The sequence below is a fragment of the Glycine max genome, chromosome 11 (assembly GCF_000004515.6).
Source record: "Glycine max cultivar Williams 82 chromosome 11, Glycine_max_v4.0, whole genome shotgun sequence".
NCBI lineage: Eukaryota > Viridiplantae > Streptophyta > Magnoliopsida > Fabales > Fabaceae > Glycine > Glycine max.
The window spans coordinates 20940640-21012728 of NC_038247.2; the positions used below are offsets into that span (position 1 = coordinate 20940640).

Sequence of the window (72089 nt, forward strand, 5' to 3'; positions counted from 1 at the left end):
ATGTTAAGGACCCGATCCAAAAGAAAAATTTATTAAGAACCAAACACAAAAAACAAGTATTTATCAGGGATCAAAAATATATTTAAGCCTATAATTAATAATAATATAATTTTCTAAACCTAGACTATTAAAGATAAATATACACAATAATTACATTTCTATAACTTTACTCAAATACAAAGAGATGTTTTATTATGAAGAAAAAAAGATTATTAGACATCAATATCCTATTTGATACCTAGTAAGAGAAAAAGAGGAAGAGAGACAAGTGTAAGTATAATAAATGATAGGAAGAAGAGTAATCATATTTGAACACCTACTTTTCTTTTTTTAACACATATCAAACATCCATGGCTTCTCTCCATCTTACTTCTTATCACTTCATATAACTTATAATATCTATATGTTTTTCTCTTTTATTTCTTTCTCACTAGGTGGTCGGTATCATATTGGGTGTCTATGAATAATTTTCCTAAAAAGAAAGAGATAAAAAAAATGATAAGTATTAATAAGATGATAAATATTTCTTGAACACCCTCATATGTTAATATATACCTAGAGAGAGAAAAAAGAATGAATAAAAATAATAGATGTAATAGGTATTTGATGTAACTTAGAGAGATATAATCGCAAATAAAATATGTTAATGGGGTGTCTAAAATATTGAGGTATCCAAGTATCACTACTCTAATAAGATAATTCCTTCCTTTAGATTATATGACGTTTAAGGTTTTGACGTGTGTATTAAGAAATATAATTAATTTATTAATTTTTATAATAAATGTCATATAACTTTTTAATATATATACTCTTTATGTCTTTAATTAATGATTCATTTACTTTTTTTATATACTAGTCTCTCAAAGTATTGATTAAGGATAGTTTTGGAAAAAAATTTAATGCAACATTGATTTTATAAAATGACATTTATTTTAGAATAATTTTCTTCTTCTTCTGTAAAACGTCATATAATCTGGAAGGAAGAGATTATTTGAAAATGAAAGGTAATTATCTATCATTACTCTTTATCAAATGTTGAAATTCGAAAACTATAACAAAAATGTAAAAAAAAAAAAAAACCCAACCCATATAAGCACCGTACGTGACTCTAAGATCAAACATTAGCAGAGGCAAGGCAAAACAAGACAACAAAACAGAGGAACTCACATTCAACCCCAAATTCTCATTTGTCTTTTGCAAAAAAAAAAATCGCCTTGTGTTTTCATCAGTTATTTTTTCACGTAGAATTTGTTTCTTCCCTGATCGTGCCAATTGGCATGGTTCCTTTGCAACCCCCACGACACTTTATTATTCTGTTTCAGGTTATCAAATTTGTGAGTGTGAAGGCAGGTTGGTAACTTGGTTGGTCATGAATCTAAAGCCAAACTGGTTGCCAAATGGGATTTTCTGTGAATTTAACTAGATATATACTCATTTTCTATTGGGTAGACACATATAAAATTCATTTAATAATAAATAGTGTATTGAAAAACGTGTGGTAAGAAAATTCTTGCATTATTATTATGAAGTTCTAAGAAAATATATGATGACAGGTGGATATTTATTTAAAAATTTATAAACAGGTTTGATGTAAGTTTTTTGTTTTTTTTAGTAAAAAGGTTTGATGTAAGTTATTCATTATTAAAAAGAACATTTATCTGTCATCATTTAAAGAAGAAAAAAACTTTGACGGCAAGAACATACTTAAGTTTTATACTAATGTTATTGGGTCGGTTTATTTAAACTTTTTTTAAAAAAATTAAAATTATTTATTAAAAAAATTAAGAAGCAAATAAAGTATATTTCTTAAAAAATTAAAAAAACCAATTTAGACAAATACATTAAAAATAAAAAATGCTTATTTTATTAGAAAAACATTTTTTATAAAAATAAATTCAAATAAATAGACCTATTATTAATCCAGCAAGCACATTTGTGAAAACAAAAGTTTCTGTTATATATCCCCCTTTCAAGCCCTTTTTTGCGCTTTCATGTGTTGCATCTTGGCGATTTAGGTTCATTGCACTGTTACTTTTTCTCTTAGTCAGAGTCAATCTCCCTTTTTTCTTCATCTGAATCTTGAATTATATGTACGAATCTTTCTTCCTCGTGTTCTTGTCCTATAAAAGACCATATAGCATGATTTAGGCCTTTAGCTATGGATACTTAGCGCAAAGTTTGTTGAAATGGTATGCTTGAATGGCATGCAGTGCATTATTGACGACACTATAATATTGGTAGGTGTGCAAAGCAATTGATTTAAGACGAGGAGGGTTGACCTGACAATTGGGCATGCCATTTGTTGGGGAAATGCTAGGTGCACCCTGCAATATTGCAGGTGCATCCAGCAATTTTTATGAATGGGCAATTTTGCCCTTTAACAAAAAATTATAAAAATCCCCCCCTCTCCGGAAGAAACTTTTCCTGCTCATTCCTTCCGTGAAGCTTCTTCTCCCTCTCCGCGAACTGCTTCTCCTCCCTTCTCCGCGAACAGCTTCTTCTTCTTCGCAAGGCAAGCGCGAAGCTCGTCTTCTTCTTCTCCGCGAACGAGGTTAGTGTCCCTAACTCCCCTTTGCTTGTATGATACAACATTGTTGTAGCAGTGGAACCTTAGGATAATAACCCTAGGGTAGAAGACGAGAGGAGAAGATGTTGGAAAAAATGGGGAAAGGACTCACGGCGGAGGCTTCCAGAAGACCCGTTAGGGGTTCTTCCGGAACTTCCGGAAGAACATGTTCCGGAAACTTTCCAGAAGAAGTGTTCTTCCGGAAGTAACCAAACGTCTTCCGGAAGAACACTTCTTTCGGAAGTCTCCCGGAACACCTCTTTCGGATACTTTCCGGAAGAAGTAGTTCTTCCGGATGACCTTTGAAATTTTCGGAAGAACTTTTCGGAAGAAGTGGTTCTTCCGGACTGGAAGTGTGTTTTTTTTGTAAACAAAAATTGTTTTTTTTAAAAAAAATGAATTATTATATTTTTTTGGTTATTTTGTTTTTGAAATTTTATGAAAAATGAGGTTTGGGTTTTTGATGTCATGTTTTTTTTTATAATTTAAATTGTGTATTTTTACTAAATATTAATTTGTAAATTATTTATTTTTTTGTTTATAAAAGAAGTTGTGTTTGTTTTTGTTTATTGTTTATTTTTTAAATTAGTATTTTTTGTTTACAAATGAAGTTGTTTATTTTTATAAATAAAGTTGTGTGTGTTTTGGAAATTTTTTAAAAATACTATTTTTTTTTATAAATGATATATATTAAGTTGTTTATTTTATTATAAATGAAGTATTTTTTTTAAAATAAAGTTGTGGATGTTTACTAATTAATTATTTTTACATTAGTTGTGTTTTTTTTTTATAAATGAAGTTGTTTGTTTTTTTTAAAATTAAGTTGTGGATATTTTTTAATTAATTAATTTTACATTAGTTGTGTTTTTTTTTAAATGAAGTTGTTTATTTTTTAAAAAATTAAGTTGTGGATGCTTACTAATTAATTATTTTTACATTAGTTGTGTTTTTTTATAAATGAAGTTGTTTTTTTTTAAATTAAGTGTTGGATATTTTTTAATTAATTATTTTTACATTAGTTGTGTTTTTTTTAAATGAAGTTGTTTATTTTTTTTTAAACTAAGTTGTGGGTGTTTACTAATTAATTATTTTTACATTAGTTGTGTTTTTTTTATAAATGAAGTTTTTTTTTAAATTAAGTTGTGGATATTTTTTAATTAATTATTTTTACATTAGTTGTGTTTTTTTTAAATGAAGTTGTTTATTTTTTTTAAACTAAGTTGTGGATGTTTACTAATTAATTATTTTTACATTAGTTGTGTTTTTTTTATAAATGAAGTTTTTTAAAAAAAATTTAAAATTAAGTTGTGCATGTTTAGTAATTAATTTTTTTTACATTAGTTGTGTTTTTTTTTTATAAATGAAGTTGTTTAATTTTTTTTAAATTATGTTGTGTATGTTTTCAAATAATTTGATTTAAATTAGTCTTATTTGTTTGTAAATAAAGTTGTTTTTTTTTATAAAGAAAGTTGTGTATATTTTGACCGAAAAAAATACGTGTTTGACATGATTTGCTGATCATGGCTAGAACACGAGGTTTAGGTCGTGTCATTGGTAGACTTGTAGGCAGAGATAGACAAGATGATCATGATGCAGCTGATGTTCCCGAGAGGCGTAGGCCTACTGCCTCAGCCCGTAGGCAACGGGTTCATCAGACGACTGCGGATGCACGTGATATGACTGAGGACATTGCTAACATGACTAACGATGTCCCTGATGTGGCTGCGGAGGCACTTGAGATGCGTGCGGACATACAGGGTGCTGATGGTGCTGAGGGGTCTGATGCTGATGATGCTGCTGAGGGATTCCTTGGTGGGCCATGTGACCCGTTAGTGCTGGCATCATTTGCGGACCACGTTGCACATGCTGTTTGGAGTGGACAGGTATTTTAATTTGTTAATTATTTATCATTGTTGATTTATTTGTTTGTCATTAATTTTTTTTAATAATTGTATAATTTGTACTTCAAATCAGGAACATCCTTATTTGAAGTTAGTGTCACATGGGAGGAAGGTGACACTGATTGAGAGGTCAGTGCCTGAGATTGAAGGCCTGGTGGCTGCCACAAGATTAAGTCCACTGATTGATTGTTCAGTTATTATTGGCGATCCTGGACTGATATCCGCATTCGTGGAGAGGTGGCACGGTGAGACTAGCACCTTCCACCTTCCGGTTGGAGAGTTGACGATCACATTGGATGATGTGTCGTCACTCCTTCATTTGCCCATCACTGGCTCCTTGCACATTTCCATGCTCTTTCTATGGAGGAGGCCAGATTTTTGCTGACAGAGTTGCTCGAGGTGTCTGCCGAGGAGGCCAGAGCCGAGACAGCACTGACACGTGGGGCATATGTACAACTTGGATGGGTTCGAGACATTTATGAGACGAGATGTCAGGCCCGGCGGTGGATTGTTGCAGCTCGCGCTTATCTGCTGCACCTTGTCGGTTGCACTCTTTTTGCTAATAAGAGTGCAACATACGTGCATGTGGTTCACCTTGACGCTTTTCGGGACCTCGCTCAGAGCGGTGGTTACGCTTGGGGAGTTGCCGCGCTGGTTCATATGTATGACCAGTTAGATGAGGCTTGTAGGACCACCACCCGACAACTTGCGGGGTACTTGATGCTACTACAGGTAAATTTCGTGTTTTTTAATATGTTACGTTCGCTTATGATTTAAACATTTTTTTATGTTATGTTAACCTCATTTATTGTGTAGTGCTGGATCTATGAGCACTTCCCTAGTGTGCACCAGTGCATGACAGATGATACATACCAGGAGACGTCCCCACGTGCTTCCCGGTGGTTGACGTCGAAGGCGCACATGAAGGGAATCACAGGAGCACCTTACAGGGCACGTTGTGATGGTTTGACCATCACAGATGTGTCCTGGTTGCTGTACATGGAGCATCGGGGGGTTAGGGCCTTTCAGGAGATTGCATCATTCCAGGGTCAGCTGAGATGGGGTCCTATGATGGTCACAGCTCGACCGGAGAGGGTGGTTTGACAGTTTGGTTACATCCAGAGCATCCTTCCACCGCCTGTTAGTGCTCGATTGTCACGCGATGAGATAGATGACAGGTGGATGCAGTTTGCGGAGCACTTACTACCTGCGGGTCAGCTTTGTCTAGTGCCTGGGCAGGTATCTGCGGATTACATGGAGTGGTTTTTCCGCATATCTCACTCATTCATGATATCGACCCAGGCAGGTGACCAGTCGAGAGATGCACCAGCTGCAGACCCCGATGACTACATACAACCGTCCAGCCCCCAGGTTCCAGTGGCATTTGACCCCCCTCTACATGTGGTAAGATTCTTTGCGCGTTTAATGTTTGATGAATTGTTATTTATTTTAAATTTGATAATAAATGTTTTTAATGACTTTGACAGGATGATTACGACGGATGAGACGATTGCACAGAGGTTGGAGCGTGTGCTCAACCTTCGGATAGTCACTGCAGGCACAGAGTTATATGACATTATGCAGGACTGCCTGACGATCGCGAAAGGGGGACCCAGTGCTGATGGAACTGTCAGGGCTCGTCAGAGACGCCGCACGGACCATTGATTATTGTATTTATTTTTTGTCTTGTAGTTGACATGAATATTTGTAATTCTTACAGTTTTTTGTTTAATTTAGTTGAGTTGTTTTGCACAATTTATTATTTTATAATATAGTTTATTATTCCGATTGTGGTCCTTAAGCGAAGTTTGCGAGTGTTTTAAATTTATTTTTAAAAAAAATTAACCTAAAATCATGAGTTTTGTTCGTAAAAATTACATAAAAAATAAATATTTTTAAAATCATTCATAATTCATAATTCATAATTCATAATTATGTGTTATTAAGATTTTTAAAGTAATTATCATATATGATAAATTATGATTCGATCATAATTTACACTATTAATATATTATTTTTTATTATATAAAAAATAATAAGCTCGTACCAAAAACAAAATATTAAAAAGAAAAATTACATGACAATGAAATCGCCATATAAGATACTACAAAGATCACTTTAAAAAAAAATTGATGTTTAAGTATCCATGTTTGGAATTTTTTTCGGTGGGTGTGCCAATGCTGTGAGACAACGGAGGGCAGCCATTTCTCATGTTTGGACGTCAAAGAACCCAAAAAAATTATTCCCGTTCCCCGGTTCCGTCAAATAACACCTAAAAACAAAGTCACAAAATACAAAAAAAATACAAATGCGACCTTTCTAACAATTAATTTTTTGGACCATTGAAACAACACATTCAACTTTATTATGGGAATTAAACACGCCGTAAACAGATAAAGGTTACATCAACGAAAAAGCAAAAAAAAAAAAACATCGCACTCAATTGTTTAGCGAAGTCCCAGTGACATCGTCTTCGATTTTCACAACATATTTAGTAAAGACAACTAAAATTTCTATTGGTCCATATTTTTTCCAGTAGTTAGATTGTACTAACACCTTCAGCAGTTCTTCGTTGGTCCTCAGCTCATTTATTTCATATTTTATAAGCGTATCTGAATACTCAAAGCGAGCTGGTTGGCGGAAAAACAATCGTCTTACCGTTTGTGATTCGTGAATTCCAAGAGGGGGAATCCCTGTAGGTGCAACTTGTTTTATTAAATTCTTCAGTTCATCGATTGTACATGTTGAAGGAATTTGAAATTTTTTAGGATTTTTTCCTGTGAACTCGCATCCAACAAATTTGTTTTGCAGTGACATGTTCCATTTCCCGTTGTAATACAGGATCGCATCATGAGTACGGGGCATAGTGCGTTCAAGTAAGTTTATTATTCCATCTGGTGTTCTTCCAACAGTGCATAATAACTCAATCGGACCAATACAAGAAAATTGATCATTACACATTAACATTGTGTTGACATCGTCATCATTTATCAATTTCATACACTGAAAGCAAATTTGGTTACCTGTATCGGTGAATGGCTTCCGGTAGTGAATTTCATTCAAAAATTGTTTGTCGGATAGCTGAGGGTATTGTGTATTATGGTTTTTAGGCTTGCAAAATCACAACTATTTGGTACTCGAATGGGCACCGGAGTTGAAGTTTGGAAGTAAACGCCAGTATCATTGTGAATAATTGATCTATTTGGAAAAATGAAAGCCAACCTTGAGTTGACAATCGTCTGACTGCTAGTTTCTCCTAAAAATGTCATACTTTGTGTATCAATTGGGAGACTATTTGAAAGCAAGATAATGTGTAATTTATTAGCCGTGTCTGCTATATATATAGATGGTTGTGACCGAGCGATTGCTTAACTTTGTTTACAAAAAAATAGACACGCGTGAACATGTTTCGTGTTTATGTTTCATTCAGAATGTGTAGTCAAGTCAGTCAATGTGTTGTCGCGCTCAAACTTTAATACGCATGCATGTCATTATGTGTTGTCAATTATGACAATGATGTATGTTGCACGCGTAAATGATTTTTGTTGGACCAACAATTTTCTTGCTTAACCAAACGAGTACTTAATAATATTAATTGGTTAGTAATGGGTTACAACAAATTATATCGCATAATGAATAAAATTACATAAACAATGCATGTTTAGTCTTCATTTAGGTCGACATAGTGTCTTTTGAATGACATCAAGCTTGTGTATTGCTGCATTCTACTAATATATGGAATTGTCCACTGCTTTGGCTAAGAATAACAATTGTCTGACCATAACAACGCTGGAGGCGGTAAGGGACAATGGTCTTTCAAATAAACCTGTTGTACATGAACAAAGATTATATCATGCGGTGACCGTGTCAAATGAACCAGCGAAGTCATTGCATAATTGTTATACTAACTATATTCAATGTACCTGAACAAAATGATTTCCAAACAAGTGACCGACACATATCATGCGGTGCCCAGAAGAATCAGGTGGTGGTTGACTTCTAAGAGGAAAAAATGTCATGCTTTGTTGTCGGGATAGTAATACAAGGATTACGTTATACCGTGATGCAATCACATATCCCATCTCCGTTATATCCATCCACTTGTCCACACTAACCTGAATCAACCAAACATACACATGTAAGTAATTTAAAGTTTGTTATTAAAAAAATTAAGCTAAAAACATACCTTCGAAAACCCATCAACTAGTAGGGACAACTTTAATTGTTTAAATCTCTCTATGCCACCGAAGAGGTTCATGTACTCATGCGACCACCTGCCAAGTTCTTTAATCAATTCATTACGCACTAACGGCCATGAATCTTCCCCCATACCTAATAAAGAGGCAATGCACTAATATCCACAGTTACCATTCGCTTTCACATCCACAACGTCATGAAGGAAACCTTGAATGAATGGCGCAAGTTGATCCAACATCGGGATGATCCTTGTTGGCTGAGGCGGTTCAGAACATGATGCACTGCGTTTGACTGGAGAGTTGCTGCTTTGAACAGAATGAAAAGCATCAACATACTCCCAGTAAGACGGATCATGCTTTGTGGATCTTTGACTTTTTTTCATCGGTTTCTTCGGTGCACCTTTAGTGTTGACCTTTGACGGAGGAGGGTGCATAGAGTTATGATCAGGGTATGCAATTTCTCGGAGTTTACTCTTCAGAGTTACTTTGCCACACACATCAAGTTCATCAAACCTTTTAGATATGGTCTCTATCTCTTCCTTGATGTTGACTTCCGTCTCACATAACCCTTGGTCTGAAAAATAAAGTCTCCTCCAGAACATATGGATTGACTCCAATGGGATGCTGCCAACAATATACCTAGAAAGCTCACATGCACAAGGAAGACCGTGTGTGCTTCTCATCACACAACCACAAGAAGAGGGATTTTTGCCGAGATAATGTAGACGGTCAACCTCAGAAGCAATCTGATTTAAAGCGTCCTTTGAAACCATCCTAAGAAGCCTCTTGTATAAGGTTTTTTTTATATACATGGCCAACCACATGCGTACTGGTTTCAAAGGATGCTCTAATTTCGACGTGTTGCAGCGTGATCATGTTGTTCATGACATCCCAAACACTACATAGGTCTCCAACGCTATTTTGTAGTACTCTTTTGAGAGCCTAATGAGCTGATTCAACCCTACATTTAAAATACACAACAAACATCAAAATATACAACAATTAAATACCATTTATTACTAATCCTTACTAACAAATAAAATCAATAAAATAATACCTGTTTGTTGTTGTGTTGCCTAGGTGCATGACCTTATTCGTCCATGCTGTAATAAATTTTTCCTTGTGCGCGATAATCCATGTGTCGTTAACATAGTCAGTGAACATCGGCCAAGGCGAACAAGTAACTTGAAACTTCTGAAGTGACTTATGGAACTGGTGTTCGGACGGACAATCAACCAAAGTTCTCCAGTTATCCATTACATAGTCCCACACATTTTTTTCACCGATTAAAGATTTGCACTTCGCCTTCACATTCTTATCGATATGAAACCTGCACAACAAATTAGTAGACTCGGGGAACACAATTTTCACTGCATTCATCAGTGCTAGGTCTCTGTTAGTGACAAAAACAACAGGGAGGCAATCGTTTCTTAAAAATAGGCCTCAAAATCGTTCCAAAGCCCATACAATATTATTAACACGCTCAGCCTCCAGATATGAAAACCCAGCAGAGAATGTCATCGTCGTTGGTGTCACTCCAACAAAGTCAAGTAGTGGGAGTCTGTACCTGTTTGTTTTGTAGGTACTGTCTATAAAAAACACCAAATGACATGCATTGCATAACTTTACTGCATCTGGGTGACACCAAAACAGATCACGCACCACAACTTCATCCTTCAATCTATGCCAATGAATGTATTGATCACGTTCGAGAAGCTTCATCAGATGCTACATTTCGGTATCAGCTCCTCTTATTGAAGAACGATATGCACTTCTTGCATTGTAAATTTGCTTTATCGTGGTGCAACTGTTGGCATTGTGTTCCTTCAACATTAGCAAGATGTTTTTTGGTTTCACCATTGACTTTGTCATATCAGCAATAATTTTCTTTTCTTCCTTAGTCAATCTCCCGGCGTATGGATGTCCAACTAAGGACTTGGCCAATTCATGATTGTGAATTCCATAGATCAACTTCACCATCCAACCTTTCCCTCCATGCACTGGTTTCCCACGAAGCCTGAAGGGACAACCACATTTCCTACTCCCAGTGTCTTTTCTAACGAATTATTTACTCTTGCACTTGTACGCACCACTCCTTTCACACCCAATTAAGACAAATGAACTTCTTCCTCTGCTACTAGTCTCTGTGTCAAACCTCATAATCACTGCAACAAATCCATTTTCATGGGCAACTGTTCGAGCCCATTGCAAAACATCATCTTGAGTACCAAATACCTACAACGCAACCCAAACATATTAATTTTTATACAAAACATCAATTCAACCAAATGACTCAAATTATCTATGATTACCTAAGACGTATTAAAAGCATTTGAACAATCCACATGTGGTTCATTCACCACACATTCTTCTTCATTATCATAATCATAATCCATATGAACTTCTTGTGACATCGCATAGTCATACCTCCATTGATCTTCGTCCATCTTAAAGACATATGCATCATACACAAGTACATTCAAATTATCATATAACCACATCCACAAATTTACTACACATTAAATAACAAATATATTAACAGGACATATGCATCATACAGAAGTATATTCAAATTATCATATAACCACATCCACAAATTGACTACATATTAACTAACAAACATACTAACAACTAATACAAATATATTCTAAATTTATAACTACACTTATTTACTCAAACTAATCTTAACACTATAATAAACAACTAATAAAATATTTTTTTACTACAACAAAATACAACTAATAAATCATTTAATATAATACCTAAATCATTATAGCTAATTAAACCAATTATATCCACAATACAGATATTATAAATCATAATATTCATATATATATATATATATATATATATATATATATATATATATATATATATATATATATAAATTTTAAAGCACAATTAAAAAAAATTGTTAATAAACTGAATTTCTGGAAGAACTACTTCCGGAAGTTACCATGTCCAATTCCGGAAGAAGTTCTTCCGGAAGTACTCTTCCGGAATTGAGCATGGTAACTTTCGAAAGTTCAAAATTCTCATTCCGGAAGTACTTCCTTCAGCAGTAAAAAGTAAATCTAGATGAAGGTGAAAGCGAAGGTGAAAGCGCACTGAATTTAAAGAAAACAACCAGGGACAAAATTGTCATTACGTATACATTAAATATTATTTTATTTTTAGTTATTATTATAAAATGAAATTTATTTTATTTCACGTTGTTATAAAATTATAATTATTTTTTTATTATAAATTAAGTTTTGTAATACAAATTATAATTATTATTTATTTTATAACTTAATTTATTTATTAAAATTAAATAAATAGGAAAATACAACATTTGTTAAAAATTAAAAAAAATTAAAACTTCCGGAACAACCTTCTTCCGGAAGAAGAAGGAAGTATTCTGGAAATCTTCCGGAAGTCACTTCTTCCAGAAGTAGTTTTTCTGGAGTTCTTCCGGAAGTCTTCCTTCTTCTTCCAGAAGAAGGTTGTTCCAGAAGTTTTCTGAAAATACGATCTTCCAGTAGCGTTCCGAAAGACAGTTCTTCTGGAATTAGCTTTCTCAGAGGGACATAATTGTCCATTCACTGTTTGCTGGATGTCCCAGCAATTTTGCTGGGTGCACGTAACAACTCCCCATTTGTTGTCCAAAAGGACCAAAACTATATTACATGAACCCTGTGAAAATTTATTGTTAGTTATGGGATTATGTGTTTAGACTTTTAGGTTGTGTTTGTTTTGTAGGAAAAAGAAGTGAGAAAAGTTACACTTAGGTTGAACTGAAAGTCACAGTTGTGTACAAAAATGGTGGAGACCACAGGTAAATTTGAGTGTTTTCAAATTTAATCCTATTGGCTAGTAGATACACGTATTATAGAGAGGAATTTTTTTATATTAATTCGATTATGTTTATGCTGCATTTCATATTTAATTATGGTTAGCAAAATCGAATATAGTGGAGACATATTCAAATACTTGTTATAACAAATGCACACTGATAAATCAAATATGCCCCTTTGTTTCGCTAGCAAAATCAAATGTCTTTGATGTAATTGTTTTTGCACAACTTGCTTTTTTTTTTATAATATATATAACACGTGCACAATGAGAAGTTAAAAATGGCATTAAAGCAAAAAAAAAATAATAATACAAGAACATGGTAAAATTGTATAAAAGCTTATTTTTTTTTATTTTATTTTATTACTTATTATATCACTTTAATTTAAATCTTTTACTTCATTTCATCACTCTTTCATTTCAACTAAACAATCCTCTTTCATCTCTCTTTCATTTCTCACACTCTGGTTCATTTTTTTCCCTTACCAACCAAACACTATCTAGTTATCTGTAGTCTAGGTGACACATAATAATATTTATAATTAATAGACATAAATTTGTTTTATATTTTTGATAAGTAAGTGAATTTTATTTTAAATCCCTAAGAAAAAAATTATGTTAAATTTTTAATAATATAATAATTTTATTTTTAATCTTTATTATTTTGTTTTAGCCCTTCTAATGTATTGATTTTTTTAGTTTGAATCCCTAAAATATTTAAATAATTTGTTATCAGTGTCTATCAAATATTTTTCAAAAACACTAATACAAAATGAATAAAATATTATAAGAACTCAAATAAAAAAATGGATATATTAAAAGGACTAAGACAAAATAATAATAAACAATATTTTTTTGTTTTATAAAAGGCTCAAAAAAGAAATAAAGAATCTAAAATAAAATTCACTAATTTATCTAAAATATATTTAAGCTATAAAAAAAAATTAACTACGTGTCTCATAAAAACCGGTGGAGACTATATACTAATTTTAAACCATTCTTGTCATGTAATTAATGGGCTTGGGTTTAGTGAAATAAATTAGTCTTTCATAATATCACAAACTAAAATTTGAATCCTTCCACTATATACTAATTTAAAACCATTCTTATCATGTAATTAATGGGTTGGGTTTAGTGAAATAAACTAATCTTTCATAATATCATGAACTAAAATTTGAATTCCCACTAAAAAAAATATCCCCATTTAATGTCTCATGGGATCTTAACATAATTGCCTTTGCAATAAATAGAAGAATTTTATTTATTTTTGCCATGCGCCTTGCGCACATTGTCAAACCACTTTTATTCTATATATAAGCGACATGGGCTATTAGGCATGGATGTGACAGGCTCATTATTTGCTAGTTTTTCAATGGGAATATATAGGATTTAAGATAAAATGAATAATTAATGAAATTGTGGGATGAGTATAGCTAATTCCACTGAACCAAAATCATTATTGGTTGGGTGACTCAAATGGGTTCGTCGCCCAGTCTACTAACTAAATGGGCCTACTGGTTTTAATTATAAAGAGAACCAAAAAATAGTTAAAGTACTATAGCTAGGTTTTTCTATTTGATGATTTTGAAGTATTACTCTTTTTTTATATATATTATTTGCTTTTTAGGTGACTTTGGTAAGGAATAAGTTTTTCATGTCCGAGAATTATAATTCTCAGAAATGAATATTGGAAATTATGTTTTCTGAAAACGAATAAAATTTATTTGATTGGTCATTCAAAATATTTAGATAAATTTTCTAAGAATTGAAGATTTATGTGATATTTTTACATGTTTATTAGTTATTTATCACATTAATAAGAGAGACATGATATTTTTACTGTAGAGAGAAAAATTAAACTCGAGAAAGTAAAATTCTCACATCTCTTTTTGTGGAAAACTTGTTAAAAAAACATTCCCAGGAAACATTATTTCCTAGAAATCTTATATTTTTTTAAACGAATATCAAACATGAAAAACTAAGATTCCCAGAAAAGTCAACACTTCTCTCTTATCAAACGCCTCTTTTAAGATAATGCTTGTGGTTACTGGTTGTTTTTTTTTCTTCTTTCTATCATTCACAATCATGCTTCTCCAATGTATCAGAGACAGTTCTTAGATATAACATTTCATAAACAAAAAAACTATTTTTGAATGAATTATCTCAGACAGCCTTTCTCAATGCATGCAACACAACAGGCTTCATGGCAAAACAGGAGAACTCACTTCCCTGAACAAATCCTTATTTCTAACTCAGAGCATCACAAAAATTTACTGGCCAACTTGTTCTAGTGATCTCAGCAATCAGGACTTTTCCTTCTTTCATTATTAGCAGATCTCATGAACTCACAACCTGACCAATTATTACAGTGATATCATCAAGCTTTCCACCTGTTACAATAGAAAAAAAAAAGTGAGGTCAATCACATGTAAGGAAAAAAAAAGAAAAACTTGTTTTAGAATATATTTTCCTGTTTAAGTGAGTTATGAGCCTAATTCAATCCTAAAAAATCAGTGTAAGTTGAGGATTACTCTTCACTTATATAGTTTATCTTGACACCATCTTTAATCGATATGAGACTTTAACATGTCTCCTTTTACTCATGGCTACCTGCCACGTGAGACTTTCAACACACCCCCTTTATCTAAGATGACCACAATTTAGTTGGCTTTTCTAACAGAAGTCTAGTTATAATCTTCTTTCCTTACCTTAGACCTGGCTTCCAACGAATAAGGAGAATCAAAATTTGAATCTATTACATGTCTGCTTCTGCTTGCCAAGTTAGTTAATGCCTCTGCTAGCAATAAAGTAAATTTCAAATAAGTGAAAACTCATGATCATTAAGATTCATCAAGCTGATTAATCAAGAAGACAATACCAGCCTCTGCAACATCTTTGTATCCAACAATGGTTGGAACAATTTCATGATAAAAAACATTATCAAAAATCCCATCGAATCCCATGACAATTGTGTCTCCTTCTATCATCTCGACATTGCATACCTGTTTTCCTGCAGAGGTTAGTAAAAGAAAATATAACAGAAGAACCACACTTATCTCAACTAGAACATGAGACTATCCCCTTTGGAAAGTGGTGTATTAAGTTCTGACTCAATAAAGCCAAACAATTTTTAAAATGATACTTAAAGCACAAATCTTGGAGAGAATACATAAGCGTGGACAATGATAAAGGTCCAAAGGAGGTGTTGTGCCCCCCCCAAAACCAACAGTTTGACTGACATGTGAGCTCAAAACGCAATTGTAAGAATACAAATATAGTTTTGTAGTACTGGATTTGTCTAAGAAGTATATTAAATATTTACAGACTTGTTTATGTTAAAGTTGAGTAGAATTGATTCTGATAGGATCAATTTTGAGTTGTTGAGCATGATTGCGATGTGTGTCTAAATTATCTCAACCTTAAATTTACATTGAGAATTTGAGACACATATTTTTCATTAGCAAGTATAAGAATTGATTTTCCAGTGCCAAAAGAAGAAAAGGAATTAGTTATTTGTCTTGTCTACTTTTCTTCCCCCGATAACTACTAAATATGAGCTATTTTTTATAATAAAAATATATTAAAAATATTTTTAAAAATATTTATTTAACAATTATTTTTGACTTAAATGATAGGAATTGATATTTTTCTTATTTATGGCTTGCAGATATGAAAATGAAGGATTAAAATAAAAAAAATCCAGAAAATATAAAAAAATATAAATAAGGAAGATTTTTGACATCAGACCCAACTCTATTCCAGCAACTATAAAAAGGAAGTCAAGCCCAAGTCCACTCAAATGGCTATAAAAAGGGAGTCAAGCCGAGGAGAAAAGATACACCGAGTCTTAAAGCACTCTAATACACACCTAAAGTCTGAAAACTTTTTCTTAGGAAATTCTTTATTCTCTTTCATCATTTTCTATTCCCTTTTTCCATCCCTTCTCCTCCATCAATTCCTGTACCCCTTTTCTAGTGTAAAGCCCCTTATGACAATGAAAGGTTAAACCCTTAGTTAGGGTATGACAAGCTTAAAAAGCCAAAAGATGTATTGTATACTTCATATTTATCATTGGAAACATGTATTTTCTTTCCTATTATCCTTTCTTACTTTTAGTTTCATGCATTATTCATCCTTGCATCATCTTTGGGGGTTAGGTGCTCGATAGAAAGTAATCCTTAATAGAAATACAAGGAAGGTCTTGCATGCATCTGTTTTAGAAATTAGTCGCTCGACAGAGGGTAATTTCTAACAGAACTAAAAGGAATGAGTATCTTAATAAAATCATTGTCAGACATAGAGTGATTGCATTATGTCCATGCATCAAAGCAAACATCTAGAATTAGAACTTCATGCATCTTATCTATTAATTCTTCTCAAAGACATTTGAGAGATAGGTAGGTAAGATAGGCTTGTCATCTTGAGACATCTGGAGCAAGTATTCTAATAGATGTGGGTAGGAAAAATTTACCTAATTGATAGAGAAAAATCTCAAATAATACATCTTAGGCAAATAAGGCATGTTAGGTCCTAACACTCTCATCTCAATCAATTCCCTACTATTTCTTTTGTTTTTTATTAATAGTTATTATTTTATACCCTATTCTTTTAAATTTATCTTTTATACCTTATCTTATCTCTTTCTCTTATAAATTGGAAATTATCCAACACAAGTACAAAACAAAGTTCTTGTGGAAATTGACACTCGGACTTCCGAGTACTTTACTACTTGAGACAAATTGGTACACTTGCCAATGAGTTAACACCCCCCTATCCTTGTTAGGACTATAGGAAAGGGAGAGTTAGTTACAACAATTAAGATAATGATTAATTAGGGGGTTAATGAGTGAAATAAATAGGAGGTTTTAAGGGAAAATGATTCATTCTAGCTTTTATCATCCGTAGTTTGAGCTTTTGCACGAGAAATTCTCTCTAAAGACGAACTCTTGAAGGAGAGATTTCTCTCCTATTTTCTCTTCTTTCCTATCAATTCAATAAAATGTTTCTTTTCTCCCATTTCTATTATTTGGTTCCTAACACCCGCCTCTCTCTTCACTGAGGCAAGTTCAGGACCAGAAAAAAGAAGCCCAGGCATGACATGGACTGAGCAATTTGACATATGAAACAAAGTTTTTCAAAATAGTTTAGAAATCTTGTATAGTTTGAAGAGTCAAAACAAATAGAGTGGAAGGGGAAAAGAAAGTTAAAAATTAGTAGCAATGATTGTGGTACCGCTGCATCAAGGTATGTTTGGCCAACCTTCTTAGAGCTTAGTTGGAATGGACAGTCAAAGTAGTGCTATTGTGGAGAAGTGGAAAAAACACATGACCTGGAAAAAAGCACATTAGGAAATTCAGGTTCTCAACATCGGAGAAGGAATCGAGTGTACTGGAGAAAGAAAAGGCTAGAAACTAAAATACATTGAGCAAATTGCCTTACATCTTTTAGAAATTATTATTATTAGATGAAATATAGGGAGATATAAAATTGGTTGGATGATTAAGAAAGAACCAAAAGAGGAAAAGATCACAGGTTCGATTTCTCCTTTTAAGAAAAACTAACAAATTAATAATTAATATTAGTTGATAAAAAAAATCAGATGAAATCTAACACATGATATTTTACCATTATGGATGAGTCTTAATCCTCAATCCCCAACATTAGCAATCTTCAGAGTCCCATTCTTCTCCAGCATAGCAACGATGCTTCTTAGACAAAAACACAAATGAGGTATTTAATGGTAGAAACATCTAAAATGCAATTCAATGTTTGGTCATATTTCTCCAAATTGGCAATCCAAATAAAATAGGATACACTTACACAGTAGCTGAGCCTCTGGAGGAAGTAGCGGCATGTGATTTCCTAATAAGAATCTGAGGATCATAGTTCACCTGCTAAATCCATCAATATTCAACATGTTTGTGTTGTTAGCAAACAAGAATACATGCATAAGAAGCATTCTTATTGATATGCTACTCAAAATGGAAAGAAAAAAAAAGTTTGAATTTTACAAATGAATGTACTTGGAAGATAATTCTAATTTAGTAAATTCCTCATCAGAAAGTGTGTTTATGTTATGCTACCTCCTCATCTCCTACAAAATTGGAAGCATTAGCAAGCAATTCACGAGGGAACAACGATGGATCCACGTCCTCCTCAGCCCAACTACAACACATAAAAAGCACCAATTTTAAGACAGGTTTTGCCACATCACAAAAGACAAATATCTCAATATGAAGCAACACAGCACCATTTAAAATTAATATAACTAGTTATCAAAAATTGATTTATTTATTTATTCTGGGAGTTCTTTATTATTTGTTTACAAGCCATCCATTGTGCAAGAATCATATAGTAAGAAAGTAGCATACCCAGAGACAGCAACAGCAATAACTCCCCCATTATAGTTGCTCACAAGGAAAGCATCTTCCCCACCGGTGTTAAGCTTTAGAAATAAAAAAAAAAAAAAAAGAAAGACCAGGACTTAAACAAACAGAACATGTTGTGTACTCGTGTATGCTTACAATGATGTTATTATTCACAAAGAATTGTTTCAGTTCAGTTGGATTGTTTTGCCACTACCTTTTTGGATGTGGAATGAGAAATCATTGCAGCCCTCAACATGGGAATTGCCATTGTTTCCCGCTTCAACCTCAAGCACCCGCTCTCCTTCACACACTGCCACGAAAACCAACGTTTATCATCATTTTCATCTTGCCAACAACTATAACAACTATATTAAATTAATATTCAAAATGTTTTCAACAAGCACCAGTGGTCTAGTGGTAGAATAGTACCCTGCCACGGTACAGACCCGGGTTCGATTCCCGGCTGGTGCAGATTGTAAATTTTTTTTTATCCCGAAAACTAAAAATGCGAAAAATATATTTAAAAAATCTTTCGTTACTTACAACATTTCTTTCTCCTCTTCGTCTTCAACTCTTAACTCATCAGTTTCAAGTCGCAGAAATGAACGGTGGCGCCTTTGATTTTATCGAAGGTAAACAAATCTATTCATCAGTTTTTTTTTTTCTTTTAATTTTTTCGAAAAAAAAATGTTTTGTCGTTTTTGTTTTTGTTTTGTGATTGATTACGTTTTCGGTTCTTTGTGAGCAGAAAACGGAAACGGGAGCGACTCGGACTCGAATTCTGATGACGCGCCGGAGTACTACCAGCCGATCTCCGCCGTGGAAGACAGTGGGAGTTCGGACGACGAGCACGACGGTGAATTCGGACACCTCCCGAACGGTTTTGCCGCGCACGGCGTGGTGGAGAACGGGATCTCGTCTCTGGATCTGAACGACATTACAGAGAAGAGCAGCAGCGACGAGGAGGAAGAAGAGGAGGAGGAGAGGATCAGAGAGTTGTTCGAGAGATCGTCGAGAGAAGACGAGAACCGGCGGAATGCACCACTGACGGCGGAGAACGCGACGAGAGTTATGGAGGCGATGCGCGGAGTGTCCTTCGCCGGAGTGGTTCCCGATTGGGCTGGTCGAGATGCTGATGATCGATGGATTGATCAGCTTCGCAGATTGAGACAATCGTCGAACACTTGACGGAAAATTAGATACTCAATTAGGTGCGATGTTTTTTTCCCTCCAGTTTTTAACTTGTTATTTGGATGAAGATTTAGTTAGAATTTTGTGCTCGAAATGTGTTGAAATTCAATGCGGCTTTGGATACCAAGCATAATCAATTTTAGGTTGCTTTGGCAATGTAAAAAAAATAAGCTAGGTGCAATACTTTGAAAATTCTTTCTACTAAAGTCATGTTTGCCTGTTTGGGTGTATTCTCATTTTTCACATTAGAAGTATTTCAAACCTCGTTAAAACAACGTTTGGTTAACGTAATCCACGTTTTCCGATCCAATAGTATAGTTACTTTTCTCTGTTTGCTTTGTTTTGCTGCTTTGGAATGCATGAACCGATGTTTGGAGCTCTGCAAATTGCAAAATGGCAAACAGAACCTTTGTCCGTTCTTTTGATGATTCCAGCAATAACCTGAAAAATGAGTCCAGAAAAACAAGCATCAGCAGATTCATATAAGCTAGAGGACTCGCCTAACAATGCTAATAGCAGTTCCAAAATATAGTTAACAAACAAGAATCGGTTATCAAAGGCACAATTTAGATAAGCTTCTCATCAATACTTGAAAGAAAACAAAATAAAAAGGTAAAATGAATCAAAATTCCCCAAAAACTAGCTTATGCAATTCAACTATTTTAGAAGTTCCCTCGTTTAACTTCTCCAAAAACTGAAGTGTATAAGCTAATTTTAACTGGTAGGAAAAGTTTTATTCACTTTACCTATTCATTTTCTTCTATAAAATGCTTCTTGAATTTTATTTCCAAACTGAACCTAAATTTGTATATTTATTACCTTTCCGGGTCCGAGTTCATAGCTTTTCTTCAGACCCTTGGTTAGAAGAGTCTGCACTGTTGTTTCCCATTGAACAGGTGAGGTAACCTGCCAAATGCATAACAGGTGCAATTATTTCCCATTCATGTCTTCTTGTTAGATTGAAACAAGTATCAGTAACATACCTGGCATGCCAATATCTTCTTTATTGAGTCAGGATCTGTATGTGGCTGTGCATTCACATTGGAGATGACTGGTATTCTTGGGGTTCTGATTTCTGTTGTTGCCAATGCTGCTTCCAACCTTGACACAGCTGGTTTCATAAAACTAGTGTGGAAAGCACCAGCAACAGCTAGGTGCACCTGCCACAGAGAAGCAAAGGCATTATTTCTTTGAGGAAAGGTGGCATTGGAAAATAGAAGATTAGGGGCAAAGTCATACCGTCATTCGAGCCTTGAAAGACTTTGCCTTGGATTCCAGCACTTCTACTCCTTTTAATCCCCCAGAGACAGCATAGTTTCCCTATCAAAAGACAAGCATTCCAAACAAGCTACTGGTTATATATAATCTAGAAACAGATTTTGCTTAAGCTTATAAATGGTAGATTCACAAGAACCTTACTGGGCACAGGTAATTGGCAATCTGAACCTTCTCAGCTTCAGGAACTTCCTGATTGGCTGCATCACACAATTGTTGGACCTTCTCTGAGTCCAGTCCTATCACACTAACCATAGCACTTTTAGCAGCATTGGCGGCATCCTGGATAAAGAACAGAAGTTATTTCCCAAGATAAGTTGAAGTGAGACAAGAAACTAGACCAGGTACCAGATATTGCTTACCTGCATGGCCTCACCCCTCAGTTTGACCAACTTGAGTCCATCTTCAAAGCTTAAAAGTCAAATTAAATACATGGGATCAATGGCATATCAGTTAAGAGAAAGTTGAACCTCAAAAAAAACCACTCACAGAACAATTTAGTCACACAACTCATGTTCAAAATTACAGAGGTTAGATAATTATTCATTTACATATTTGCTGCAAGCTGACAAAGAATAGTTCTAAACTTAATTCTTATTGATGGATTCTTTTCCCATAGGCTATAAACAATAATTTATTGCAATGTACTAATGAGATTTGAAGCAAACAGAAGATCTTAAAGTCAATGATTCACATTCATAAAACCCATGGTTGGTCACTCACACACTATTCACTAGGTTTCCTTAATGGTTACTAAACTATTCGACACAGAAGTGTTGTGGCAAAAAATGAAAGGGCACATATGCCATAGTTACTTATTATGCTTTTATTGAGAAGATTTCTTGATACGTTGGAAAAAATATGAAAAGAAAATGAAGAAATGAAAGGGAAAACAATAGAAAAGCCATTGTAATAAATGGTAGTTACTCTTGGTAACTCACCTAAAAGCCCCAGCAAATGCCAGAGCAGTATATTCTCCCAGGCTTAAACCACATGTAACATCAACTGAGTCAATAATCTGCTGACCTCCATCACGCGCACGAAGTAGCTCTACAGCAGCAAGACTTGTGACATAAATAGCTGGCTGAAGAAGCAGAGAATCGGATGGTAAACATTGCATCTATGGCATCTTTACAAACAATAGAAATTTCATCAGTAACAGAGTTATGTATTGATGCTAGTTTGATATCATAATCTGTTAATAGCCAATACATCTGTTCTGTGTTTACTTCAAAAAGAATCTTGGTTACAATGGCAAAGGATGTCTAAGGCCAGGTGAGGAGGGAACTGGATACTGAAGAACAAAGTGGAACAGGTGGGATTTGACCCCGTTGGATCAAGTAGTTCCATAATGACTTAGTGCCACTTGAGTTACAGCTATAGGGGTCCTCGTTCCGTTTGTTAACAACAAAGATTTTTTGACATTTGCATATTTTTTAATTTGGCAAAACATAATAGCTAAGGGCACAGAGTTAAAGAAAGTTTTGAACGGACTCTGAAGTAATCCACCTGAAGTATTGTTGTCATAAGAACCAATAATGTGAAGTCTGGAATATGTAAGATCTGTAACCACAACAACAATTGTATTGGATCGAATGTCTTTGAAATATAGAGATGACAGTAATATATATACTCTAGCAACACATTTTTTAACACATACACTTTACTATTTATTAAATTATGTAATAAGAAAAAATACTGGTTAAATAGAAAGTGAAACTTACAAAAATTTGTTATTAATAGAGTGTTGGAAAGATTATATTGTTATATAGCATTTCTTTACACTATTTTTAAACATTGAAATTTGTTAGAAATTATAATTTTTTTATGGTTTTCACTTTGCTTATTTAACAAGTTTCACTAATTTTACAGTTTTTATAAACTTTATCTTATAGAGAAGCGTATGTGTTGCTAGCACTCTTAAACCAAATGAAAGAAATGTAAATATTAAAGGTGGAGCTTACATTTTTGTCCATCCAATGCACAAACAATATAAGTTCAATATGGCCTCTTAAGCTCAAAGTGAGGCTAAGGGTTAGTCCCTCTCTGAGAGGCATTCGCCAGAAATGTAGAACAATCCAAGTGGAAAAGAATTTGAGAACGTAGCCAGTAATAACCATGACAATCAATGGTTCTAAGCTGGACCAACCAGAAGCACTCATGGCATAGAAATCAGTGTATGATCCCACCATAATGAATGAGAATGGTAGAAGAATATCAGCCATAATTGTTTCGGTCTTTTGTACAATTGTTGCTCCCACACGAGGCCCATCTGGAATTACCAGGCCCAAAAATACTGGCCCATTAGCAATTGCTATGCCAAACATGTCAGTTAAGAAGCCCATTACAAGAGCCCCTAGAAAAATTGCAACCACAAAGGACTGTTGCTCAGGGTGCCCTTCAGGAGTATTGTTATTGATCCATATCATAGCGGGCCTAACACAAAACATAAGGAATGCCATCAAGCCCACAAAAGAAATCATATATCATAAGGTATTGATCATCTTAGTTTCTCCTTAACTTGATGCCTCAAATGCCATGATACAAAGCATACCAAATGAGTCACCAATTAATGCTATGGACAGTGCACTTCGACCCATGTCTGAGTTTAGAAGGCTAAACTCTTTGAGGATGTGGTAGAGAACAGGGAATGTTGTGATCCGCAAGTAACCTGATATTGATCCTAGTGAAGGAATCAAGGTCATTTCTTTGTCCATGTTTTTTCTCATGCATAGTGCCACCATGGGGATTGTTATGCCTATGTGTCGTTGGAACCATCTAGATTACCCCAAAAAGGAAGACCCAACAATCATACCACCCTTCAAACACACATACACATGTGAAAATTTTACCAACATTTGATTAGATGGTAGCGATAATGAATCTATTTATTATAAAAGTAACTCTTTTAAAGTTAGTTATTATTCTCAGCATTTTAAGAACGTGTTATATATATATATAATTTGATATTAATTAATGTAACAAAAGGACATAATATCACTCTAATATTAACAATATGATGAATAAATGTAATTACAAGATGGAGGAAGCGGCTTACTATTATTTGATATATGATTACAGGTTGTTTGAGGGGCTTAAGAAGAACTTGGAGACTGTGAGTGATGAGAGTATTTAAAATGAGATTGAACATGATTAGTGAGAAGGAGAGAGCTAAAGGATTGTCACCATTGAAGATGCCAACAGGGTGAGAATGTTGAGCTGATTGACAAAAAATGGGGAAAGAAATTGTATTGTTGTTCATAGTAACGTCAACCATGTTTTGTTGCAGGATAGGGGGAGGATCGAATTCTTCCTTCCATCCATTGGATGTTTGCAACCAACTATGTGTTTGTAATAACCTTGTCATGCATGAAGCTTTCAGAAAATCATGCTCAAGCAAAAAATCACAAAAGAAAAAATAGGCACAGAGATAGAGGGAAAGGAGAAACATTATACTTACATAATTGTTAGTATTTAGTATGAAATAATTAGTTCTAGTATAAATCCAAGGTCATGTGTTTTAATTTTATTATAAAATATTAAATAAAAATGCAAATTATTATTTTATTTTTTTATTCTGAAAATAATATTTGATTTGGCGGAAATCATGCATTGTGTCTCTACATTACAAATTCTTAAGATCACACATTTTTTCACACCATTTTTTTTTAGAGGACTTTCACACTTAATTATACCACTATAAATTACACTATTTAACTCTCATATAATCAACTACAATGTTATATAAAATATGGTTTTTTATTGATCCATCTTCAAATTATAATTACATCAGTTTTATTAAAATTTAAAAAGAAACTATGAACATATTATCAAAGAGGTATTAGTTTGATATATTTTAAAAGTATATTGTCTGTCTTCAAATTTTAATGTATATCAACGGAGTATTACTAATTTTATTTTAATATATGATTTTTAAATATGATAGAGTGAGACTTTGTGTAAGAATACAATGCACAGACATTGCACATATTTGTATATTTTATATTAATTTCACAATTTTAATTTTCATAAGAATCTTTAATTTTAAATTTTTTTATACTATTAACTAATTAAAAATCATTATAAATATATAAGTTTAAAATAATTATTAAAAAAATATTAATCTTACGATACACAAGAATCAATGATGATTACATAACAAACTATGTAAAAAAAAAAAAACTTATACTATCCATACATTTTAATTAAATTCTTAATTTCATGCATGATTTCCGTGAAGTCTTGGACACTTTTTTATGTATATTGTTCGGCTAATCATATACAAGCTTATGCATAATTTTTTTTTATATATATGCAAGTTCATTGTTGGTCGTCAAAATTAAATTTCTTTGAACATTATCGATATTATTTAACAATTCTAATATTAAATTTTCTTGAGAGTGATTAAACCTCCTGGTTTGGTCTGCTTCAAATCAAAGAATAAAAATGCCATTTTGCAAACTTCTATTAACTTCTAAATTTAATATTTTTTTAATTATTGTGATCATCCCTGGATCCCATGAGTAATTTTATGAACATCAAATTATAGTGTAAAGAGTAAAATGCCATGGAGAGAGACCGCAAACATGGGGTCCCATGATATAAATTCTGAGACAGTCTTAGGGCCCCTAAATTGCAATCAACAGTAGGCCCATGAAGAATGAATTTTCAGCAAAGCATAGAGATTCAGAGGAATTGAATATGGTTCAGCTCAACTTTAGCCGCCAAATGTCAGGGTACAGAATTTAAAGCCTTGGATGGTGGAACCCAGATTTTGTAATAATGATATAATTTTTTTAACCTGTGCAACTTTTTATATATTAACCTTTGTTAATGACTCATTTTTTTATTAATTTTAATTAACTAATTGATTATATAATTCTTTTGAAAAAGTAATTGTTTCTCTCTTATTTATTTTATAGATTCACTTTGATATAATCTTTCTTTTCTCATTAAACTAATAATAATTAGTAAACTTAATAAATAAATAAATGAAATAATTATTTTTTATGATAAATCAAGATTAATATTTATTACCTAAAATGCTGAAAACAAATTTTAGATAAAATTTATATACCATTTTTTAACCGTGCAACTTTATTTTCTGCACTTTATGTAACAAAGGTTAATCATGAATCTTTTTTAAAAAATAACTATTTTTGTTATTCTTTTTGTAAGTTTACTTAAATTAAAACTTTTAGTAATCATTATTAGTTTAATGGAAAGAGATATTACATTTAAGTGGATCTATAAAATAATGAGAGAGATAATTATTCTTTCTAAAAAATTTACAATTAATTAGTTAATTAAAGTTGGTTGAGAGTGAATTGAGAGTGGATGCAACTTTGCATAGGTTAAAAAAATCGATAATGATAACAACACAAATATGGAAAATGTTATCCTATATAAAATTATGACTTAAATACACTTTTCCTTCCTACAATTTAATATTTTTCTCATTTTTATCCCTATAAACTTTTTTATTTTAGTCCTTACAAAATGTATTTGTTTTATTTTTTGTCATAAGATGCTTTGGATAGGGTTTTCAACAGTAAAAAAAGTGTTTTAAAGAGTGAAAAATATTATCCAAAATATTGTAATGATGGAAAACAAAACAAACACAGTTTACAAGGACTAAAACAAAAAAAAAATTGTAAGGACGAAAATAAAAAAAACTAATTTTCTGGAATGAAAAAAGATATTTAAGCCTAAAATTTTCTATGCCTAATATAAATTTTTGATTATAAAGATATGAAAAATGATATTGACATGGAGAATGTGAGTTATCATCCATTTCGATAAAGAAATAAAATAAATTATATATATATATATATATATATATATATATATATATATATATATATATATATATATATATAAGGAATGGTCCAATTACATCTAGTAACTTAAATAATTATTATATTATTTAATAATTTCATATAAAATATAATTTTTATAGATACTAACAAATGTTGAAATGGACAATGTGATTTAATGATAATTTAACAATTATTATACCGTTAAATTATTCTCCATTCAATCTCAAATATGAGGAAAAAAAACATGTCCTGTTAACAAAAAAAAGTTAGTTAACTATATTTAATTGTATCAATTTTAATTAAAAAGTATTTTTTTCAATTTATCCTTAATTGGAATTTGGTATAAGAATGAGAAAAAATTCTTTGAAACTACCATCTCAATTAAATAAAAGATATTTTAAACATAATAACATCAAATAAGATTAAATTAGTTAAAATTTTATATCAAATTTTGTTAAAATTGAACATCAATAAATAAGTAATTAAATAATTTATATTTTAATATGTTTTAAAAAAAATTATATTAAATATATTTTATATGCAGCTGAAGTACATTATTATATATGTGATACATTATGGTAACACTTACATTCTAATAGGATGTATTAACTTATTTTGAGAATTATTGGTATCCATTACATTTTATTCTAAGTATTAGGTTTGAAAATATTAGCAAAATTAGAACGATAAAGAAGAATTATGAATTCAATAGTGTTAACTGTTAACATTACTTTCAAGGTAAAAATTCATGATAGAAAGTAATCAAAAATCACTAAAGGATTGTTTTCCCTTAAAAGTTTGAGCCATTGATGGTCAAGATGATTCATTTTCATCCACCATAAACATTTTGGTCGGTCACTTTGCCACTGTCATCCAATGCCATCCTCCAATGTGTAAATTAATTACTAGTTGGATGTTCTCATAAGATATCAACATCATTCAATAATTCAATAACAAAATGGTACTTTTCCAAAGCATTTGATCTCCAAAATCTATATTGAGAGTATTTTTAAAACAAGTGCTACAGTTCAGAAAAAAATTCCATTGATTATTATACATTATAGTGTGTAATGAATTATTAAATTTTGATATTTTATCTTAAAAATTATCGTAAAGTGAAAATTTTTTATTATGTCCGTCTTAAAATAAGTATTGTATTTGGGAGAAAATTTTGTCCAAAAATAAATATCGCATTTGACTTTTTAATGTAACATTGATTATTTTTCATCAATACTTCTAATAAATTTTACTTTAATTTTATAATCTACTATTAATATTGTTATCTTTCATTTATTTAATAAGATTAATTTTGTAAAACTATCACTCTTTTTTATCTCTTAAAACAACTTAGAATGACACTTCTTTTCAAACAAAAGAACTATCATATAGTAATAAATTAGTATATCTTGAAAATCTTATTTTACTGTATAATTATTTAATATTTTATCATCATGTTCTTATTAGGAACACCATGAGCTACTAGAATAATCAGTATTTTATCATAGAAAAGCAGCGAGTTTAAATAATATTTTATTTCTTACCAATTTTATTTAGATTTTAATTTTTACTAATATAATAAATTGTGCCTTGTACGGATCTTAAATTTATAATTTACAAATTCTTATATTATTATAATTTTTAATATATTTGTAATTTTTTTACTTCAAATATATATATATATATATATATATATATATATATATATATATATATATATATATATATATATATATATATATATATATATATATATATATATATATATATATATATATATATATATATGTCTATGTGTTCACACATGTGTGTATGTGTGCGTGCGTGTGCATATACTTATAAGTATAATAGGTATCCGTTAAAAATTAAATTAAAAACAAAAAAAATTGAAGCATATGGTTACACTAAAATAAATACTTTTATAACATATATTTCCAGTAAAAAATAAATAATTTTGAATTTTTATATTTATAAGAATTCCGATGATGCGCCGGAGTACTACCAGCCGATCTCGTCTCTGGATCTGAGCAATGTTACAGAGAAGAGCAAAGAAGACGAGAACCGGCGGAATGTGCCGCTAACGACGGAGAACGCGATGAGAGTTATGGAGGCGATGCGCGGAGTGTCCTTCGCTGGAGTGGTTCCCGATTGGGCTGGTTGAGATGCTGATGATCAATGGATTGATCAGCTTCACAGATTGAGACAATCGTCAAACACTTGACGGAAAATTAGATACTCAATTAGGTGCAATGTTCTTTTCCCTCCAGTTTTGAACTTGTTATTTGGATGAAGATTTAGTTAGAATTTTGTGCTCGAAATGTGTTGAAATTCAATGCGTCTTTGGATACAAGCATAATCAATTTTAGTTCCATGTGTTGAAATTCAATGCGTCTTTGGATATCAAGCATAATCAATTTTAGTTCCAAAAACCGGTGAAAAATTGAAAAATTAGAAGCAACAAAGAGTTGCTTTGGCAATGTGAAAAAATAAGCAATGTGCAATACTTGAAAATTCTTTCTACTAAAGTCATGTTTGCCTGTTTGGGTGTATTCTCATTTTTCACATTAGAAGTATTTCAAACCTCGCTAAAACAACGTTTGGTTCAACGTAATCCACGTTTTCCGATCCAATAGTATAGTTACTTTTCTCTGTTTGCTTTGTTTTGCTGCTTTGGAATGCATGAACCGATGTTGGGAGCTGTGCAAATTGCAAAATGACAAACAGAACAGAGTAAAACGTTTCTTCTAATTATTATTAAGCCTGTGTAAAAGGCTAAAAAAACTATATTTGTTACAAAGAAGCATAAACATAATTAACTCCGAGACACATTGTCTAAGATTACAAAAACAGAAAAATTCTAGTGCCGAGCGCAATCACTTATCTAACTCATGAATTATAATTTATAACATTTTAACTTCAAAACTGGCATTCAAATCTGACTGGAGCTGCTCCTTGCTTTCAAAGTTTCAAGTTCCATGCATTCTCCTGATTTAGCTAACGCACATTCTCTCTTGGAAAAAATGTTATTAGTTTTGTTCATTCGAACACGAAGGAGCAAGGTCCCACACACTAAGCCCCAATATTTTCAATATCAGCACCTTTGTCCGTTCTTTTGATGATTCCAGCAATAACCTGAAAAATGAGTCCAGAAAAACAAGCATCAGCAGATTCATAAAAGCTAGAGGACTCACCTAACAATGCTAATAGCAGTTCCAAAATATAGTTAACAAACAAGAATCGGTTATCAAAGGCACAATTTAGATAAGCTTCTCATCAATACTTGAAAGAAGACAAAATAAAAAGGTAAAATGAATCAAAATTCCCCAAAAACTAGCTTATGCAATTCAACTATTTTAGAAGTTCCCTCGTTTAACTTCTCCAAAAACTGAAGTGTATAAGCTAATTTTAACTGGTAGGAAAAGTTTTATTCACTTTACCTATTCATTTTCTTCTATAAAATGCTTATTGAATTTTATTTCCAAACTGAACCTAAATTTGTATATTTATTACCTTTCCGGGTCCGAGTTCATAGCTTTTCTTCAGACCCTTGGTTAGAAGAGTCTGCACTGTTGTTTCCCATTGAACAGGTGAGGTAACCTGCCAAATGCATAACAGGTGCAATTATTTCCCATTCATGTCTTCTTGTTAGATTGAAACAAGTATCAGTAACATACCTGGCATGCCAATATCTTCTTTATTGAGTCAGGATCTGTATGTGGCTGTGCATTCACATTGGAGATGACTGGTATTCTTGGGGTTCTGATTTCTGTTGTTGCCAATGCTGCTTCCAACCTTGACACAGCTGGTTTCATAAAACTAGTGTGGAAAGCACCAGCAACAGCTAGGCGCACCTGCCACAGAGAAGCAAAGGCATTATTTCTTTGAGGAAAGGTGGCATTGGAAAATAGAAGATTAGGGGCAAAGTCATACCGTCATTCGAGCCTTGAAAGACTTTGCCTTGGATTCCAGCACTTCTACTCCTTTTAATCCCCCGGAGACAGCATAGTTTCCCTATCAAAAGACAAGCATTCCAAACAAGCTACTGGTTATATATAATCTAGAAACAGATTTTGCTTAAGCTTATAAAAAGGTAGATTCACAAGAACCTTACTGGGCACAGGTAATTGGCAATCTGAACCTTCTCAGCTTCAGGAACTTCCTGATTGGCTGCATCACACAATTGTTGGACCTTCTCTGAGTCCAGTCCTATCACACTAACCATAGCACTTTTAGCAGCATCAGCGGCATCCTGGATAAAGAACAGAAGTTATTTCCCAAGATAAGTTGAAGTGAGACAAGAAACTAGATCAGGTACCAGATATTGCTTACCTGCATGGCCTCACCCCTCAGTTTGACCAACTTGAGTCCATCTTCAAAGCTTAAAAGTCAAATTAAATACATGGGATCAATGGCATATCAGTTAAGAGAAAGTTGAACCTCAAAAAAAACCACTCACAGAACAATTTAGTCACACAACTCATGTTCAAAATTACAGAGGTTAGATAATTATTCATTTACATATTTGCTGCAAGCTGACAAAGAATCTAAACTTCTTAATTCTTATTGATGGATTCTTTTCCCATAGGCTATAAACAATAATTTATTGCAATGTACTAATGAGATTTGAAGCAAACAGAAGATCTTAAAGTCAATGATTCACATTCATAAAACCCATGGTTGGTCACTCACACACTATTCACTAGGTTTCCTTAATGGTTACTAAACTATTCGACACAGAAGTGTTGTGGCAAAAAATGAAAGGGCACATATGCCATAGTTACTTATTATGCTTTTATTGAGAAGATTTCTTGATACGTTGGAAAAAATATGAAAAGAAAATGAAGAAATGAAAGGGAAAACAATAGAAAAGCCATTGTAATAAATGGTAGTTACTCTTGGTAACTCACCTAAAAGCCCCAGCAAATGCCAGAGCAGTATATTCTCCCAGGCTTAAACCACATGTAACATCAACTGAGTCAATAATCTGCTGACCTCCATCACGCGCACGAAGTAGCTCTACAGCAGCAAGACTTGTGACATAAATAGCTGGCTGAAGAAGCAGAGAATCGGATGGTAAACATTGCATCTATGGCATCTTTACAAACAATAGAAATTTCATCAGTAACAGAGTTATGTATTGATGCTAGTTTGATATCATAATCTGTTAATAGCCAATACATCTGTTCTGTGTTTACTTCAAAAAGAATCTTGGTTACAATGGCAAAGGATGTCTAAGGCCAGGTGAGGAGGGAACTGGATACTGAAGAACAAAGTGGAACAGGTGGGATTTGACCCCGTTGGATCAAGTAGTTCCATAATGACTTAGTGCCAATTGAGTTACAGCTATAGGGGTCCTCGTTCCTTTTGTTAACAACAAAGATTTTTTGACATTTGCATATTTTTTAATTTGGCAAAACATAATAGCTAAGGGCACAGATTTAAAGAAAGTTTTGAACGGACTCTGAAGTAATCCACCAGAAGTATTTTCCATTTAACTTCCAACCATTAAACTGAAATTGCCTTGACCAGTTAGTTATTTTGCATAATGCCAATTCCATAGAACTCCACTATGCCGGAATGATCTTCAGTTTTGAAATTATCTATATCAAATTAACCAATGAATCACAATTCACAAATAGCATGCAAATTTTCAGCACACTATTTTATATAACATTTACGCACTTAAAGCATATGCTTGCTTTTTGAGTTTCAAGCAATAGCAGTGCAAAGATACTTCCCTAACTTAAGGTAGAGTATCTCAAACAGTAAATAACTAGTACATAAGTATAAATTACAGCTTATTCCAAGATAAATAACAACTCATTACAACACTAGTATTGAGCTATTTTTTTGTTTCCTTTACTGGCCAATGACTATTTTTACATGAAAACTACGTGAGAGGGGGTGGGGCAATGGAATACAACTACTATACCAATTTTTAGATATCTTTTAGTAGAACAGAGAAAAAATTCCATTCAATTGATCGTGAAGTGTTAGAGTAGTCTTACACTAATATGAAGGGAATGAAATAATAATGAAGTTAACATATAAGTAAATTAATAAACATTAAGTTGGTTTCATCAATTCATCCTATATCTCCCAAATTGGGGGGGATCAGGCTTCAATCCATTCCATTATAGTATAAACATGAACAATCTAAATAATGGCAACCAAAGTCATTCTACAATCTACATCATATCCCGTTGTTCCATCAATAGTCTATGCCAGATGAGAACAGCCTAGATTGCTAGTTTATACTGAACACATAGTTTGACAAAAGCATTAAAGTATATACCTGGCTGATAACAGTTGAATCTAGCTTTTCTTTTGGCCCATTGATGCATATATCAAGAAGATCAAACCTGAATGCAGAAATTACGTCATATGAGAGATAAAACAATAATAATATAAAAACTTCAAAAAGAAAAAATTGATTACAAATTAAGCTTGTAAGTAACTACCCCAATACGTCGTTTGCCTTGTTGAACAAAACCGCAGCAGTAGGCACATTCTGAGCTTCTTTCCCCATTCCAACAGCTTGAGCACCCTGCAATCACAGAAACATTACATTCACAAAAACTTGTGTTTGTGTGTGTTTTTTTTTCTTCATTAATTCGAAATTCCAAACGATGTCGTTTTGAGGAAGGGGGAGTTTACCTGGCCGGGGAAGAGGAATGAAGTGGAGGCCTTGTAATCGGCGAACAGAGCGTCGCGGAGAGAAGGCTGAGATCCGGCGGAGACGGTCATGGAAAGCCTAGATCGAGTGAGAGGGAGGGTTCTTGTTCCATGGGCGAAGAAGGGAGTGGAAGGAAGAACGAGAGAGGAAGACATGGCACAGAATGAGGGAGTAGTGCGAAGGAAAAAGGGAATGAAAATGGTTAATCAAAGCTTGCATAAATGGGACGTTGATTTTGTCAAGAGACGGAGCTTACAAGATGAAGACGTTGGTGTTATTAGAATTTAGCCTTTTCAAACCGCCCAGCTAATGAATGATGATGATATCAGTTCTCAAGCTGAAAACAACGGGGTAAAGCAAACAAAAATGAATATATATATATAGAGAGAGAGAGAGAGAGAGAGAGAGAGATTAATAAAAATCAATTATATTTTCAAAAACACTTTTTTTACCATATTAAAATACAAATAGACTTGATTAATTATAAAATTAGTTGAAAATATTTTTTATATTCTTGAAAATAATTAAGATTATGTTTGATTAAATTATTTTTTATGGGAATATTTATTATAGTTGCTAAAATATTTTTATCATTACCTTAAGGATGTTATTTTTTTTTTTATCTTTTTATAAAGCAAACAATGTTATTATAAGACCAATAAATAAAGCAAATTACACTCAAAATGTTATATTATATAACTCTCATTAACATGAGAAAATGTCTCTCACTACTCATACTCTTTTAAAAATCATCATATTGACGGTAAATAAAAGTTAACATATGAACAAAAATTTTAAAAATTTTAAAAATAGAAAACATAAATAAATAGATCATTAATAAAAAAGTGTTACAGTGGAACGTTGAGATTAAATATTTAAGAAAGATAAAATTATTGTTTATCCAAATAAAAAAATATATCTTAAATTAATTAATTTATTAGTTTACAAATTACAATAAACGACGGATTATTTTCTCTGTTGTACAAGTGTGTTCGAGAGATTGAAAAATTTAGCCAGGAAATAAATGTCCCCTTAGTTACCCTTATTATAAGAAGTTTTGTCTTGGGTAAGTTCTCCGGCAAATTGTCCTAATGGGACTCATTTTACAAATTATTTTTTTCAATGAGTCTGTTTCTAAATTATTTTTAAAGGGGGTTCGTTTTTTATATGAAACGTCATGCAAATCGCCATTGCAATTGGCGAAATGGCCATCGTGGTTTTTCGTCACTGCTACTGGCGAAAAAGCCAATGGTTTTGCTGCTCGTGCTGGCGGTACAACCATGCACTAGATTTGTCTGTTTGACCGGCAAAAATGGTGCAGCAGGCGCAGGTCTAGGGCAGCAGGGCTAGGCAGTAGGTCACAGGCCAAGGCTGGTTTCGCCACAGGGCCTAGCGAAATAGGTCTGTACATGTTGCAGCTCCCATTGGCGATTTGCAATTCCTTTAAATACCAGCTTCTCCTCTTATGCTTTCGTGCCTTTCTTAAACTTGTTAGCCTTTGAAATTTTATCAGCCTTCTTCAACTTTCTGAGCTTTGAAAATGTATAAAGTTTGTGAATCAAAATTTTGTTTGGTATCATATTTATTTTAAAGTAATTATTTTCAGTCCAAAATAAAGTTTGAATTTGAAGTTTCTTTTATTTTTTTAATTAAATTAGCTTAGTGTTGATGCTTTGTTGTGTTAATTTAAATATCAACAGCTTAAAAATTAGTGTTAATTTAAATATCAACAACTTAAAGATTAGTATTAATTTAAATATCAATAGCTTAGAAATTAGTATTAATTTAAATATCAACAGCCCTAGAACTGTAAATACAAAATAAATTTAAATAACAGCAACCTAGAAGAAGCTAGTATTAATTTAAATATTAACAGCCCTAGAAGTCTTAATGCAAACTAAATTTAAATAATAATAGTTGTTTACTCACCACCATGAAGAACAAGCAGGAAGGAAGAAGGAAGGAGGAAATGATTTCGCTATAATCTTTGGTGAAACAAGCAAGGAAGCACAACATGAGGACACTAGGAAATTTTTTTATCATGCAGCTCACACCATTACACCATGTACGCATTAAATAGAAAAAGAAGCACAACATGAGGAGGCTGTTTCGCAAACTCTGTTGGCGAAAACTGCCTGCACCTCTGCACATCTGCACCTATCCTCCCTGCCACCTGCACACCCACTTGCACACCTGCACCTCCTCTACCCATCACGCAAGCTAATTCGCCAGTCAAACTGGCGGGATCAAGTGGATGGCGATATCACCAAAACCAGTAGCGAAACCACTGGCTTTTTCGCCAGTGGCAGTGGCGAAAAGCCATGTGTTGCTCAGACAGCCATTTTGCTAGTTGCAATGGCGTTTTGCATGGCGTTCCATGTAAAAAACGAACCCCCTTTAGAAATAGTTTCGAAACAGATCCATTCAAGGAAATAGTTTGTAAAATGAGCCCAATTGGGGCAATTTGCCTAAGTTCTCCACCACCAATTAATGGGAATGTGGATGAAATGGAAAGCACAGATTGATCAATCTTCGACATGACAGTACGGATACGGACACAACGAGCCACTTGCGGAGCCTTATACAACCAACTTGAACCCTACATCACAATTGTTTTACTGAAATTAATATTAATTATTATAATTAACTAAAAAGGGTAATTGTGTCAACTACTACAAAAGAGTATTTGTGTAAACTTCATTTAAAAAATAATAATTAAAATACAATATCAAAGGTTACCAGGCCAGACATCCCAACCGTCCAATCTTATACAGTAAATCTAACGGTTATAACAATTGATCCACCATAACATCTTCCTTTAATGGTCCACGGTCTACGGTCTATGATAGCCAATAAAAAACAACCTTTGATGTTGGTTTAATAATTTTACACAAAATTATTTTTGAAATAATTTTATTAAATACAAATCACTTTAATTTAAACTCGTTTTTAAATAAAATTTATTTTATGGATCTAAGTTTGTTCAAAATAAGCTAATCCCCACTCACCCAATAAAATCTAACATAGTTCCTCTTAGGTTTTTTTTTTTTTACCTAAGTGCACATTCTTTCTCTTGATTTTTTTCACAATACACCTATTCAAAAATTATTTTCCAAACTACACTACTTGCACCCTATAGGTAGGAAGTCGGGTTTGGCCACCCCAACTTCCGTGCTTGAGGTTTTTTTTTTAAAATTTAAACTATTAAAAAATATAAATATTATATTATATAAATATATTTTTAATTATTTTTAAAAATATTTTTTATTAAAATAATTTTTAATTTTTTTTAAAGAGAAATATATAGATAAAGAAAAATGAAAAAAATTAGATAAAATTATAGTATAATTTTTTTAGCTATGTTGTATGTAATTTTTTAGTTAAATTTATGTGCAGTTGATATTTTTTCGTTACGTTCGTTAATTAAAAAATAAGAAAATTAGTTAGCAATATTAAAATAAATTAAAAAATACAGTGAAAAAATAATTGATATATCTGTCTTATACAATAAACATAAAATTTAAAAGTGTGGTAACTGAGATGATAGTCGAGAATAATAAAACATTAAAAAGTACAATTGCAACGCAAATATGACAAAACTAATGATAATATGAAATATGTTGTGCAGGATACATGTCTTCTTCTATTTTGATTACTGGTTTGTTAAAAATAACCAAAGTTTTATTGGGTAGAATCGTGTCCAAGAGTTGGATTGTGCTAACACCTTTAGCACGTCTTCGTCATTTTTCAATTCTGTTATTTCATATTCAATTAAATTTTCTGAATAATTAGCATGCCTTGGTTGTCGAAAGAACAACCGTCTAACAAATTATGATTCGTGAATTCCATAAGGGGAACTTCTATATGTGCAACTTGCTTGATTAAATCCTTGAGTTTGTCCATGCTACATCCCGAAGGAATGCCAAATCTTATTGGATTTGTTCCAGTGAAGGAGTAACCCAAAAACCCACCTTGGCGTGGTATGTTCCATTTCCCATTGTAATACATAATTACATCATGAATATGAGTGATAGTGGATTGAAGCAGGTTGAGTATAACATCCGGTGTTCTATTGATGATACATAATAATTCTATAGGGCCAACATACGAGTATTGTTCATTGCACATTAACATTGTGTAAACATCATCATCATTTTCAATTGTAGAAATTGAAAAAAATATTGCTGACCTGCATCTACGAATGGTTGTCAATAGTAGATTTTATCCACTAATTGATCGTTGGTTAGTTGAAGGGTGTTGTGCATTCTATGCTTGAGTGTATCAAAAGAACAGTCATTAGGAACTCACATTGATGTTGGAGTGAGACTTTGAAAATAAAAACCATTTTGGTTGTGAGTGATTGATCCATTTGGAAAAAATGAAGGCTAATCTCGAGTTAGCAATGGTTTGACTGCTTGTTTCTCCCAAAAATGACATAGTAATAAGATTGAATTTGATTTATGAAGGTATGCTGTGTGAAATTGTGAGTTTGTATTAAGGGTGTTTTGTGTTATTTATAGTTGTATGAACATTTTGCCACATTGATGTGTATTGGAATCTCATAAGGTTAGAGTTGTGTTCCTGTTAAAGGGTTCTCTAGGATTCAATGTTTCTTTTCCTTGGTAATTGATGTAGAAAATGTTCATTATAATTTCAGAGTGAAAAAAGAGATTTTGAGTTATCCATTTCATGTCAATTTTGTTGGTGAGACATTTAATTTTTCAGAGACTAGTGAAAATTGTAAAGTGTTGTCAATTTGGACTGGGATTTTTCCCATGTAACTAATGCAGTAGACGTCAATGATAATTTTCAGAGTGAAAAAAGAGATCATGAGTTGTCTATTTCATGTCAGTTTTGTTGATGAGACATTTAATTTTTTAAAGACGTGTGCAAATTGTAGAATGTTGTCAATTTGGACTGTGATTTTTCCGTTGTAATTAATGCAGCAGACATCTATGATAATTTTCAAAGTGAAAAAAGAGATTATGAGTTATCCATTTCATGTCAGTTTTGCTAGTGAGACATTTAATTTTTAGAGATGTGTGTAAATTGTAGAGTGTTGTCAATTTGGAGCAGTAATTTTTTCCTTGTAATTAATGCAAAAGATATCCATAATAATTTTAATAGTGAAAAAAGAGATTATGAGTTTTCCATTTTATGTCAGTTTTGCTGGTGAGACATTTAGTTTTTTGAAACAGTGTAGTGTAAATGGCAAAGTGTTGTGAATTTCGACAGTTATGTTACCATGCCACCTACTACAGTAGAAGTGGGTAAACAAAAAATTGCTAACTTAAATTTAAATAAAAAATTTATTTCATTACGTAAAGTGATAACTAAACACGGACATAAGAAATTACATGAAAACCTCAAAGCAGAAATAACTAAGACATGAATGATCCGTAGATTACCAATCCCGTTTGAATATTGTTTTGTGGGATGAAGACATGTTACTTCCATCGGGCCCGGAAGAGGAGTCAGTATCACTATCATGGTTTTTGACCCGACAAGTCTCGTATTCATGTGATAAGTCCTCAAGATTGGAGGTTGAGCCATGTTGGTTTCTTGGTGGGTTATTATTTTCACAGATAATGACAAATAGCCCCACAAATGGTAGTGATGGGTTGTTGTAAAAAAATGTTGAATATTTGTTGAACATCATTATCATCTCTCAGAATAAAAGATGTGTACATATAACGTTGTCCTGACTCAAATATAGGGCACTGAAAGTGGAGATGTTGGATATGTTGTTGTGGTTCAATGTTTAGTTTTTGGTGAACAAGTTCAAGCAATTGTGTAAAGGTTATGGCCTTGTTGACCATGAAAGTTTTTATGTTGTTACTAACGAAGGTGGTGTCCTCATTAGTGTTGCATATTTGACTGTTGTAGTAAACACAAACATATGCAATTGGGTGACACATTGTGGTAGGGATTGAGATGAAAATTTGAAAGTGTTACGAATGTCTTTAGCTATAGTGGTATTTGTTGAATTTTCTTATAGTTGGGTGAATCACTAGTTAAATGTGCATTTAGATGAACATGTAAATGAACACTTAAGCATATTTGCAAGGGTCCATAATGTGCAAATTGCATAGTGTTGTTGGTGAGACATTTAATTTTTTAGAGACACCTGCAAATTGCATAGTGTTGTCAATTTGGACTGTGATTTATCCCTAGTAATTGATGGAGCAAAAGTCCATTATAATTTTCAGAGTGAAAAAAGAAATTCTGAGTTGTCCATCTCATGTCAATTTTACTGGTGCGACATTTATCTTTTTAGAGACGTGTGCAAATTGTAGAGTGTGTTACGAATATATTTCTTTTGTATTATTTGACATTTAAACTATGGAAAAAGTGTGTCACGAATATCATTACTGTGTTGGACATAATTTAAAAAAATACAGAACATGGACACTTAAGCATAGTTGCAAGGGTCCAAATCATAATTTTTTTTCCGATTTTGTGCTTCTATTTTGAGGTGGTTTTCCATGGAACTGGTGCACGCTATTTTTTTTTTTATTCTTTGATGTTCAAACTATGGAAAAAGTTTGTCACAAATATCATTAATGTGTTGGACATAATTTAAAAAAAATGCAGAACATAGGTAGTTAAACATAATTGCAAGGGTCCAAATCATAGTTTTTTTATTTTGTGCTTCTATTTTGAGGTGGTTTTCCATGAAATTGGCACACGATATATATTTTTTGGATTCTTTGACGTTCAAAATATGGAAAAATTGTGTCACGAATATCATTAATGTGTTGGACATAATTTTAAAAAAATACAGAACATGGACACTTAAGCATGGTTGCAAGAGTTCAAATTGTAGTTTTTTCGATTTTGTGCTTCTATTTTGAGGTGGTTTTCCATGGAACTGGTGCACGATGTTATTTTTTTGGATTCTTTGACGTTCAAACTATGGAAAAATTGTGTCACAAATATCATTAATGTGTTAGACATAATTTTAAAAATATGCAGAACATGTGCACTTAAGCATAGTTGCAAGGGTCCAAATCATAGTTGATGAAACCGTTACAGAGGTACTTAAACATATTTGATTCCATTATCACAACATTTTATACTTTAATGACCAAGGCGATGGCCAGTGCCATAGGGCGGTGGACGCCGATTATGTCGCGAATTTCTTCTTTCCTGTATGACTAGTTCTCCCACGTCAAGACGATGTTGTTGTTTTATGTCAGTATATTCAACGTGGGTTGTTGTAGCTGAAGAACTTTGTCCTTGTTCTCCAAAAGAATGTGGTGCATTAAACTTTTGTAAAGAAGCTAAATATGATGCCGCTAAATTTGGTGTATTCAAATCGACGCCAAATAAATTGGTCATCCATTCATGGCTGGTTGCACTGACTGAGTCGCCAGTCTGGTCAAAAGTTCGATGAACATGTGAAAGAGTACAATACATTGACTGAGGATGTGGAATTCCAAAATGTGTTTGTTCAATACTTGTCCCTGCAACATTATGGGTAATTGTTGTGCCTGGATCATTCAGTTGTTGTGCAACAAACAAGAACATTGTAGTGTTTTTCCTATACCATTCCGTGTACGTTGGTGTATGTGTCATTATTCAACCCATTGCCTAGTTAAAAAATCTTTGCATTTGTTTTTCTAGATATTAATCCACTCCAAATGATATTTCATCTAGTCACTATAATGATTTCCTTGCATGTCAATTTGGTGAAGTCGATCAAGATTCATGGGATCAACATGGATATCTTGTTGTAGTCCAAATTGTAGCTTGACCCGATTTGTTTGATATCATTCCATAATCAAGAAACAAATAATTGTAGTACATGCAGACCAAATCTCTGTCTCTGTATGCATGTCTCGGCATGTGTTCTTCAAATCCTCTATATGGGACCCAAGAAAGCTGAAATATATGTTAACAATGCAACATTAGTAAATGTTAATATGTACATATTGATGGTAAAGTTCGTGATAATATTATACCTCATGACTCTCCATATGATCTATATGAGATCTATATCTGACCAAGTCACCATGAGGTGCGACCCTATATTCTAATCTACCACCACTCCATCTTAAATGTAAAACATACAAAACCAGTATTCATTGTAATGTTATAATACACGTCATTGAAATTAAAAATTTAGATTTTGCTATATGTAAATAACCTTTTAGCCAGTGGATAAGTTGTTTCGGGTCGTGGGACTCTTGGTGCAATAAAAGGCATGTAGTACCAAGCCCATCACTGCAATAGTATGGGACAACCACCCATAACTTTACCCACCCCGATGATGCTCGACATAGTTCTCTATATAGGTTTGTGAAACAAGCCGAACCCCAACTATATTTTTTTTATGTTGTTCAAATCACATAATAGGTTCAAATACATTAAATGAACTCTATTTCCAGATTTATCAGGAATTAAAGCACCGCCAATCATGTACATTATGTAAGCTCTACACATGCATTGTAGTTGGTGTGTTGTTAGTTCTTCAGGCAATGGTGCGCACAAGATGCTTAAAAACCTTGTCAGCTTCAATGCAACTCCTTTACTTGCATTTTCGGGAGGGACTTCCCCTAATAACTCATTGCATAACTCATCCCAATGTAAGAAGCTAGGTCCAGCCACAACACGACCATCGACTTTAATGCCTAGATGCAGTGAAACATCTTCGAGTGTGATGGTGCACTCACCCCATGGCAGGTGAAAGGTGTATGTTTCAGGCCTCCATCGTTCAACCAATGCAGTGATCAATGTAGGATCAATTCTACATTGTTTGATTAGGGCAATATGTTGGAACCCGGTACACGATAATAATGGTATAATTTGTGGTTTTGGTTCAGGTATTGTATGGTAATAGAAAGTAATGAAGTCATTAATCATAGTACATGAATGATGAACGTGTTAATGACGCAATGAAGGTTTATGAGCCATGACAATGATGTCAAATGGTAAATTGAGTACAAATGATATAAAATTTGAAGTTGGGTGATGCAAATGTGGTATTGACATGCACCTCCCATCTATTTATCATATAAACTGCGTTCAGATTACAAAGCACAAATACACTTTATCTCATTGTAAGGCCTCAAGATTCCAAAGCACATTTATAACTTGTCTCATTGTAAAGCCTCGAGATTCGAAATCACATCAACACGACTGTGCTAGTGTCACGTATCGAGATTCTAATTCACGTGAACCATGGACCCTTGATTGATTGCATATATAAACATACCATATCATCCAACACTTTGCACAATTGCGTCAAATCAAATTGTGAGAGTAAATAGAGAGAGCAAGCAATGATGTCAGAGCCAATTTGTGCGTACGTTTATATCGATGGTGAGAAGACAAAATCATTACTATTGAATCAATGGAGCAGAAGCTGCATAATTTCCTAAAATTAAAATGTGTGGTGTTGTACACTGTTCACTCACATGCGTACATTTACCGCATTAACGTGGTTCTCAACAATCCACATGGGCTCGACATTACACTTTATCTCATTGTAAGGCCTCAAGATTCCAAAACACATTTATAATTTGTCTCATTGTAAGACCTTGAGATTCCAAAGCATGTTAACACGACTGTGCTAGTGTCACGCATCGAGATTCTAATTCATGTGAACCATGGACCCGTGATTAATTGTATGTATAAATGCACCATATCACCAAAAACTCTGCATAGTTGCGTCAAATAAAATTTTGAGAGCAAACAAAGACAGTAAGCAAAATGAGGTCAGAGCCTATTTGTGCGTACATTTATATCAATGGTGAGATCATTCAAAGTTCAAGTGCAAATGCAATTTTTAGATGTGACAAGACAAAATCGTTACTTTTGAATCCAACAATGATACTGTCAAACATAATCACCGCAATACAGTCATCAATTACAAATAATGATGTTATGCCTATAATTACTGCACTTTGGCATTGTTGTCCTGTATATGAATTCAATGGTGAAGTTCAATGTATGGCAATTCAAATTATTGACGAAGAAGGTGTTTTGTGCATGTTTTATACATTTGTGAATATGACAAGTGTAATATGTATGGAACTTAAAGTTGATGTTCATAATTCATTATCACCTACTCAAGTTAATGACCTAAGTTGGGTCGACATGGAGCAGAAGCTGGACAATTCTCTGAAATTAGAATGAATAATTTAACATATTTTGTTGTTGTATTGCGTTTAAGTTTTTCTCAGTCTTTATTATGTAGTTGTAGTTGTTGCATGCTTTGAAGTTGTTATTTTCAATTTACTTTAGTAATAATAGTCTACACATGCATGATTTCAGAGATGTGGAGCAATGTCGAACCTAACCCTCAATGCACCGACAACCCCATTAATGTTTGTTGTTGCACACTGTTCACTTACATGCATATGTTTACCTCATTAACGTGGTTCTCAACAATCCGCGTGACCTTGGCACGTGATGTTGAACACCGCGGTCAACACTCATGATGCAACAGACAGTTTGTCGTGTACATTAATGTGTGGTGTTGCACATTGTTCACTCACATGCATACACTGTTCCGTAACTACACAATATTCACTCACATGCATTGAATATCCTACCTAACCCTCCCACCTAACCTTCCAATATAACTCTCTTACCTAACTTTGCCATCTATCCCTCCCACCTAACTCTCCTACCTAACTTTGCCACTTATCCCTCCCACTTAACCCTCGTAACTAACTTTGCCACCTAACCCTCCCACCTAACTTTCCACTCGTATCCCACAGGCACCATCATGGCTCCACCTAAAGAAATTTCGACTGTCATTTATCACAATGGTCACATAGCAGACATCCCAATTCAGGGATCGGTGTCCACATGTGCGAACCCAATATTTATTTACGCCAGTCATTCTATTACGTTAACATAATTGATTCGGAAAATTAACAACCGTCTCCCTACTTGAGCAATTGAAAATGTCACTCAATTGTTATTTCGTGTCCCTATTTCATTTCATTAGGGCCAGACACATTATATTTAAGCATAACTACTCGACAATGACGATCTCAGAGGTGTGATGAAAACAATTCTCCAGAATCCACCATTGAATTTTGCTGAATTCTATGTTGTTACTGACCTTATTCCTCAACCACAACCATCGTCTCCACAACCCTCATGTCCACAACTACAACTACCTCCTCCACTACAATTATCGTACAACAACCTGGACCTCAATGATCCAGTGTCTTCATACAACAACCTTGAAACACAAGATCCCTTTCATACACACAACTATTATCCAAAAAATTATTCTTTTTTTGATGCCCAACAAACCTCTTTTGACCAACAAAACCATCATTCATCCCCCTTTATGTCAGCCTCACAACAAACACAAGCACAATTATCAAACCGAAATGAACATCTCATCGCTAATGAAGATCCCATTATACAGTTTCATGAGGAAAACATGGATGATTTTAGTGAGGAAGAGGATCAATAGTTCTTTGATCACATCAATCACCAAAGCGATGACCAAAGTGATGACTAAAGCGATGACGAGGGTGTTGGCAGCCCAACGACACCTCCGTCACCTCCATTGCAATATCACCAACCTAGGTGTCCAGTAGACTTGAACTTTGACTACCTTCCACACTACATTGATTGACACCATTTTTTTCAGCAGCAACATAATGCACAACCACCAACCGATGCACTCGAGGTTGGCATGACCTTCGATGAAAAAGAACAATGTATTCGAGCGGTCAAAGAATACAACATCAGAAATCATTTTGATTGCAGAACAATTTACTCTGACCATAGAAGGCTAAACTTCGTGTGTAAATCACATGAAAATGGATGTACATGGAGCTTAGGCGCATGCCATTCAAAGAAGCATAACAAATGGATTATCAAGAGTATCAAAGGTCACCACACTTGTCTCGTGCTAATGCTCAGACAAGATCATCGCAACTCGACAAACACGACATACCACAGATCATCCAACCAATTGTAAAAAAAAACCTAACCATCTCTATAAAGACGTTGATTGTAGAGATCAAAACGTTCATGAATTATACCCCATCCTACAAAAAGACATGGTTAGAAAAGTAAAGAGCATTGGAAATGATTCATGGAAATAGGGAAGAATCATATGTCAACCTGCCAAAACTTTTGGGAGCTTTGCAATCTTGTGTTCCCGGGACCGTGGTCGTTGCTCAAACAGAATTCGTGTTTGAGGGAGGAGAAACCGTATCAGGCAAAAGAATGTTTAAAAATGTCTTTTGGTCATTTGGTCCATGCATTAATGGGTTCGCATATTGCAAACCCATAGTACGAGTAGATGATACATGGCTTTACTGGAAGTATACTGGCAGACTATTGATAGTTACAACACAAGATGGAGCTAACCATATCTTCCCGATTGCCTACACCATTATAGAAGGGGAGACACAACTTCAGCTTGGGGGGTTTTTCCTAAAGAATTTGAGAAGACATGTTACTTTGCAAATTAACATTTCTCTCATTTCAGACAGACACCCCTTAATTATAAGTGCCTATAACAACCCAAGTAACTTATTGGTTTAGGACACATCTTATTCCTTTTTCTTGTGCCACATTGCACACAATTTTCTTTGCTGTAACTCAAACTGCAAACATGTAAAGAAACCACTCATGCTGGCTGGTGAGAATCTATTTTATTTCTTCGTTAAACTCTACTTTCAATCAAATTTCATAATGTAATAGATTGAAAATTTACAGGTTACGCATACACAAAGAAGATGCACTAACGACATCTTGGGGATATTTGTGTGAATAAGTCAAGTGCAACTGAATGACTTAATCAATTACCCAAACAAAATTATGTACAATGCTTCGATGAGGGGAAACGTTGGGGACATATAACTACCAATTTGTCTGAGTCTGTTAATTTCATGTTAAAAAATACAAGACATTTGCCGGTATCATCGTTGGTTGAGGAGACGTACTTCAAGACCGCACAATTAGAGGTCGACAAACTCAGGCAATGATCAACTTCGACTCACAGTATTTGGAAGTCGTCTCTGAGGTAATGAATAACAGTCAACAAGAATCAAATACACATATTGTAAATGAATTTGACAGACACAATCACACATTTATTGTAACAAAGACTCAATCCCCACTTCAAACACCCAAACCACCTGGAAGGTTTAAAGTAATGTTACAATCCCAAAAGTGTGATTGTGGTGAATATCAGGCTAAACACTTACCGTGTTCTCATGTCGTGGTTGCTTGTAAATCTGTCAATGTTGATCCCATGAACTATGTGCCGCTGCTATTCACTTAACAACACATTTTGCACGTCTACGACAACTCCTTTGGTTTATGCCACACAGATCAATGTGACAAGAATATGAAGAAGATTAGTGGGGTCCTGATCCAAGGAGAAAGAGGACTGCAAAGGGTTGTTCCGTTTCAACTCGCATTCCTATTGAGATGGACGAAGACAAAAATGAATGGGAAAGTAGAAAAAAAATGTGGAATTTAATGGCTACATGGCCATAGCAGAAATAATTGTCCTAACATATCTTTATCTTAAGTTTTTCCTTAGTCAAATGTGATTGTTTAAGTATTTTATTGATAATGTAGTATAATGTTCTTCTATAAATAAATTGTTAAACAAAAAATATTATCATTTTTAATTAAATCTAATGACATAAACAAACAAATTATATTTAGTAAAATAATAATATTAAAAGTTTTAATTTTTTACTAAAATAAATATATTACTAGATGAAATTCAGATTTTTTTTCAAAATATTCACCTAAAAATATCTTAAGTAAATTAAATAATATAGCAAAAATAATTATATTTAATAATATCATTTTATTATTAAAAAATTAATTTAATCAACTCTTTAAAAAATTTAAAAATTAATTTAGTAAAAAAGTATTTTTAAAACCAATTAAAAATATATTTATATAATATAATATTTATATTTTTTAATAAGTTAAATTAAAAAAACCTCAAGCACGGAAGTCGGGGTGGCCAAACCCGACTTCCTACCTGTAGTGTGCAAGTAGTGTAGTTTGGAAAATAATTTTTGAATAGGTGTATTGTGGGAAAAATCAAGAAGAGAAGGTGCACTTTGGTAAAAAAAAAAAAAATCGTTCTTCTTAGATAGGGAAAGAAGCTACCAACCCCGACTTCTCAATGATCATTTTTTTAAAATTATAGTAATTTTAAAAATAAATTTTAAATTTTATTAGTTAACATTTTACTTATTTTTTTAATAATATTTTTGCATTAATAAAAAAAATTAAAAATAAGTTTAGTTTACATTGCAATTATTTTGAAATATTATTGTTTTTTAATATTATTTTTGCATTAATAAAAATTAAATATTTTAATAGTATCAATTTATTGAATATAATTTTTTAATAATGACATTTCGTTCAGTGGAAGTTACATCATGACTGTTAACTACATTGTTCTGCATCGTGCATAGAGCCCCACACAGATTATTGAGAACCACATTAATGGGATTCTCGGTGCATGTGAGTGAACAGTGTGTAGCATCGCACAATAAAGACGACAGTCTGTCCGTTGCATTGTGAGTATTGACTGCATTAATGCGGTAAACGTACGCATGTGAGTGAACAGTGTGCAGCAACGCACATTACAAATGATAGTTTGTCTGTTGCATCATGAGTATTGACTGCAATGTTTCGCGTTGTGTACTGAGCCCACACGGATTATTGAGAACCACGTTAATGTGGTAAATGTATGAATGTGAGTGAACAGTATACAACAACACACATTAAAAGCGACAGTCTGTCCGTTGCCTCATAAGTGTTGACCGCATTGTTCTACATCGTGCACCGAGCTCACACGAATTATTGAGAATCACGTTAATGTGGTAAACATACACATGTGAGTGAACAGTGTGCAGTGGCGTACATTAAAGGTAACAGTCTGTCCATTGTATCATGAGTGTTGAGCTCACTATTCCACATCGCACACCGAGATGCGGATTATTGAGAACCACATCAATGGGGTTCTCGGTGCATGTGAGTGAAGAGTGTGCAGCACCGCACATTAATATGGTTGTCAGTGCAATGAGGGTTAGGTACGACACTGTTCCGCATCTCTGCAATCATGCATGTAGGTTATTAATATTGAAGTAAATTAAAAAAACAATTGAAAAGCATGGAACAACTACAAATACATCATAAAGACCGAGAAAACTTAAATGCAATACAACAACAAAATATGTTAAATTATTCATTATAGTTTCAGGGAATTGTGTAGCTTCTGCTCCATCTCGACCCAACTTAGGTCATTCACTTGAGAAGGTGATAATGAATTATGAACATCAACTTTAAGTTCCATACATATTACACTTGCCATATTTGCAAATGTACCAAACACCTTCTTCGTCAATTATTTGAATTGCCCTATATTGAACTTGACCATTGAATTGATATACAAGACAACGATACCAAAGTGCAGTAATTATAGGTGTAACATCATTATCTCTAATTGATGATTGTATTGCAATGATTATATTTGGCAATGTCATTGTTAGATTCAACAGTAACGATTTTGTCTTGTTACCTCTGAAAAATACATTTGCACTTGAACTTTGAAAGATTTCGCCATTGATATAAATGTACACACAAATTGACTCTAACCTCATTTTGCTTGCTTTCTTTGTCTGCTTTCACAATTTGATTTGATGCAACTGTGCAAAGTCTATGGTGATATGATGCATTTATATATACAATCAATCACGGGTGCATGGTTCATGTGAATTGGAATCTTGATGCGTGACACTAACACAGTCGTGTTAACGCACTTTCGAATCTTGAGGCCTTACAATGAGACAAAGTGTAAATGTGCTTTGGAATCTCGAGGCCTTACAATGAGATAAAGTGTAAAAGTACTTTGGAATCTCGACACAGTTTATATTATAAATAGATGGGAGGTACATGTCAATACCACATTTTCATCACCCAACTTCAAATTTTATATCATTTGTACCCGATTTACCATTTAACATTGTTGTCATGGCTCATATACCTCTATTGGGTCATCAACACGTTGACCGTTCACGTACCATGATTAACGACTTAATTACTTCATATTACCATACAATACCTGAATCACAACCACAAATTATACCATTGTTATCATCTACCAAGTTCCAACATATTGCCCTAATCAAACAGTGCATAATTGATCCTGCATTGATCACTGCATTGGTTGAACGATGGAGGCTTGAAACACACACCTTTCACCTGCCATACTATAGGTGCACCATCACGCTCAAAGATGTTGCATTGCATCCAGGCATTAGAGTCGATGGTCGTGACTGGACCTAGCTTCTTACATTGGGATGAGTTATGCGATGAGTTACTAGGTCAAGTCCCTCTAGACAATGCACGTAAGGGAGCTGCATTAAAACTGACATGGTTGCTTAGAATCTTGTGTACACCATTGCCTGAAGAACCAACAATACACCAACTTCAATGCAAGTCTAGAGCTTACATAATATACATGATTGGAAATGCTTTAATTCCTGATAAATCTGGAAATAGAGTTCATCTAATGTATTTGAACCATTTACATGATTTTGACAACATAAAAAAATATAGTTGGGGTTTTGCTTGTTTAGTAAACCTGTACAGAGAATTGTGTCGGGCATCATCGGAGGTTGGTAGAGTTATGGATGGTTCTGCCATACAATTGCAGTCATGAGCTTGGTACCACATGCCTTTTATTGCACCAAGAGTCCCACGGCCCAAAACAACTTATCCACTTGCTAAAAGGTTATTTACATATAGAGAAATCTAAATTTTTAATTTCAATGATGCATATGATAACATTACAATGAATAATGGTTTTGTTTCTTTTACATTTCAGATGGAGTGGTGGTAGATTAGAATATAGGGTCACACCTCATGGTGACTTGGTTGGGTATAAATCTTGTATATATCATATGGAGAACCATGAGGTATAATACTATGATGAACCGCACCATCAATATGTACATATTAACATTTACTAATGTTGTATTGTTAGCATATATTTTAGTTTTCTTGGGTCCCATATAGAGGATTTGAAGAACACTTACTGAGACATGCATACAAAGACATAGAGATTTGGTTTCCATGTACTGCAATTATTTGTTTTCCCATTGTGGAATGACATCAAACAAATCGGGTCTAGCTACAATTTGGACTACAACAAGATATCCCTATTGATCCCATGAATCTTGATCGACTTCACCAGATTGACATATGTTAGACCTTAATTTCGTCTGGGGACTATCATTTGTTAACATTTTGATTCTCGTTGGTCGAAATGAGTTGTTCGACACCAGTTACCTAGCAAGACGAAAGATTATTCAACGTTTTGGTAAAGAATGTAGAAAATACCCAAAAAGGAGGGCAAAATGGTCAATTTAAGCTTTTTCCTGACCCTTAGCTCACCCAGGCTAGCCTGGGCCCCCGAAAGACTTAGGGGTGAAATAATCAGCTCACTTGGGTGAGCAAGGTTACTTCAGGGTGAAGCAATAGCTCGCCTGGGCGAGCTGCAGAACCCTTAAACCCCTTCATTTCCTATAAATATGCGTGAGGGGGGGGGGGGTTGAAGAAAGGGTGCAACTTTCTAACATTGAAAGGTTTTAGTGAAATTTGAAGAGAAGAAGAAAGACAAGAAAAATGAGGCCAAGGCGCTACCGAATTGCGACTGTAATCGACTTCTACTTCGTTCGGTGTTCTTTGTTCGTCATCCGGTTAGTATTTATTTTAAGGTTTTGAATTCACTCTATGCACCCTTAGGGGTCCTCTTTGTTGCTTTGCACATTTTCATCTCATTCTTTTACCATTAGTAATCTCTTTTCTTCTTGTAAAGCGAATTTCAACCGATCATTTGTGCCATAATCTCATTTTATCCTTGTAAAATAAAATTTCAACCGATCATTAATGTCATAAATAATCTTTTTAAAGAGATCGAGAGTTAATGAACGAAACCAAGATAAAATCAACATGTAATTGAGTTTTCATGCACAAAAGTCGCTTGAACCCATTCAAGGTCCAACACCTTAACGATCTCTTCTATTTTTGTTGGTTAAAATGAACCTTTCAAAAGTTTAAAATCAACTCAACACACAACTTTTCTTGCTTTTAAAGAACTACGTAGGTCTGAGTTCCTCATCGCACTTGAGGATACGTAGGAGCAAGGACAATGCTCTTGTTGACCCCAAAAAGTAAAAAAAACATAAAAAAGGGAAAATAAATAAAATTGAAGTCACGATTTTGCACATTCGATTAAAGGTTGTTGTCCCTTGTGACAAATGCGTGGGGTGCTAATACCTTCCCCACACGTAAAGAACTCCTGAACTCTTTTTCTTTGAAATTCGCAGACCCCTTTTTGGTTTTTTCTAACATTTTCCTCAAATAAACATTGGTGGCGACTCCTGCACATTTTCCTTTTTGGAAGATGCACCCTTGCGTCTCACCTCATGCTCCCACCGAAGGGAAGGTTTCGAAAGTTGGTGACTCTACTAGGGACTTTTGTTCGAGAATTAAGCCATTTAATCTTTTATAATGTTAATCGTGACTTTCTCTTTGTTTAGTTTCCCTTTCTTTTTTTTATGTTCTCATGTCCTTATAACTCTTTTCTGTGCTTTTGTGGTTGGTGTGGCTGTTTACTTATTACATGCGTATTTAGAAATATTTGTTTGTTCTATGCACTCATGGCACTTACACCTTTGCACACACAATGAGTTATTGAGCCCTATACCCGGGTCCGTGGAGACATAGGAAGTGGAGGTTGATTTGTAGTCATGCTAGGTCTTCGACTCGCTTGATGACAATGAAGCTTCATCTAGAGTTTTTCTCTTTGATGATATGTTGTCGCTTGTAGTCCCTACCGCCACAATGTTTGATATCAAAGAGGATGATGTCTCTATAAACCTTTGAAAGTTATGTGCGACCACCCTTGGGAGTTGTCAGTAAATAGCAAACCTTTTAGTCCCTCCCATTAGGTTCATAAAATAGGGACACAAAACAAACACACTATATTTTGTTTCCTTGATATAGCCATGCATATTTTTATGTTGTCATTCCTGTGTTTACCATGTTGTTATGTCATTTTGGTTTTAATTTATTGCGTTATTATGTTTCTCTTTGTGCTACTAATCGCATACTATATGTTGTCATTAGTCATTACTTACGTCGTGTCATTACTCATGCATCGTATTCGTCTCGTCATCTTTGTCACGAGAAGTCGGAAGGTCCGCATTGCCTTCTTAATTGCATGCATGGGGCGCCATGGTAATGACTGCGAATGAACCATGATACCCAATGCATAATGGGTAAAATGGGATGGTCTTCCAGACTCTTGTGTCCGTAGATAAACGCATTTTGTCATGCATAGGATAAACATTTCTTGCTGCATTCATTATACCTCCTCTATGATAGAGTGTTGAAGTATTGATCATCAGAATTTTCATTCTAGCAAACATGGGATCGAACCAAGTGCCCTCTTTTAAAAAAAGGTTCTATCATGTACAGTTAAGAACCTAGAACTAGCCAGCTTACAAGAGCTAAGGCAGCAGATGGATCAAATTGAACGTCAAGCCTTCCGCAAGGAATATGGGAAGATCTGGAAGAAAGGGTGAAGCAATAGCTTGCCTGGGCGAGCTGCAGAACCCTTAAACCCCCTCATTTCCTATAAATATGCGTGAGGGGGGGCTGAAGAAAGGGTGCAGCTTTCAAACATTGAAAGGTTTTAGTGAAATTTGAAGAGAAGAAGAAAGAAGAGAAAAACGAGGCCAAGGCGCTACTGAATTGCAACCATAATCGACTTCTACGTCGTTTTTCGTTCGGTGTTCTTTGTTCATCATCCAATTAGTATTTATTTTAAGGTTTTGAATTCGCTCTATGCACCCTTAGGGGTCATCTTTGTTGCTTTGCACATCTTCATCTCATTCTTTTACCATCAGTAATCTTTTTTCTTCTTGTTAGGCGAATTTCAACTGATCATTTGTATCATAATCTCATTTTTCTTCTTGTAAAGCGAAATTCAACCTATCATAATCTCATTTATCCTTGTAAAATAGAATTTCAATCGGTCATTAATGCCATAAATCATCTTTTTAAAGAGATCGAGAGCTAATGAATGAAACCAAGATAAAATCAACATGTAATTGAGTTTTCATCCACAAAAGTCGCTTGAACCCGTTCAAGGTCCAACGCCTTAATGGTCTCTATTATTTTTGTTGGTTAAAATGAACCTTTCAAAAGTTTAAAATTAACTCAACACACAACTTTTCTTGCTTTTAAAGAACTACGTAGGTCTGAGTTCCTCATCGCACTTGAGGGTACGTAGGAGCAAGGACAATGCTCTTGTCTACCCCAAAAAGTAAACAAACTTAAAAAAGGGAAAATAAATAATATTGAAGTCATGATTTTGCATACTCGATTAAAGGCTGTTGTCCCTTGTGACGAACGCGTGGGGTGCTAATACCTTCCCCGTACGTAAATAACTCTCGAACCCTTTTTCTTTGAAATCCGCAGACCACTTTTTTGTTTTTTCTAATGTTTTCCTTGAATGAATGTTGGTGGTGACTCTCACGTGTTTTCCTTTTTGGAAGATGCACCCTTGAGTCTCACCTCATGCTCCTGCCGAAGGGTAGGTTGCGACAACATACAAGACAATCATTATAGTGAGTGAAGGGAATATCATGCAGAGTGGATTAATATATGGAAAGACAAACACAATGATGTTTTAACTGGACAATGGGTTAAATGATTAGTGACACATACACCAGAGTATATGGAATGGTATAGGAAAAACACTATTTTGTTCTTGTTTGTTGCACAACAACTAAATGATCCACACACAACAATTACCCATAATGTTACAGGAACAAGTGTTGAACAAACACATTTTGAAATTCCACATCCTCAGTCAATGTTTTGTACTCCTTCACCAGTTCATCAAACTTTTGGCTAAACTCACGAGTCACTCAATGCAACTAGACATGAATGGATGACCAATTTATTTGGTGTCAATTTGAATACACCAAATTTTGCGGCATCATATTTAGCTTCTTTACAACAGTTTGATGCACCATATTTGTTTGGAGAGCAAGGACAAAGTTCTTCAGCTGCAACAACCCACACTGAATACACTGACACGGAACAACAACATCATCATCATGAGGGAGAACCAGCCATACAGGAGAGAATAAATCCACGATGTAATCGGAGTCCACCGCCTTGTGGGACTGGTCATTGTCTTGGTCATTGAAGTATAAAATGTTGTCATAATGGAATCAACTATGTTTAACTACCCTTGGAATGAGATCATCCAAAAAGGACCACAAATTAAGAGTAAAAAAATAAAAAAAAATTATGTTTCCCACCTTTAAAACAATGTTTAAGTGGTCATTTTATGAAAATTTTAAAATTTATGTCCAATAAATTAAAAATATATGTGGTAATTTTATTTCATAGTTCCCACGTCAAAGAACCCAAAAAAAATATATCGTGTAACAGTTTTGTCGCAACCTAAATCACGACAAGATGGTGAAAGAAAATAAAAGAGATTTGTTTTCTAAGAAGAAAACGAGAGGGGGTCACCACCAATGTTTATTTAAGGGAAACATTAGAAAAACCAAAAGGAAGGTCCGCGAATTTTGAAAAAAAGGGGTCCGAGAGTTGTTTACGCATAAGGAAGGTGCTAGCACCCCACGCGCCCATCACAAAGGACGATAGCCTTTAATCGAGTGTGCAATAAAAATAACATGACTTCAAAATTATTTATTTTTCCAAGAGCGGTGAATTTTTTGTGTTTTTGTTGTTTTTCAAATCAACAATGTCGTTGCCCTAACTCCTATGTATCCGAAGGTGCAATGAGGAAATCAGTCCTACGTAGTTCTTTAGGTAAAAATGTTTGTGTGTTGAATTGATTTTATCTTTTTTTGAAAGATTTATTCTAATTACAGAAAAAAGAGTCGTTAAGGCTTTGGACCTTGAAACGTTCTCAAGTGATATTTAACGAAAGAAAATTGTGAATTGATTTTCGATTTGGTTTTGTTTATTGGCCAGATATCCTTCGTATCCACCTATTAAGAATGGGAAGAATATCTTCGAGCACGTGAGGTGAGTCCAAGACTGAGCGTCGTGTGCTATGAAAACAAAACGCTCTAGGAGAATTATCGGGAAAGTCTGAGACTTAGCGTGACAACTTAAAGCAAAATAAATAGTAAAAATAACAGAATCACGGGAACAACGGAAATACAGAAGTAACGAAAAATACGAAAATAATGGAAATTAGTGTGTCGGAAATCATAAATTATGGAAACGACTTAAATTAATTCAAGAAACATAGGATTGGATTTCATCGTTCATACCCTTGGTATCCAAATAAGATTAACATATATAAATGATTTTGTAACATCACTGATGCACCTATAGTTATCCCAAGTCGATTCCTCGCACTTAAAACCGAAGAATATTTACTAAATATCGACCCCTCGCATATACAGTAAATACCCCCAACATTACAATTATATTTTTGTGGTTTTCTATAATCAAAATGTCATGCTCTATTCATAGCAATCTAACATAAAGAGTAAAATCATTCAGTTCAAATTCTAAGATTACTTTCCAGTCTCACTTAAAATCCAATTTCATGACACTAGTGATCAACTAGAATCAAGCATTACGAGTAGAATGAAATTACCAATAATGAGTAGAAAAGATTAATACATATATAATATCAAAAGGGACACATAAGAATACCAAGATTACATCCAATCCTTAAGAAAAACTAACCGATCATTGCATAGTGCACAAGACTAACAAGACAAAGGACAAAGGAAGTGATTCACAGTCACAACTCTACAACGCCTCAACTCCATTTTTCTTTTTCTCCTTCTTCTTTTGCATTTTCTCTCTATTTTTTTTGCTGTTGAACCCCTTTTTCCTTCAACCCTGCATGGCTATTTATAGAAAATAGCCATTGACTGTAGGGAAATTCGCCCAGGAGAGTTGCTTGCTAAGTGGTGAAGGTATCTACTCGCTAGGCGAGTTGCTTGCTTAGGGCTGAAGTTATATCTTACGCAGGCGAGTTGGATGCTAGTCTGGGCGAATTTATGGTCATAAATCTTCAAGAAAAGACCATTTTGTCCTTCCTTGTGGCTTTGTGTCTTGATCTAACAAACAACCATCAAAACCCTGAATGACCCCTTGACCCTATGCTATAACCGGTGCCAAACACCACAATTCGATTGGTTTCCCTTTTCCTTCTCCGTAACTTACTCCGTTCTTAATTTACTGTATTCGTTCTTTTCTATCTCTATCTCTATGTTTCTTTTTCTTTTTCCTTATATATATATATATATATATATATATATATATATATATATATATATATATATACATATACATATAGTATTTTTTTCTTTTTTACCCCTGGCATTAATAAAAGCATTATACCCAAATGAAATTAGGGTTTGACAGTATCCTCAGGTGCAATTAGGAAATTAGACTTACGTAGTTCTTTGGGTAGAAAACAGTATATGTGTTGGGTTGAATTTTTTTTGAAAAATTTGTTTTAATTGCGTGACAAAGATTCATTAAGGCATTGGACCTTGAAACGACGTTGAATTTTAAGAAAACAACTGAGAGAATCACTTAAGGTATTGGACCTTGAAGCGATCTCGAGTAATGTGCAAATTTTGTGGAGAAAAAAAGAAGAATCGAGTGATTATTTGTTTGTGGAGAAAAGAAAAAATCTCAAGTATACTTTGTAAAGTTAAGCAAGTCGGAGACCCAGCATGGAGTGCACAAAATGTGAAAAAAGACTTTGGGTTTGTGGTAAACATTGCAAAGTCAAGCAAGTTGAAGACCCAACATGGCATTCGCTAAATTTACCTACACATTTATTAAAACACCACCAAGTAAGTTGGAGACCCAACATGGAGTGCACGAAATGTAAGCGTGTACTAAAGAGTACTAACATAGAATTTCAAAATGATAAATGTAGCGTCAAGTAATAAATAGACAAGACACACACAAATAAATCAAATGAGAATAGAAAGGGATAGAATAAAAGTGGGGAATACACTTAGTAATTAAGAGTGCGGGGTTAAAACATGGGGAAAATAAATAAGTGACTGAACATTTACAATACACTACGAACTAACCACACAATGATAAATAAAAAAAGAATAATAGAGCCAAATAAAAAAAATGGTGTGAATAGCAATTTTTACTTCATTTGGGTTATGTCCGAAAGGAGTGGGGTGTGCATGTAAATGGAGGTGACTATTGGTATTTATTTTACGTACAATTATTTTTTGAAAAAAATAGATCAGGCCCAAAATGAAAGAGAAAAGTATATATGTGAGAAAGTTGGTTTAATAGTATTTATTTATTTATTTATTTTCATTATTTTTATTTTTTTCTTTAATTTTTTTTGCTTTTTATTATATAAAAAAAGATGGACAATGAATATTTACAAAAAAAAAATTTCTAAGAATTTCACCAGTAGCCAAGGGTTCATTGACGAGTTGAAGTGAATCAAGTAGGAGACCAAAAGAAAGAGAAGGGAGGGGAGGAAGAATGAAGGAAAGAAAAAGAAAAGAGAAAGAAAGAGATGAGATGAAAGGAATAAGGGGATATCTGAAGGTCCCTCCTCTTTTTCCGATTGTAGTGTCAAACAACGTGATGCAGTGAATTTCTTTTGCCTCCTCATGATTCATGCCTCTTATTATTTTTTGCGTGTTCTTTGTGTTTTTGTGTAATTCTTTTCTTCTCTGTAATAGTGTGTGTTTGTGATGCTCGGACCTCCTTCTTTTATAGTGTTTCTTCTCCTTTTGACTTTTATAATCCTTTTCCTTTTTATTATTTTTTTTCTGTTTTAGTTTTGTTCTTTTTTTCATTTTTTTCTTATTTTCTTTCTTTCCTTTTTCTGTTCTTTCTTTTCTTTTTCTGCTATTTATTTATTTTGTTTTGTTTTTTTTATTGTTTTTTATTTTTTTATTTTCTTACTTTTTTGTTTTGTTTTTTAAAAAATTTGTTGAGACAGAATTAGGGTGTAACACATTGAAGCACCCAAATGCATCTTAAGCATAACAACAAACCAACACTTATGCAATCATCCAGAGCCAAAACAAGCACTTATGCAAATCAAAACAAGAGAGTCTCATTGATGTTTCACAAAAATATAATAACACTTCCAACTTAGAGTCTACTTCAAACCTAGAATCAAAACAAGCACTTTAACTAATTACTTCGTAATACCTTTAACTCGGCACTTCAATAGTAATGGGAGCCTTGAGGCGCAATGACAAATGTAACGAAACAAGGAGCAAGTAGTGGACATAACACCGACGGTGCAGTTGTAGAAAACGGGCAGGGCGATGGAGGAAAGGACTAGCAAAGTGGCTCAAGGCGCAACAAAGTGGGTTGGGGGGTTCAAGAGAGAGAGTGAGTTCAAGTGGCTCCCAAGATAGATAAAAGGGGACTCTTTTTAAAATCCTCAACATCGATTTTTTTTTTCAACATCAATTTTTAAATAACCGATGTTAAAATCACTCTGTTAACCTCGATTTTTCTAACATCGATGTTATCGATAACATTTTATTTACAAAAATATTACTGTGCATTTTATAATATTGGTTTTAATCATAACCGATATTAACAAGACGATGTTAAAATCTATTTTTTTAGTAATAATTATACAAATATTAAAGATTAATATATTAAATAAGATTATTTTAATTTAAATATAATAATTTTAAATTTCATTAAATATTAATTTAGGTGCACTATCTTTATATATAAAAAGAGGTAGTACGATTCATGAAATCTTTAATTATGTCAGTGCCCACCTAGAAACTTCATGAGATAGATAAAACTATATATAAGAGTTATCACTCTGACGTTGTTGAGTCTATGTTGTTAACTCCATTCAGATCCATGGCGGTTCATCTTCCAATTCCATCCACCGCAACCGCAACCGCCACCACCACAAGTCACGTGGTGGCAGAGCTGTGTACAGACATTTTGGGGCCTAAGGCAAAAATGTTAAAGTGGTTTTTTTTACAAGAATTTTAAAGAGACTTAGTATATTATATAAAATATCAATTTTTATATTAATCTTCTAGCTTTTTTAGCTGCAAAATTATTTATCAGAGTTTTATAATCAAGTAATTCTAACACTTCACTTTCAATAGATAAAATAGCTAACTCATTCAATCTATCTTGTAACATTGTTGATTTTAGATATGATTTAAGCAATTTTAATTTCGAAAAACTTCTTTCAGCAGTAGCAACTGCTGCAGGGATTGTCAATAAAATTCTATATGCAATGTAAACATTTGGAAAAGAATCTAAAGTTTTAATATATTGCTGCGTACCCAGAGTCATGCCCGTGAAATGAATCGTTCCACCAATCTACCGGGATGGAGATGAAAGGCTCCGTACGCGGGACGTCGGGATGTATGCGGTTTATAGGCGTTCAGAATCTAGACGATGTCAAATCTAGAGAGGTTGAGCCGCAGAGACAAAGTTTGATCAATAGACAATAGGTTTCATTCAAGGGAAGGGGAAGAATAATTTTTTTTTATGAACAGAAGATGAGGAGATGAAAAAACGTGAAGAATGAAGTTTGGAAAGTGAGATACGTTAGTTAGGGAATTGGGATGGGTTAAAGGAAAGTTAATAGAGATTTACTTTTTTGGGATAAATAAAATACTTTAAATGACATTGATTGTGATATTGGTTAATTTTTAAAAAGATGATATTGATTGACTAATTTTTAGGGAAGAGAGAGATTCTAAATTATTTTATTTTGATCAGTTAAAATTTGTTAATAGTTAGTAATAAAAAAATTTTAGGGGCCTAAAATTTTTTTTTTGTGGCCTTAGGCTGATGCCTAATTTGCCTTGCATCTTGCACGACCTTGCGTGGTAGTCGTGCCATACCCCTCAAGTGGCCACATCAACCCCATGATGAACCTCTCCAAACTCGTCGTATAAAAAAAACCCTAACATCCTTGTCACCTTTGTTGTAACGGAACAATGGCTCTCCTCAATTGCCTCCAAAACAAAACATCACAACATAACGCTTGCCTTGGTCCCGAACCTCAGTGCTTCCTCGGACACCTTCAACGACGTCCTCGAAGCTGTCATGACGAAGATGGAGGCACAACTCGAGCTCATCCTTGACCGCCTCCACGCGTCGCCACCGCCTACGTTCATGATTTGTGACGCGTTTCTGTTCTAGGCCATCGTCGTTGCGAATCAGAGGAATATTCCGGCGGCGGCGTTCTGGACGACGAACAAGTTGGAGCTGTGGGTGCAGTATTTCCATATTTTGCAACAGAATCAGCACTTGCATAGAAAGATGTTAGGTGAGGATCCCAATTGCATGTTCTGTAAAAGTCCTAACAAGTCTTCTCTCTTTTTTCTTTATTCATTTTTTTTTCAGATTACACAATAATTAAGTAGAAAATTATATATAGTCTTTTCACTTTTTAAAAAAAATAAATAAATTACCCTATTTTTAACGATTCTTGTTTAATAAATAAATTAAAAAACATGAGTCAAACTATGAGAATAATTTCTTATTATGTAAAAGTTTTTCCATTTAAGTTAATTTTAATTTATGAAAAAAATATTTTTTATGGGGAAATTTATCTAATAGAATCTCAATATAATATATAGTGTGTCAAAATCATTTTCAAATTTAATTTTCTTCCAAATGCATTTATTTATACGGATATCTCTTTGCCTAAAGATATATACAAATATCTGTGAAAAGGTTAAGATGAATTTGTCTTTACTCGTGTCTAATTTAAAATTTTGATACATAATTTACTTGACTCGAATTCGATTATAATTAATATCCAATAGTATATACAATATAAATCACTTTGATCTGTTTAGTATAATGTCTCAACTTTGATATTATTTATAATTAAATAGTAAAATTAAAAAACATATAAAATTATAATCGAAATATATTTTATAATTTATATTTTAAGTTGATAATATTAATATAAATATTATATTATATTATATTATATGAAATATTAATAATTAAATTAAATTGTAATAATTTAAAAGTTATTTTTAAAAAAAGAATACTAGATGTTGAATCAAGTTGAGATATTGTGGAATCGACATACATTAATAATGAAGAATATTAAATTTTACTATTAATTTCTCATCTTATTAAGAAATAAAAAATATTTTTTAAAATGTTATAATTAAAAAAAAATATTTTTTTAGGAATCTAGATCCACAATTGTATTGTTTGAAAAAGAAAAGTTGGATCAATCTGTTTTTTATTTTTATTAATTCAAAATATTTTATAAATACTAATATATAAAAGAGTTTAATATTTATGCATTGTGTAAAATATTTATGAGTAATTTTTAATATTTTAATTCTTATTGTTAGTTTTTTGGGATGTAAAGTTTTTATAAAGTGAAGATATATAGGGATTAAAGTGTAAAAAAATTGTTTGAGTAAAAATTAAGATGTAAAATTATTTAGTAGAAGGACGGATTCAGAATTTTATTAAAGGGGTCAATCTTTTTTCTTTTTTCTTTTTTATAATTATTCAAATGTTTAACTTTTGATATATAATAATTTCAAAAATCATTTTTTATTTTTACAAGTAAATTGAATTCAATTTTTTAAAATGATAATAACCTTAGTTATTATCATAATAAAAATACATACACAATTTCTTTTACATAATTTTACTCTATTTATAATCCTAATCATTATAATTATAAAAATATAACTAATTTTACATAATTTTATACTAACTAATCTTAGCCACTATTATAATAAAAATATACAACATTAGTTTTATAAATTTTACACTAGCCAGCTTAAATATTACTTAATTTATAATTTCTTTTTTTATTTTTTATACATTTCTACTCCTGATATATATAATTATTTTTTTAATTATTAAGATATATGGTGATGATTTAAAATATGTTTTCTTCAAAGCGGTGACTTTAAAATTTGGACATTTGAGATGAAGTTTACTTTTTTGTTATCATCGAACACAAAGTTTACTTTTTCTATATGCAGAGTTTTATTGATAAAAATAAGGTTTAAATATATTTTTTATTTACGATAAATATTTATTTTTTTATATTTGGTATCTAAATTTTTTTTTCTTCCAGTTGGGTCTTTATTATTTGAAAACTTGATTAACCGCTGCATAAGCAATTAATGAATCTTGATTAACGACAGAAAACTCAAACAAAACTTTTCAAATATTAGGAAGCTAATTCGAAGAAAAAATTTATAAGAAATCAATTGCAAAAATCAAATATATATCAAAGACCAAACAAATGTCTAAAAATAAAGTAGATCACAAAGTGTTCCCTACTCCAAGATAGAAATGTACAAATTTGTGAAAGGAAGATTTTGCTGCTCCAAAAAATGCCAGCAAAAGTCCAAACCAATTACAAACACCTGCATCCATCACTTTATTCATGTATTACTACTAAAATCACATAACTTTTATAGAAAAAATAGAGAATATTATTTTTTTCCATTTTTATAAACTTCAATTATAGTTATTACTCGATTTGGGTTATAGTTTTCGATTTTGTTTTGTTTAAATTTAATTTTATAATTTTAATTGTTATAATTCATCTTTAAGAAAAACTAAGGAAACAAAATACAATATTCAGCAAAATTTGTATTTTAAATTACATTACAGACCTCACATTTAATTCTAAAACTATTACTAATTTATGAGGAGTGTTAAAGTGGTTCCCATCTATTAATTTATGAGAAGTGTTATTGTGGTTCGAATACACTTTTTTACACTTCTACGTTCGCACTGTCTATTTATATTGCCAGCATTTACTATAATTTAGTATCTTCCTAATCATGGCATTCACTGAAGCATCACAAAGTTGAAATTTTTTAAAATTGTAGATTATATTCCTTCAATTTCTTGGATTCCTCGAGTGGATATTCCTCTTCTTGATGGGAACCATCGTCAAATTTTGCAATGGGCTCTGAAGAGTTGTGAATGGCTTCCTAAGGCACAGTACCAGTTATTGCCTTCGATCTATGAGCTAGAATCCCAAGTGATTGATGCCTTAAAAGCAAACCTCTCAATTCCAATTTACATCATTGGCCCAAACATACCATATTTTAGTCTTGGTGATAATTCATGTTACACTAATAACGGTGCTAACAATAATGGTGCTAGCCATGGTTACTTGAATTGGCTAGGTCGACAACCCAAATGTTCCGTTTTGTACATCTCACAGGGAAGCTATCTCCCAATCTCAAGTGCCCAAATGGATGAAATTGCCAATGCATTGCATGATAGCAATGTTAGATTCATGTGGGTGACGCGTGGTGAGACTCCAAGGTTGAAAGAAATTTGTGGGCACATGGGCTTGGTTGTGGCATGGTGTGACCAATTGAGGGTGTTGTTGCACCCTTCTGTGGGGGGTTATTGGACACATTGTGGGTGGAATTCGGTTATAGAGGGTGTTTTTTCTGGGGTGCCCTTTTTGACCTTCCCAATTGCCATGGATCAACCATTGATTAGTAAGCTCATAGTGGAGGATTGGAAGGTGGGGCTTAGAGTGAAGAAGGATGATAAGTTGGACACTTTGGTGGGAAGAGATGAGATTGTTGTGTTGTTGAGGAAGTTCATGGAGTTGGATAGTGATGTTGGTAGAGAGATGAGGAAAAGAGCCAAGGAGCTTCAACATTTGGCTCAGCTTGCAATTACTATGGATGGGTCATCTGAAAATAATATCAAAGACTTCATGAAGAATATAGTCCAGAGTGGATCAAACAGAGTTCAAGTTCAAAATGGTATTTAGATTCTTAATTGAATTGTCCTATGTTGGATTTGTTGTCTTTAGTTATAGTAATTCAATAAAGACCTAGCTAGCTTGCCTGGTTAGCTTGTGTTCACTTAATATTTCTATTTTTTTTCATGTTAGACCAATAAAACTATGTGTCTGTTACTCTGTTTACCAATAAACGATTGGACGTCCCTTTGTAACAAAGAAAATGAATTTGTATGTTTATTTTTTACTCTTTTTCCCTACTTTCTTGTTGGTTGAAATGTCAAAGTTCATACCTATTTTTAACGAGAATAATATATTTTGTGTCAAGTTATTTGTCTTTCTAACATTAAGTACACTTTATTAAATTATTAATCATACTACTATAAAACACATTGAAAATAATTATAATTTTTAGGTTAATCTAGAATATTTTTTAGTTGAAAATCAATAACTAATCTTAATTCTATCTGATATTGCACCTCTCATCACAAACTTAAGGGACAAAATTATTTTTCATTCATTCCACATCACGTTGATATACAATAATTATGCTTTTATCAAAATAGTTAGAATATAATTATAAATCTATTTTTTTAACACATAATTAGGTTCTTTAACTTTTTTTTTTCTGAATGAAGGTTCTTTAACTTCTTAATGAGACCCCAAAAATACCATTATGAAAATATTAAATTAGAAATTAATTATTTTTTTGGAATATATATTTAGTTTTTATCATTATATACTATAAAGATTATTAATGCTTCATTGATTTTTAAAATTACAATCATTTTAAGATAAATTAAAAAAGTGACATATAATATAAAATAAAAGAAATAAATAAACTTAAATTACAATTTGCTTATATTATATTACTATCAATTGTGTGGATCAATTGACATGATTTTTTTTAATTTAATTAATAATGTTGAGTCTAAGTCCTAAATATGTACAATTATATCAAATAATTATAAGAAGAACTTTGTTGGATTGCCTTGAATTGAAAAACCCTGTATTCTTTATTGTTTAACAAAAGAATGCTCATAATATATATTCCAAAGAATATTTTTCACGCTAGATCTCGTAAGTCCTAACATTTGGTTCACCTTAAAACCATTGTTAACTATCAAAGTAGGCATTGCAACTAGTTCAAACTTGTGAATGTATGAATACATGATTTTGATGATGTCAAAGAATAATCAAACAAGATTGCTTTCAAGATTACTTCAACAAACATTCAAAGGTTAAGCATTGCTTCAAGATTAATACAAGGTTGCTTCAACAAACAAGCATTGCTTCAAGATTCATTCAAGATCAGCTTTTGCCTCAAAACACATTATTTTCAACATATCAAGGCATTGGTAATCGATTACGAGGCAGTGTAATCGATTACTAGAAGACAAGTTTGCAAATCAGCTTCTTAAAAGAGTTTGAAATTTGAATTTTGAAAGTTATAATTGATTACCATTGATGTGTAATCGATAACCAGCAACGGGACTCTTGAAATTCAATTTGAAAAGTCACGACCCTTCAAAATATAACTGTGTAATCGATTAACAATGAAGAATTTCAAAAAATACTTTTTGAAAAGACATATCTCTTCAAACCATTTTGAAAAGGCACAAAAGACCTATATATATGTGTGTATGACTTCGAAAAGCAAGAGAAAGATATTCTAAGAGAACTTCATTGCCAAATGCTCTCTCAACAACTCTTGGGCAAACACTTGCAAATCTATTGAGATTTCATCCAGCAACATCAAATTGTATTATCCACTCTGAAGGAGAGAAATCTTTCTATTCATCTCAGAAAGTAAGTTGTAATCAAGAGACTGGTTGTCTCTTAAATTGTGAGTTTCCTGAATACAAGGGAAAATGATTCCTTGGATGTTCAGAAGTTGTAAAAATGATTTTTACAAAGTTGGTGAAAATATCAAGTGGGTTGCTTGAGGATTGGACGTAGGCACGGGAAGTGGTCGAACCAGTATAAATCGAGTTTGCATTTCTCTCTTCCCTTATATCATTTTTGTTATTGCAATCAATTTTGTCTTGCATGTTTAAAGAACATTATTAAATTGATTATTGATTCTTCTCCTGCATGTTGAACCTATCATTTAGAAGGGAGTTAAAAGTTTGTTAGTGGGGAATTTTGTAAGACTTAATTCACCTCCCTTTTAAGTTATTGAGGCCACTTGTCCAACAAGTGGTATCAGAGCAGGACTCTTGTCTAAAGTTTAAAAACTTCAAGAATAATTATGGTCTCATCTAACTTTCCATTTCCTGAGGAAAATTCTATTAATAGGCCTCTTATATTCAATGGTGAAGGTTATCATTATTGGAAAACCCAAATGCAGATCTTTATAGAAGCCATAGATTTAAATATATGGGAAGCCATTGAAATTGGTCCCTTCATTCCTACAATAGTAGTGGGAAACACAACTATAGAAAAATCTAGAGAAGAATAGAATGATGATGAAAGAAGAAGGGTTCAATATAATTTAAAAGCCAAGAGTATAATTACTTCTGCATTAGGAATGAATGAGTATTTTAGAGTCTCAAATTGTAAAAATACAAAAGAAATGTGGGATACATTACAAGTAACCCATGAAGGCACAACTGATGTCAAGAGATCAAGAATAAACACTCTTACACATGAATATGAACTGTTTAAAATGAATCAATATGAGACCAGACAAGATATGCAAAAAAGATTTACTCATATAGTTACTCATCTTGCATCGTTGGGAAAAATATTTCCTAATGAAGATATCATTAACAAAGTGTTGAGATGTTTGAGCAGACAATGACAACCAAAAGTAACAGCAATTGCATAATCAAGAGATCTCACTGATATGTCCCTTGTCACTCTTTTTGGAAAGCTTCAAGAACATGACATGGAACTTATGAGACTCCATCAACATGAAGAGAATGATAAAAAGAGGAAAGGAATAGCATTCAAAGTCTTATCATCTTCTATTCAAGAAGAAAGTGACAAAGAGGACTTGAATGAAATATAAGAAGATGATAATTTCAAATTTTTTGTGTAGAGATTCAATAAGTTTCTGAGAAACAAAAGAAATCAAAGAAAATCAAACATCAATCCAAAGAAGAAAGGAGAAGATTCCTCCTTAGCCCTAAAATGCTACGAATGCAATCAACCTAGACACTTGAGATTCAATTGTCCTATCCTTAAAAGAAGAATGGAAAAATTCGACAAGAGAAATTTCAAAGAAAACAAAGCATACATCACTTGGGAAGATAATGACATGGATTCTTCAAGTGATTCAAAAAATAAAATCATAAATCTGGGTCTCATGGTGAAAGACTATGAAAGCGGAGAAGAGTTGACATATTGATAGTGGTTTCTCCAAACACATGGCAGGAGATGCATAAAAGATTATTCATATTTCTCCCAAAGATAATGAATATGTGATCTATGGAGACAACAAACAAAGGTAAAATTGTTGGAGTTGGAAAAATAGGTACGAATCCCTCTACCTCCATAAAAAATGATTTACTCATTGATGATCTTATGCATGGTTTATTAAGGCCACTTGTCTTTGATTGATTACTTTTGATGATTGTTTTTTATTGAGTTTTGATTGTCCTTGATGATTGTCTTTGAGAGTTATGTTGATTATTGATTACTTTTGATGATTTTTTTATTATTATATATTTTGATTATTTATACTGAATATGTATTTTTGTTAGTGCAAAATAGTTAGTTTTAAGGTCTTTTGATATCATTTGATTCTCATACATTCAAACAAGCGATAACATTTTCTTTTGGGCCAAGAAATGGTACATTGAACGGTATGGCTTGCTCTACTCTTTTAATTCATTATAAATTGTTTAATGTTATTCCCCTCTTTGTTCATGATTTATTTTTGATGTTGACAAAGGGGGAGAGATAGATAAAAATAATAAGATAGTAAGGAGACTTATCTATTTTTTACGAGAAATTATTTTTTATATATGAAATCTTCAACTGTTTCATATAAGCAATCATTGCAAAATCAAACGGGAGTAAACTATACAGATAGATATTCTTTTATTTTTACTCCTAACCTACAGATGATTGTCATCATCAAAAAGGGGGAGAATATGAATCATGCAGGTTTCAGGTTTTGATGATGCCGAAAAGAATTTGCTTCATAATTATTATCATCATCAAAAAGGGAGAGAATGTGAGTAATGTAGGTTTTGATGATGCTGAGAAGAATTCACTTGATAATGATGGTCATCATAAAAAAAAGGGGAGATTGTGAATGTATGAATACATGATTTTGATGATGCCAAAGAATAATCAAACAAGGTTGCTTTCAAGATTACTTCAACAAACATTCAAAGGTTAAGCATTGCTTCAAGATTCATTCAAGATCAACTTTTACCTCAAAACACATTGTTTCAAACTTATCAAGGCACTGGTAATCAATTACAGGCAGTGTAATCGATTACCAGAAGACAAGTTTGCAAATCAGCTTCTTAAAAGGGTTTGAAATTTGAATTTTGAAAGCTGTAATTGATTACCATTGATGTGTAATCGATTACCAATAACGGAACTCTTTAAATTCAATTTGAAAAGTCATGACCCTTCAAAATATAACTGTGTAATTGATTACCAGAAATATGTAATCGATTAACAATAAAGAATTTCAGAAAAAACTTTTTGAAAAGACATATCTCTTCAAACCATTTTGAAAAGGCACGAAGGGCCTATGTGTGTGTGTGTGTGTGTGTGTGTGTGTGTGTGTGTGTGTGTGTGTGTGTGTGTGTGTGTGTGTGTGTGTGTGTGTGTGTGTGTGTGTGTGTGTGTGTGTGTGTGTGTGTGTGTGTGTGTGTGTGTGTGTGTGTGTGTGTATGTGTGTGTGTGTGTGTGTGTGTGTCTGACTTCGTAAAGCAAGAAAGAGATATTTTAAGAGAACTTCATTTCCAAATGTTATCTCAATAAATTTTGGGCAAACACTTGCAAATCTATTGAGAGTTCATCCAGCAACATCAAATTGTATTATCCACTCTAAAGGAGAGAAATCTTTCTGTTCATCTCAGAAAGTAAGTTGTAATCAAGAAACTGTTTGTCTCTTGAATTGTGAGTTTCCTGAACACAAGGGAAAGAAATTCCTTGGGTGTTCAGAAGTTGTAAAAAGGATTTTTACAAAGTTAGTGAAAATCTCAAGTGAGTTGCTTGAGGATTGGATGTAGGCATGGGAAGTGGCCGAACTAGTATAAATTGAGTTTGTATTTCTCTCTTCCCTTATCTTATTTATGTTATTGTCATCAATTTTGTCTTGCATATTTAAAGAACATCATTAAATTGGTTGCTTGCATGCTGAGCCTATCATTTAGAAGGGGGGGTTAAAAGTTTGTTAGTAGGAAATTTTGTAAGACTTAATTCACTCCATTCTTAAGTTATTGAGACCACTTATCCAAAAAAACTAATGGGTACCATTTTGACTTTGTTGAGGAATATCCGCTTTAGTTAAATCTAGGTATAGGTACAAATATTACTCAAACTTTAAATGAGAATGGGGACGAGAATAGTATCAATTTGTTTTCATACTTATCATTGTTATGTTTTTATATATTTTTTGTCACAACATATACATGCATAATACTTAAAATTATAAATTAATCAGTTGAATAGTTAAATAACAAACTTAAAACTTATTTTAAATATATTATTTGAATTAAATATAATAAATAGTTTAACATATAATTTAATTAAAAATATATAAGCAAATTAAAATTATAAAAAATAATCAGTGGATTATCCATGGATATATCAAATCTAATAAAATTTGATGAAAATAAAGTTGAATATTCAAATTTCAAACTTGCATATTTTATACTAGAACTCGTATCTTGTCTTTTGCATGTATCGGGTGGGAAGAGCCAAACCTGGTTTTTTTTTTCGTACTACACACTTTCTTTTTCCAAAATCCTTAAAATACACTTGTTTCAAAACTAATTCCCAAAATACACCCGATTTTTATGATTATGAGAAGTCAGGAGCTAGCAACCCGACTTCTCAATGACCATTTTTTTTAATGATAGTAATTTTAAAAATAAAATTTAAATTTTTTAGTTAACATATTATTTATTTTTTAATATTTTTTTGCATTAATAAAAAACTTAAAAATAAATTTAGTTAACAGTGTAATTATTTTGAAATATTATTGTTTTCTAATATTATTTTTACATTAATAAAAAAGTAAATATTTTAATAGTATTAATTTATTAAAAATAAATTTTTTAAATAATAATTAATTTTAAAGAAAATGATGTTGTTCTTAAATATAATTTTTTTTGCTTATATTGTTTAATTTTTAAATTTTGATGATATGTTTGGATTGATAATAATTAATTCATACAAGACTTTCGATCTTTTGATTTTTTTAATATGTATTATAAAGAACACAATGAATATGTAGTTATCACATGTTAGTTATATTCTATGAAGAAATTAAAATTCTCAACTAACGAAGAATACTATCAATAACAATTAAAAATAGTTAAATGAAATTGAAACATAATAAAAGGAACATAATAAAACGAAAATAACGGAATGGACTAACAATAACGATTCAAACATGAAAATGACAAAGCTAATCATAGTTTGGAAAGTGTTGCACGGTAGAAATGTCTTCTTCAAATAATTGGATTATTGAATTGTTAAAAATAATTAAAGTTTCTATTGGATAAAAACGCTTCCAATAGTTGGATTTTATTAACACCTTTAACACGTCTTCATTGATTTTCAGCTCTATTATTTGATACTCGATTAATTTTTCTAAAATATTTTGTATGCCCCGATTGTCGAAAGAACAATTGTCTGACCAGTTGTAATTCGTGAATTTCATAAGGGAGAACCCTATAGGCGCAACTTGTTTGATGACATTCTTGAGTTTTTCGATGCTACATCCGAAGGAATTTGAAATCTTATTGGGTTTATTCTAGTGAAAGAGTAACCCAAAAAATCGCCTTGTTGTGGTATGTTTCACTTGCCGTTGTAATACAACATTGCATCATGAGTAGGAGTGATGCTGGATCGAAGTAGGTTGAGTATACTATCAGGTGTTCTGATGATGGTACATAATAATTCTATAAGGCCAACACACGAGTATTGCTCATTGCACATTAACATTGTGCAAACATCATCATCATTTTTCAATTGCAGAAAATGAAAAAAAAAATTGTTGAACTGCATCTGTGGATGGTTTTCGGTAGTAGATTTCATCCACAAATTGGTCATTGGTTTGCTGAAGGGTGTTGTGAATTCTACTGTTCAGTGTCTCAAAGGAACAATTTTCAAGAACTCGCATCGGTATTGGTGTAGGAAATTGAAAATAAACACCAATTTGGTCATGAATGATTGATCTACTTAGGAATATGAATGCTAATCTTGAGTTAGAAATGGTCTGAGTGTTTGTTTCTCCCAAGAATGCCATAGTATTGAGATTGAATACGGTTTGTG

General features: G+C 32.9%; 5 protein-coding genes, 1 non-coding gene and 1 pseudogene across 8 annotated transcripts; 4 read left to right on the top strand and 3 right to left on the bottom strand.

The window, feature by feature from the left end:
* The first annotated feature begins 4086 nt into the window (after nucleotides 1-4086).
* On the top strand, nucleotides 4087-5571 carry LOC102670202 (protein MAIN-LIKE 1-like). Its single transcript, XM_041006834.1, has 5 exons — nucleotides 4087-4449; nucleotides 4541-4738; nucleotides 4834-4932; nucleotides 5035-5199; nucleotides 5320-5571. Exons 1-5 carry the CDS (start codon nucleotides 4087-4089, stop codon nucleotides 5569-5571), a joined length of 1077 nt encoding a protein of 358 aa, XP_040862768.1.
* Nucleotides 5572-14521: 8950 nt separating this feature from the next.
* On the bottom strand, nucleotides 14522-19174 carry LOC100782761 (probable protein phosphatase 2C 26). Of its 3 annotated transcripts, XM_041006486.1 has the most exons (8): nucleotides 19080-19174; nucleotides 18869-18942; nucleotides 18581-18662; nucleotides 18318-18388; nucleotides 18123-18202; nucleotides 17730-17826; nucleotides 15206-15499; nucleotides 14522-14887 (listed from the first exon to the last, which is right to left on the bottom strand). In XM_041006486.1, the coding sequence occupies exons 1-5, from the start codon at nucleotides 19131-19133 to the stop codon at nucleotides 18145-18147; spliced, it is 339 nt and encodes a 112-aa protein (XP_040862420.1). In that variant the 5' UTR covers nucleotides 19134-19174; the 3' UTR covers nucleotides 14522-14887; nucleotides 15206-15499; nucleotides 17730-17826; nucleotides 18123-18144. The 3 variants fall into 3 exon arrangements, 2 of the variants coding, with proteins under 2 accessions (XP_040862420.1, XP_040862419.1); XM_041006485.1 differs by lacking the exons at nucleotides 14522-14887; nucleotides 15206-15499 and having other exon boundaries at nucleotides 17729-17826; nucleotides 18318-18391; XR_005887018.1 differs by lacking the exons at nucleotides 18318-18388; nucleotides 18581-18662; nucleotides 18869-18942; nucleotides 19080-19174 and having other exon boundaries at nucleotides 15206-15291; nucleotides 15376-15507; nucleotides 18123-18154.
* A 91-nt stretch (nucleotides 19175-19265) lies between these two features.
* On the top strand, nucleotides 19266-19336 carry TRNAG-GCC (transfer RNA glycine (anticodon GCC)). Its single transcript has one exon. It is a non-coding gene; the product is annotated as a tRNA-Gly (tRNA).
* Nucleotides 19320-20286, top strand: LOC100807340 (uncharacterized). Its single transcript, XM_003538270.4, has 2 exons — nucleotides 19320-19497; nucleotides 19614-20286. The coding sequence occupies exons 1-2, from the start codon at nucleotides 19371-19373 to the stop codon at nucleotides 20051-20053; spliced, it is 567 nt and encodes a 188-aa protein (XP_003538318.2). The 5' UTR covers nucleotides 19320-19370; the 3' UTR covers nucleotides 20054-20286.
* On the bottom strand, nucleotides 19851-22564 carry LOC100782227 (malonyl CoA-acyl carrier protein transacylase-like). Its single transcript, XM_006591188.4, has 7 exons — nucleotides 22273-22564; nucleotides 21694-21742; nucleotides 21476-21613; nucleotides 21296-21376; nucleotides 21040-21216; nucleotides 20876-20962; nucleotides 19851-20497 (listed from the first exon to the last, which is right to left on the bottom strand). The coding sequence occupies exons 1-7, from the start codon at nucleotides 22449-22451 to the stop codon at nucleotides 20375-20377; spliced, it is 834 nt and encodes a 277-aa protein (XP_006591251.1). The 5' UTR covers nucleotides 22452-22564; the 3' UTR covers nucleotides 19851-20374.
* A 7311-nt stretch (nucleotides 22565-29875) lies between these two features.
* On the bottom strand, nucleotides 29876-35874 carry LOC100806812 (malonyl CoA-acyl carrier protein transacylase). Its single transcript, XM_014764086.3, has 11 exons — nucleotides 35753-35874; nucleotides 33805-34160; nucleotides 33609-33694; nucleotides 33443-33509; nucleotides 32055-32197; nucleotides 31477-31525; nucleotides 31259-31396; nucleotides 31078-31158; nucleotides 30822-30998; nucleotides 30658-30744; nucleotides 29876-30279 (listed from the first exon to the last, which is right to left on the bottom strand). The coding sequence occupies exons 2-11, from the start codon at nucleotides 33976-33978 to the stop codon at nucleotides 30217-30219; spliced, it is 1065 nt and encodes a 354-aa protein (XP_014619572.1). The 5' UTR covers nucleotides 33979-34160; nucleotides 35753-35874; the 3' UTR covers nucleotides 29876-30216.
* A 23872-nt stretch (nucleotides 35875-59746) lies between these two features.
* Nucleotides 59747-64649, top strand: LOC100781144 (UDP-glycosyltransferase 87A1-like; annotated as a pseudogene).
* Nucleotides 64650-72089: the final 7440 nt, after the last annotated feature.

Coding starts and splice junctions, on each gene's coding strand:
- LOC100806812 (XM_014764086.3), bottom strand. CDS start 33,978: ATGTCTTCCTCTCTCGTTCTTCCTTCCACTCCCTTCTTCGCCCATGGA. Junction 33,695..33,804: donor CATTCCTCTTCCCCGGCCAG/GTAAACTCCCCC, acceptor CTGTGATTGCAG/GGTGCTCAAGCTGTTGGAAT. Junction 31,526..32,054: donor GCATTTGCTGGGGCTTTTAG/GTGAGTTACCAA, acceptor TTGACTTTTAAG/CTTTGAAGATGGACTCAAGT.
- LOC100782761 (XM_041006485.1), bottom strand. CDS start 19,133: ATGGCAATTCCCATGTTGAGGGCTGCAATGATTTCTCATTCCACATCC. Junction 18,943..19,079: donor CTCATTCCACATCCAAAAAG/GTAGTGGCAAAA, acceptor TTATTTCTAAAG/CTTAACACCGGTGGGGAAGA. Junction 18,392..18,580: donor ATTTTGTAGGAGATGAGGAG/GTAGCATAACAT, acceptor TGATGGATTTAG/CAGGTGAACTATGATCCTCA.
- LOC102670202 (XM_041006834.1), top strand. CDS start 4,087: ATGGCTAGAACACGAGGTTTAGGTCGTGTCATTGGTAGACTTGTAGGC. Junction 4,933..5,034: donor CATATGTACAACTTGGATGG/GTTCGAGACATT, acceptor TTTGCTAATAAG/AGTGCAACATACGTGCATGT. Junction 5,200..5,319: donor GGTACTTGATGCTACTACAG/GTAAATTTCGTG, acceptor AGTGTGCACCAG/TGCATGACAGATGATACATA.
- LOC100807340 (XM_003538270.4), top strand. CDS start 19,371: ATGCGAAAAATATATTTAAAAAATCTTTCGTTACTTACAACATTTCTT. Junction 19,498..19,613: donor CGCCTTTGATTTTATCGAAG/GTAAACAAATCT, acceptor CTTTGTGAGCAG/AAAACGGAAACGGGAGCGAC.
- LOC100782227 (XM_006591188.4), bottom strand. CDS start 22,451: ATGCAATGTTTACCATCCGATTCTCTGCTTCTTCAGCCAGCTATTTAT. Junction 21,743..22,272: donor GCATTTGCTGGGGCTTTTAG/GTGAGTTACCAA, acceptor TTGACTTTTAAG/CTTTGAAGATGGACTCAAGT. Junction 20,963..21,039: donor AGAAGATATTGGCATGCCAG/GTATGTTACTGA, acceptor TGCATTTGGCAG/GTTACCTCACCTGTTCAATG.